The following is a 65568-nucleotide window of genomic DNA, read 5'->3' as shown; positions in this document are numbered from 1 at the left end:
GGGCTCTTTCCACTGAGCCACGCTGCTTCTCTAAGGATGAGTGATTTTACTCACGTGGTAGCGGATGGAGAGGAAAGGGTGGATTTTAGCGATGTTGTGAAGGTGGGACCGGCAGGATTTGGTGACGGATTGGATGTGAGGGGTGAACGAGAGAGCAGAGTCGAGGATGACACCGAGGTTGCGGGCTTGTGAGACGGGAAGGATGGTGGAGCCATCTACAGTGACGGGAAAGTCAAGGAGAGGACAAAGTTTGCGAGGGCTCCCTTCAGGGCCCTACTGAGAGCTCACCTCCTCTAGGAGGCCTTCCCAGACTGAGCCCCTTCCTTCCTCTCCCCCTCGTCCCCCTCTCCATCCCCCTCATCTTACCTCCTTCCCTTCCCCACAGCACCTGTATATATGTATATATGTTTGTACATATTTATTACTCTATTTTACTTGTACATATCTATTCTATTTATTTTATTTTGTTAGTGTATTTGGTTTTGTTCTCTGTCTCCCCCTTTTAGACTGTGAGCCCACAGTCTCTGTCTCTAGATGTTGCCAACTTGTACTTCCCAAGCGCTTAGTACAGTGCTCTGCACACAGTAAGCGCTCAGTAAATACGATTGATTGATTGACACTGGGTCCCCCCATCTTTCCTCCTTCCCTTCCCCACAGCACTTGTATATACGTATATATGTTTGTACATATTTATTACTCTATTTATTTATTTATTTTACTTCTACATATCTATTCTATTTTATTTTGTAGTATGTTTGGTTTTGTCTCCCCCTTTTAGACTGTGAGCCCACTGTTGGCTAGGGACTGTCTCTCTATGTTGCCAACTTGTACTTCCCAAGCGCTTAGTCCAGTGCTCTGCACACAGTAAGCACTCAATAAATACGATTGATTGATTGATTGATTGATTGATAAGGAGCTTCTGTTTTGAATATGTTAAGTTTGAGGTGACAGGAGGACGTCCAAGTAGAGATGTCTTGAAGGCGGGAGGAGATGCCAGCCTGGAGAGAGAGGGAGAGGGATCAGGGGAGGAGATGGAGATTTGGGTATCGTCTGCATAGAAATGGTTGTTGAAGCCGTGGGAGCGAATGAGTTCTCCATGGGAGTGAGTGTAGATGGAGAATAGAAGGGGACCAAAAACTGACCCTTGAAGGACCCCCACAGTTAGAGGATGGGGCTGGGGGAGGAGCCCGCGAAGGAGACTGAGAATGAACGGCCAGAGAGATAAGAAGAGAACCAGGAGAGGATGGAGTCCATGAAGCCAAGGTTGGATAACATGCTGAGGAGAAGGGAATCATCATCATCAATCATATTTATTGAGCGCTTACTGTGTGCAGAGCACTGTACTAAGCGCTTGGGAAGTACAAATTGGCAACATATAGAGACAGTCCCTACTTAGTACAGTGCTCTGCACACAGTAAGGGCTCAATAAATACGACTGAATGAATGAAAAGCTGCTGAGAGGTCGAGGAGGATCAGGATGGAGTAGGGCCCTTGGATTTGTCAAGAAGGTGGTGACCTTTGAGATGGCGGATTCCGTGGAGTGAAGTGGACGGAAGTCAGATTGGAGGGAGTCCAGGGGACACATTCCCTGCCCACAACGAGCTTACAGTCTAGAGGGCTTCCCTTCGGTGACCCTCCAGGACGTGAGTCCTGGAGGCAGCCCCCAGCAGAGAACGATGGAGGCGGGCTTCCGCAGGCATCCACTTTGTAATCTCTCAAGCGCTTAGTTCATCATCATCATCATCAATTGTATTTATTGAGCGCTTACTGTGTGCAGAGCACTGGACTAAGCGCTTGGGAAGTCCAAGTTGGCAACATCTAGAGACAGTCCCTACCCAACAGTGGGCTCACAGTCTAAAAGGGGGAGACAGAGAACAAAACCAAACATACTAACAAAATAAAATGAATAGAATAGATATGTACAAGTAAAATAAATAAATAAATAAATAGAGTAACGAATATGTACAAACATATATCCATATATACAGGTGCTGTGGGGAAGGGAAGGAGGTAAGATGGGGGGTGGAGAGGGGGACGAGGGGGAGAGGAAGGAAGGGGCTCTGTCTGGGAAGGCCTCCTGGAGGAGGTGAGCTCTCAGTAGTTCAATGCTCTGCACACAGTAAATGCTCAATAAATAATAATAATAATAATGATAATGCTGGCATTTGTTCATTCATTCAATCGTATTTATTGAGTGCTTACTGTTTGCAGAGCACTGTACTAAGCGCTTGGGAAGTACAAGTTAGCAACATATAGAGACGGTCCCTATCCAACAGCAGGCTCACAGTCTAAGTGCTTACTATGTGCAAAGCACTGTTCTAAGCGCTGGGGAGGTTACAAGGTGATCAGGTTGTCCCACGGGGGGCTCACAGGCTTCATCCCCATTTGACAGATGAGGGAACTGAGGCCCAGAGAAGTGAAGTGACTTGCCCAAAGTCCCACAGCTGACAGTTGGCGGAGCCAGGATTTGAACCCATGACCTCTGACTCCCAAGCCCGGGCTCTTTCCACTGAACCACGCTGCTTCTGAATGAATGAATAAATATGATTGAATGAACCATGACCGGGAACACTTCATCATCAATGAGCTGCGGGCTAAAAATAATAATTGTGATATTTGTTAAGCATTTTCTATGTGCCAGGCCCTATTCTATGAGCTGGTGAAAATACAAGATATTAGGGTTGGACACAGTCAATCAATCAATCAATCAATCCTATTTATTGAGCGCTAACTGTGTACAGAGCACTGTACTAAGCGCTTGGGAAGTACAAGTTGGCAACATATAGAGACAGTCCCTACCCTACAGTGGGCTCACAGTCTAAATCTCACATGGGGCTCACAGTCTTAATCCCCATTTTGCAGATGAGGGAATGGAGCTACAAAGTGAAATGGGTTGCCCAGGTTCACGCAGAAGGCAAGTAATAATCAGTCATTCATTCAATCATATTTATTTATTCATTCATTCATATTTATTTATTAATTCATTCATTCAATCGTATTTATTGAGCGCTTACTGTGTGCAGAACACTGGACTAAGTGCTTGGAAAGTACAATTGGGCAACAGATAGAGACAATCCCTACCCACCAACGGGCTCACAGTCTAGAATATTTATTTCATTTTGTTAATATGTTTTGTTTTGTCGTCTGTCTCCCCTTTCTAAACTGTGAGCCCGCTGTTGGGTAGGGACCGTCTCTCTATGTTGCCAACTTGGACTTCCCAAGCGCTTAGTACAGTGCCCTGCACACAGTAAGCGCTCAATAAATACGACTGAATGAATGAATGAATAAATAAATATGAATGAATGAATAAATAAATATGATTGAATGAATGACTGATTATTACAATGAATGAATGAATAGAAGGGGAGACAGACGACAAAACAAAACATGTGGACAGGTGTCAAGTCGTCAGAACAAATAGAAATCAAACTAGATGCACATCATTAACAAAGCAAATAGAATAGTAAATATGTACAAGTAAAATAAATAGAGTAATAAATCTGTACAAACATATCTACAGGTGCTATGGGGAGGTGAAGGAGGTGGTGGGGCGCTTACTGTATGCAGAGCACTGTACTAAGCTCTTGGAAAGTACAATTCGACAACAGAGAGAGACAATCCCTACCCGACGAGGGGCTCACAGTCTAGAAAGGGGAGACAGACAACAAAACAAAGCAAGTAGGCATCGATAGCAGCAAAATAGATAAATAGGATTACAGATAATATACACCTCGTTAATAAAATAAATAGAATAATAAACATGTACAAATCAATCAATCAATCAATCGTATTTATTGAGCGCTTACTGTGTGCAGGGCACTGTACTAAGCGCTTGGGAAGTACAAGTTGGCAACATATAGAGACAGTCCCTACCCAACAGTGGGCTTGCAGTCTAAAAGATCAACAATCAACAACAACAATCGTATTTATTGAGGGCTTACTGTGTGCAGAGCACTGTACTAAGCGCTTGGGAAGTACAAGTTGGCAACATAGAGACAGTCCCTACCCAACAGTGGGCTCACAGTCTAAAAGATCAATAATCAACAACAACAATCGTATTTATTGAGCACTTACTGTGTGCAGAGCACTGTACTAAGCGCTTAGGAAGTACAAGTTGGCAACATATAGAGACAGTCCCTACCCAACAGTGGGCTCACAGTCTAAAAGATCAACAATCAACAACAACAATCGTATTTATTGAGCGCTTACTGTGTGCAGAGCACTGTACTAAGCGCTTAGGAAGTACAAGTTGGCAACATATAGAGACAGTCCTTACCCAACAGTGGGTCACAGTCTAAAAAAAGATATACAAGCGCTTACTATGTGCCAGGCACTGTACTAAGCACTGGGGTGGATACAAACCAGTCGGGTTGGGCATAGCCCCTGTTCCACATAGGGCTTCCACTCTTAATCCCCACTTTACAGATGAGGTAACTGAGGCCCGGAGAAGAGAAGTGACTTGTCCAAGGCCATCCAGCAGACAAGTTGGGGAGGCAGGATTAGAACCCAGGTCCTTCGGACTCCCAGGCTCGCCCGGCTCTAGCTACTAGGCCACACAGCTTCTGTGGCTCCAGAGACCCAGCTTTCAGGGGGAGCCGCAGTATGTGGGTTTGTGCCAGGGCCGAACATGCCGAAACAACGGGCAAACAAACATTCATTCCTTCGTTCAATCGTATTTACTGAGCGCTTACTGCGTGCAGAGCACTGTACTAAGCGCTTGGGAAGTACAAGTCGGCAACATCTAGAGACGGTCCCTACCCAACAACGGGCTCACAGTCTAAAAGGGGGAGACAGACGACAAAACAAAATATGGAGATGGGTCAAAATCGTCAGAACAAATAAAATTACAGCTCTAGGCACATCTGCACACAGTAAGCGCTCAATAAGTACGACTGAATGAATGAATGAATGAATGGACACAGTCCCTGTCCCACTTGGGTCCCACCCTCTTCATCCCCCTTTTCCAGATGAGGTCACGGAGGCCCAGAGAAGGGAAGCTACTTTCCCAAGGTCACCCAGCAGCCCGCAATAATAACGACGGTACACCCCGCACCCTTCCTATGTGCCAGGCACTGTACTAAACGCTGGGGTTGACACAAGCAAATCGGGGTGGACACAGTCCCTGTCCCACATGGGGCTCGCCGTCTCCATCCCCATTTTCCAGATGCGGTCAAAGAGGCCCAGAGAGGTGAAGCGACTTGCCTAAGGTCACACAGCAGCCAACTGTAATAATGATGGTATTTGTTGTGCCCTTCCTATGTGCCAGGAGACTGTGAGCCCACTGTTGGGTAGGGACTGTCTCTATATGTTGCCAATTTGTACTTCCCAAGCGCTTAGTACAGTGCTCTGCACATAGTAAGCGCTCAATAAATACGATTGATGATGATGATGATGATGCCAGGCACTGTCCTAAGCGCTGGGGTGGACACAAGAAAATTGGGCTGGATACAGTCCCTGTCCCACTTGGGTCCCACCGTCTCCATCCCCCTTTTCCAGATGAGGTCACGGAGGCCCAGAGAAGGGAAGTGACTTCCCCAAGGTCACCCAGCAGCTAGCAATATCCTATGTGCTAGGCACTGTCCTAAGCGCTGGGGTGGACACAAGCAAATCGGGCTGGATACAGTCTCCATCCCCCTATTCCAGATAATAATAATAATAATAATGGCATTTATTAAGCACTTACTATGTGCAAAGCACTGTTCTAAGCGCTGGGGAGGCTACAAGGTGATTAGGTTGTCCCACCGGGGGCTCACAGTCAATCCCCATTTTACAGATGAGGTCACTGAGGCACAGAGAAGTGAAGTGACTTGCCCAAAGGCACACAGCTGACAGTAGACGGGGCCGGGATTTGAACCCATGACCTCTGACTCCAAAGACCGGGCTCTTTCCACTGAGCCACGCTGCTTCTCATGGAGGCCCAGAGAAGCGAAGCAACTTTCCCAAGGTCACCCAGCAGCCAACAACATCCTATGTGTCAGGCACTGTACTAAGCGCTGGGATGGAGACGAGCAAAATTGGGGGGGGCGGAGGTGGGACTCAGGCGCTTAGTCCAGTGCTCTGCACCCCATCAGCTCCACCAATCGTCAGCTGTGTGACTTTGGGCAAGTCACTTAGCTTTTCTGTGCCTCAGTTCCCTCATCTGTCAAATGGGGATGAAGACTGTGAGCCCCCCGTGGGACAACCTGATCACCTTGTATCCCCCTCCAGCGCTTAGAACAGTGCTTGGCACATAGTAAGCGCTTAACAAATGCCATCATCATTATCATTATTATTATTATTATCTGCTCTCCCAAGGGAAGGATTCCAACGACCTGGACCTGTCCCCATGTTTTGTTTTGTTGTTCGTCTCCCCCTTCTAGCCTGGGAGCCCGTTGTTGGGTCGGGACCGTCTCTAGATGTTGTCGAGTTGGACTTCCTAGGCGCTTAGTCCAGTGCTCTGCACACAGTAAGCGCTCAGTAAAGACGATTGAATGAATAATAATAATAATAACAATAATGATGGCATTTGTTAAGCGCTTACTGTGTGCAAAGCACTGTTCTAAGCACTGGTGGGGTTACAAGGTGATCAGGTTGTCCCACGTGGGGCTCACAGTCTTCATCCCCATTTGACAGATGAGGTCACTGAGGCCTAGAGAAGTGAAGTGACTTCCCCAAGGTCACACAGCAGACATGTGGTGGAGTGTCTTCTTCCCCATTTGACAGATGAGGTCACTGAGGCTCAGAGAAGTAAAGTGACTTGCCCAAGGTCAGCCGGCAGACAAGTGGCAGAGTCGGGATTCGAACCGACGACCTCTGACTCCAAAACCCAGGTTCTTTCCACTGAGCCACGCTGCTTCTCTGGAAATTATCTGGAAAATGGGGATGAAGACTGTGAGCCCCCCGTGGGAAAACCTGATCACCTTGTAACCTCCCCAGTGCTTAGAACAGTGCTTTGCACATAGTAAGCGCTTAATAAATGCCATTATTATTACTATGCGTGGCGCAGTGGAAAGAGTTTGGGCTCTGGAGTCAGAGGTCATGGGTTCAAATCCCAACTCCACCAATTGTCAGCTGTGTGACTTTGGGCAAGTCACTTCACTTCTCTGTGCCTCAGTGACCTCATCTGTAAAATGGGGATGAAGACTGTGAGCCCCCCCATGGGACAACCTGATCACCTTGTAACCTTCCCAGCGCTTAGAACGGTGCTTTGCACATAGTAAGAGCTTAATAAATGCCATAATTACTATTATTACTACTATTATTAAGTTGGGCAGTGGGCCCGGGCTCGTAGTACGTGCTTAATAAATGCCATCATCATTATTATTATTAATCAATCAATCAATCAATCAATCGTATTTATTGAGTGCTTACCGTGTGCAGAGTACTGTACTAAGCGCTTGGGAAGTCCAAGTTGGCAACATGTAGAGACGGTCCCTACCCGACAGCAGGCTCACAGTCTAGAAGGGGGAGGTAGACAACCAAACCAAACATATTAACAGAATAAAATCAATAGAATAGATATGTACAAGTCAAATAAATAAATAGAGTAATAAATCCGTTCAAACATATATACAGGTGCTGCGGGGAAGGGAAGGAGGTAAGGTGGGGGCAGTAATAGTAATAATTGAGCCCCTTCCTTCCTCTCCCCCTCGTCCCCCTCTCCATCCCCCCATCTTACCTCCTTCCCTTCCCCACAGCACCTGTACCTATGTATATATGTTTGTACATTCATTCATTCATTCAATCGTATTTATTGAGCGCTTACTATGTGCAGAGCACTGTACTAAGCGCTTGGGAAGTACAAGTCGGCAACATATAGAGAACGGTCCCTACCCGACAGCGTACACATTTATTACTCTATTTATCTTACTTGTACATATCTATTCCTTCCTCTCCCCCTCGTCCCCCCTCCACCCCCCATCTTACCTCCTTCCCTTCCCTTCCCCACAGCACCTGTATATATCTATATATGTTTGTACATATTTGCTACACCATTTACTTATTTTACTTGTACATATCTATTCTATTTATTTTATTTTGTTAGTATGTTTGGTTTTGTTCTCTGTCTCCCCCTTCTAGACTGTGAGCCCACTGTTGGGCAGGGACTATATATGTTGCCAACTTGGACTCCCCAAGCGCTTAGTCCACTGCTCTGCACACAGTAAGCGCTCAATAAATACGATTGATGATGATGATGATCTGTTCTATTTATTTTACTTTGTTAGTATGTTTGGTTTTGTTCTCTGTCTCCCCCTTCTAGACTGTGAGCCTACTGTTGGGTAGGGACTGTCTCTATATGTTGCCAATTTGTACTTCCCAAGCGCTTAGTCCAGTGCTCTGCACACAGTAAGCGCTCAATAAATACAATTGATGATGATGATGATCTATTCTATTTATTTTACTTTGTTAGTATGTTTGGTTTTGTTCTCTGTCTCCCCCTTCTAGAGCGTGAGCCCACTGTTGGGTAGGGACAGTCTCTAGATGTTGCCAACTTGTACTTCCCAAGCGCTTAGTCCAGTGCTCTGCACACAGTAAGCGCTCAATAAATACGATTGATGATGATGATGATCTGTTCTATTTATTTTACTTTGTTAGTATGTTTGGTTTTGTTCTCTGTCTCCCCCTTCTAGACTGTGAGCCCACTGTTGGGTAGGGACTGTCTCTAGATGTTGCCAACTTGGACTTCCCAAGCGCTTAGTCCAGTGCTCTGCACACAGTAAGCGCTCAATAAATACGATTGATGATGATGATGATCTATTCTATTTATTTTACTTAGTATGTTTGGTTTGGTTTTCTGTCTCCCCCTTCTAGCGTGTGAGCCCAACTGTTGGGTAGGGACCGTCTCTATACGTTGCCAACTTAAGCGCTTAGTCCACTGCCCCGCACACAGTAAGCGCTCAATAAATACGACGGATTGATGGCTTGATAATTATTAGTCCAGTGCCCCGCACACAGTAAGCGCTCAATAAATACGACGGATTGGTGGCTTGATGGATAATTATTACCAAGTGGGACAGTGGGCCGGGGCTCGAGGCCATCGCCCTTTTAAGGGGGAGCCTTGAAACGGCGGCGGGTTCCATGTTTGTATCCGCCTCGCGGGGAGGAAACTCCATGTTGTAACAAAGTTTCCTCCGCGCCCCCTCCCTTCCCCCCCTTGGCTCTGGCTCCCTCCCTTCCCTCCCTTCCTTAGGCCTTTTTTCCCCTTCCCTTTCCCCTCCTGATTTCCCGGGGATCCCCTTCCCCCCCTCTTTTTCCTCTCCCCCCCTCTTTTTCCTTTCCCCCCCTTCCCCTCCCCCTCCCTGCCCTCCCCCCCTTGCAGGCCGGGCCGAGCTGGGGGGCGAGGGTCGGGGGTCCCTGGGCCCGAGGCCTGGCCCCCATGGACGGCTCGGCCGTCATCACCCAGCTCAGCAGGGAGGAGGTGCGAAGCCCCCTAAGGGGGAAAGGTACGAGGGGGGCTGCCTGGAGGGGAGGGGGAGACAGGGGGACATAGAGGAGACCCCCCCACCGCCCCCTTTCCGGGATTCCCTACTCCAGGGGGTGGGGAGGGGGTCGCCTCCCCGCCCTTGGACTCTCAAAGAACTTGTCAGGGAGTTAAACTCATGTAGGGAATGGTTTTCTCCCCTTCAGGGGGAAACTGAGGCCCAAGGAAAGAAGAGGGGGCGTTGGAGGTGATGCTTTCCCGCTCCAGAGGGTCGCCTCTCCGCCCTTGGGGTCTCTCAAGGAACTTGTCAGGGACTTAAACTCACGTAGGGAATGGTTTTCTTCCATTCAGGGGGAAACTGAGGCCCAAGGAAAGAAGAGGGGGCGTTAGAGGTGATGCTTTCCCGCTCCAGAGGGTCGCCTCTCCGCCCTTGGGGTCTCAAGGAACTTGTCAGGGAGTTAAACTCACGTGAGGAAGGGTCTTCCCCGTGGGGAAACTGAGGCCCAAGGAAAGAGAAGGGGGCGTTAGAGGTGATGCTTCCCCGCTCCAGAGGGTCGCTTCTCCACCCTTGGGCTCCCAAAGAACTTGTCAGGGAGTTAAACTCACGTAGGGAATGGTTTTCTCCTATTCAAGGGGAAACCGAGGCCCAAGGAAAGAAGAGGGGGCGTTGGAGGTGATGTTTTCCCGCTCCAGAGGGTCGCCTCTCCACCCTTGGGGTCTCAAGGAACTTGTCAGGGAGTTAAACTCACATAGGGAATGGTTTTCTCCTATCCAGGGGGAAACTGAGGCCCAAGGAAAGAAGAGGGGACGTTAGAGGTGATGTTTTCCCTCCCCAGAGGGTCGCCTCTCCGCCCTTGGAGTCTCTCAAGGAACTTGTTAGGGAGTTAAACTCACGTAGGGAATTATTTTCTCCCATTCAGGGGGAAACTGAGGCCCAAGGAAAGAAGAGGGGGCGTTAGAGGTGATGTTTTCCCGCTCCAGAGGGTCGTCTCTCCGCCCTTGGAGTCTCTCAAGGAACTTGTTAGGGAATTAAACTCACATAGGGAATTATTTTCTCCCATTCAGGGGGAAACTGAGGCCCAAGGAAAGAAGAGGGCGCGTTAGAGGTGATGTTTTCCCGCTGCAGAGGGTCGTCTCTCCGCCCTTGGGCTCTCAAAGAACTTGTCAGGGAGTTAAACTCACGTAGGGAATGGTTTTCTCCCCTTCAGGGGGAAACTGAGGCCCAAGGAAAGAGGAGGGGGTGTTGGAGGTGGTTTTCCCGCTCCAGAGGGTCGCCTCTCCACCCTTGGGGTCTCAAAGAACTTGTCAGGGAGTTAAACTCACGTAGGGAATGGTTTTCTCCCCTTCAGGGGGAAACTGAGGCCCAAGGAAAGTGGAGGGGGCATTGGAGGTGATGTTTTCCCGCTCCAGAGGGTCACTTCTCCTCCCTTGGGCTCTCAAAGAACTTGTCAGGGAGTTAAACTCACGTAGGGAATGGTTTTCTCCTATTCAAGGGGAAACTGAGGCCCAAGGAAAGAGGAGGGGGTGGTGGAGGTGATGTTTTCCCGCTCCAGAGGGTCGCCTTTCCGCCCTTGGGGTCTCAAGGAACTTGGCAGGGAGTTAAACTCGTGTGGGGAAGGGTCTTCCCCGTGGGGAAACTGAGGCCCAAGGAAAGAGAAGGGGGCGTTAGAGGTGATGCTTCCCCGCTCCAGAGGATCGCTTCTCCACCCTTGGGCTCCCAAAAAACTTGTCAGGGAGTTAAACTCACGTAGAGAATGGTTTTCTCCTATTCACGAGGAAACCGAGGCCCAAGGAAAGAAGAGGGGGCGTTAGAGGTGATGTTTTCCCGCTCCAGAGGGTCACCTCTCCGCCCTTGGGGTCTCAAGGAACTTGTCAGGGAGTTAAACTCATGTAAGGAATGGTTTTCTCCCATTCAGGGGGAAACTGAGGCCCAAGGAAAGAAGAGGGGGCATTAGAGGTGATGTTTTCCTGCTCCAGAGGGTCGTCTCTCCACCCTTGGGGTCTCAAGGAACTTGTCAGGGAGTTAAACTCAAGTAGGGAATGATTTTCTCCTATTCAGGGGAAAATTGAGGCCCAAGGAAAGAAGAGGGGGCGTTAGGGGTGATGTTTTCCTGCTCCAGAGGGTCGCTTCCCCACCCTTGGGCTCTCAAAGAACTTGTCAGGGACTTAAACTCATGTAAGGAATGGTTTTCTCCCCTTCAGGGGTAAACTGAGGCCCAAGGAAAGAGGAGGGGGCGGTGGAGGTGATGTTTTCCCGCTCCAGAGGGTCGCCTCTCCGCCCTTGGGGTCTCAAGGAACTTGTCAGGGAGTTAAACTCACGTGGGGAAGGGTCTTCTCCGTGGGGAAACTGAGGCCCAAGGAAAGAAGAGGGGGCGTTAGAGGTGATGCTTCCCCGCGCCAGAGGGTTGCTTCTCCACCCTTGGGATCTCAAAGAACTTGTCAGAGAGTTAAACTTACGTGGGGAATGGTTTTCTTCTATTCAGGGAGAAACTGAGGCCCAAGGAAAGAGGAGGGGACGTTGGAGGTAATGCTTCCCCGCCCCAGAGGGTCGCCTCTCCGCCCTTGGGTTCTCAAGGAACTTGTCAGGGAGTTAAACTCACGTGGTGAATGGTTTTCTTCTATTCAGGGGGAAACTGAGGCCCTAGGAAAGAGGAGGGGGCGTTGGAGGTGATGTTTTCCCACTCCAGAGGGTCGCCTCTCCGCCCTTGGGGTCTCAAGGAACTTGTCAGGGAGTTAAACTCACGTGAGGAATGGTTTTCTCCCCTTCAGGGGGAAACTGAGGCCCTAGGAAAGAGGAGGGGGCATTGGAGGTGATGTTTTCCCGCTCCAGAGGGTCGCCTCTCCACCCTTGGGGTCTCAAGGAACTTGTCAGGGAGTTAAACTCACGTGGGGAATGGTTTTCTCCCCTTCAGGGGGAAACTGAGGCCCAAGGAAAGAGGAGGGGGCGTTAGAGGTGATGTTTTCCCGCTCCAGAGGGTTGCCTCTCCACCCTTGGAGTCTCAAGGAACTTGTCAGGGAGTTAAACTCACGTAGGGAATGGTTTTCTCCTATTTGGGGGAAACTGAGCCCCAAGGAAAGAAGAGGGGGCGTTAGAGGTGATGTTTTCCCGCTCGAGAGGGTCGCCTCTCCGCCCTTGGAGTCTCAAGGAACTAGTCAGGGAGTTAAACTCACGTAGGGAATGGTTTTCTGCTATTCAGGGGGAAACAGGCCCAAGGAAAGAGGAGGGGGCCTTGGAGGTGATGTTTTCCCTCTCCAGAGGGTCGCTTCTCCACCCTTGGGGTCTCAAGGAACTTGTCAGGGAGTTAAACTCACGTGGGGAATGGTTTTCTCCTATTCAAGGGGAAACTGAGGCCCAAAGAAAGAGGAGGGGGCGTTGGAGGTGATGTTGTCCCACTCCAGAGGTTCGCCTCTCCGCCCTTGGGCTCTCAAAGAACTTGTCAGGGAGTTAAACTCACGTAGGGAATGGTTTTCTCCTATTCAAGGGGAAACTGAAGCCCAAGGAAAGAAGAGGGGGCGTTGGAGGTGATGTTTTCCCTCTCCAGAGGGTTGCCTCTCCGCCCTTGGGGTCTCAAAGAACTTGTCAGGGAGTTAAACTCACGTAGGGAATGGTTTTCTCCTATTCAGGGGGAAACTGAGGCCCAAGGAAAGAAGAGGGGGCGTTAGAGGTGATGTTTTCCCACTCCAGAGGGTCGCTTCTCCACCCTTGGGGTCTCAAAGAACTTGTCAGGGAGTTAAACTTACGTGGGGAATGGTTTTCTTCTATTCAGGGGGAAACTTAGGCCCAAGGAAAGAGGAGGGGGCGTTGGAGGTGATGTTTTCCCGCTCCAGAGGGTTGCCTCTTTGCCCTTGGGCTGTCAAAGAACTTGTCAGGGAGTTAAACTCACGTGGGGAAGGGTCTCCTCCCCTTCAGGGGGAAACTGAGGCCCAAGGGAAGAGGAGGGTGCGTTAGAGTTGACGCTTCCCTGCTCCAGAAGGGGTGGGGATGGGGTCGCTTCTCTTCCGTTGGGATCTCAAAGCATTTATCCGGAGTTGAAACTCTCGTGGGGAAGGGTCTCCTCCCCTTCAGGGGGAAACTGAGGCCCAAGGAAAGAGGAGGGGGCGTTAGAGCTGACGCTTCCCTGCTCCAGAAGGGGTGGGGATGGGGTCGCGTCTCCTCCATTGGGATCTCAAAGCATTTATCCGGAGTTGAAACTCTCGTGGGGAAGGGTCTCCTCCCCTTCAGGGGGAAACTGAGGCCCTAGGAAAGAGGAGGGGGTGTTAGAGGTGATGTTTTCCTGCCCCAGAGGGTCACTTCTCCGCCCTTGGGGTCTCAAAGCACTTGTCAAGGAGTTGAAACTCTCATGGGGAAGCGTCTTCTCCTCTTTATGGGGAAACTGAGGCCCAAGGAAAGAGGAGGGGGCGTTAGAGCTGACGCTTTCCTTCCCCCTAGGGTCACTTCTCCACCCGTGGGGTCTCAAAGCACTTGTCAGGGAGTTGAAACTCACCTGGGAAAGGGTCTCCTCCTCTTCCTCCTCATGGGGAAACTGAGGCCCAAGGAAAGAAAAAAGGGGGCGTTACAAGTGATGCTTTCCTGCTCCAGGAGGGGTGGGGAGGGGGTCGCTTCTGCACCGCTGTGGTCTCAAAGCTCTTGTCAGGGAGTTGAAACTCACGTGGGGAAGGGTCTCCTCCTCCTCCTCTCCAAGGGGAAACTGAGACCCAGGGAAAGAGTAGGGCGTCCCAGAGCCCCCTTTCCGGACTTTCCTACTCCAGGGGGTGGATTCCAGTGCTTAGAACAGTGCTTGGCACATAGTAAGTGCTTAACAAGTACCATTATTGCTCTTATTGTGGGGGGGGGGGGGTCGCTTCCCTGCTCCAGGGGGCGGGTTCCAGTGCTTAGAACAGTGCTTGGCACATAGGAACATAGTAAGCGCTTAACAAATACCATTATTATTATTGGGGGGTCGCTTCCCCACCTCCAGGATCTCCAAGCACTTGCCAAGGAGTTGGCACTCATGTGGGGAAGGGTCTTCTCCTCTGCCTCTCCAAGGGGAAACTGAGACCCAGGGAAAGAGTAGGGCGTCCCAGAGCCCCCTTTCCTGACTTCCCTGCTCCAGGGGGTGGATTCCAGCACTTAGAACAGTGCTTGGCACATAGTAAGCGCTTAACAAGTACCATTATTACTTTTATTCGGTGGGGGGCGGGGGTCGCTTCCCTGCTCCAGGGGGCGGGTTCCAGTGCTTAGAACAGTGCGTGGCACATAGGAACATAGTAAACGCTTAACAAATACCATTATAATTATTGGGGGGTCGCTTCCCCACCTCCAGAATCTCCAAGCACTTGCCAAGGAGTTGACACTCACGTGGGGAAGGGTCTCCTCCTCCTCCTCTCCAGGGGGAAACTGAGACCCAGGGAAAGAGTAGGGTGTCCCAGAGCTCCCTTTCCAGATTTCCCTGCTCCAGGGGGTGGATTCCAGCGCTTAGAACAGTGCTTGGCACATAGTAAGCGCTTAACAAGTACCATTATTACTCTTGGTGGTGGTGGGGGGGGGTCGCTTCCCTGCTCCAGGGGGCGGGTTCCAGCGCTTAGAACAGTGCTTGGCACATAAGAACATAGTAAGCACTTAATAAAAACCATTATTATTATTGGGGGGTCGCTTCCCCACCCCCAGGATCTCCAAGCACTTGCCAAGGTGTTGACACTCACGTGGGGAAGGGTGTCCTCCTCCTCCTCTCCAAGGGGAAACTGAGACCCAGGGAAAGAGTAGGGTGTCCCAGAGCCCCCTTTCCGGACTTCCCTGCTCCAGGGGGTGGAATCCAGCGCTTAGAACAGTGCTTGGCACATAGTAAATGCTTAACAAGTACCATTATTACTCTTATTAGGGGGGGGTTCGCTTCCCTGCTCCAGGGGGTGGGTTCCAGCGCTTAGAACAGTGCTTGACACATAGGAACATAGTAAGCGTTTAACAAATACCATTATTATTATTGGGGGTATTGCTTCCCCACTTCCAGGATCTCCAAGCACTTGCCAAGGAATTGACACTCACGTGGGGAAGGGTCTCCTCCTCCACCTCTCCAAGGGGAAACTGAGACCCAGGGAAAGAGTAGGGTATCCCAGAGCCACCTTTCCGGACTTCCCTGCTCCAGGGGGTGGAATCCAGCGTTTAGAACAGTGCTTGGCACATAGTAAGCGCTTAACAAGTACCATTATTACTTTTATTCGGGGGGGGGGGGGTCGCTTCCCTGCTCCAGGGGGTGGGTTCCAGCGCTTAGAACAGTGCTTGGCACATAGGAACATAGTAAGCGCTTAACAAATACCATTATTATTATTATTGGGGGGGTCGCTTCCCCACTTCCAGGATCTCCAAGCATTTGCCAAGGAGATGACGCTCACGTGGGGAAAGGTCTCCTCCTCCTCCTTTCCAGGGGGAAACTGAGGCCCAAGAAAAGAGGAGGGGGCTGGCTCCAAATTCTGGGGTTGGGCTGGGGGTGATGCCTCTTGGGGGTGGGGAGGGGGAAGACTTAAGGTGGCTCAGCGGAGAGAGCCCGGGCTTTGGAGTCAGAGGTCAGGGGTTCAAATCCCGGCTCTGCTGCTTGTCAGCTGTGTGACTTTGGGCAAGTCACTTAACTTCTCTGGGCCTCAGTTACCTCATCTGGAAAATGGGGATTAAGACTGTGAGCCCCCTGTGGGACAACCTGATCACCTTGTAACCTCCCCAGCGCTTAGAACAGTGCTTTGCACACAGTAAGCGCTTAATAAATGTCATTAAAAAAAGAAACCAAACTCCACCCCCTCTGGAGTTGGGGGAAGAAGGTCAGATCAGGGTTGTGACCCCCTGGATGAGGGGGGCGGGGTCATTCATTCATTCATTCATTCAATCGTATTTATTGAGCGCTTACTGTGTGCAGAGCACTGGACTAAGCGCTTGGGAAGTCCAAGTTGGCAACACATAGAGACGGTCCCTACCCAACAGTGGGCTCACAGTCTAGAAGGGGGAGACAGAGAGGGTAGGGACCGTCTTTATTTGTTGCCAACTTGTACTTCCCAAGCGCTTAGTACAGTGCTGTGCACACAGTAAGCGCTCAATAAATACTATTGAATGAATGAAAACAAAGTTTTGTTTGCTACCTAGGGAGGAGTTGAGTGACTGGTTGGGGGGAAAGGTCACCCCATCCCCTCCTTTCCCTCCCACTTCCTCGCCCCTGGCTTGTGCTGGGTGGTAAACTGAGGTACAGGGCAGGACAGCGATTCGCCGGATTGACCAGTGCACCCAAGAAGCGGGGATGGGAAGGGGACCCAGGCGATCGTGCCCCCCAGCAAAGATGGAACCATCAAAACCGTCCTTTCCCCCCCTCGAGAGACTTCCCCGCTGGCCGTACCCCTAATTCCTGAGCCGGGACCCCCGACCCACCATCGCCACACTGCCCACCACAGAGGGATAAATGTGCACGGAGAATCCGGGAATTCCAGGATCTGGAATTCTGCCCCCTTCCCAAACCCACCGCAAGAAGGGTCCCACACCCCCTTTTTGTACCCCGGAAAGAAGTTGTGGACCCCTTCCCCTGCCTCTGGACTTGGAAGTTCACTCATTCATTCATTCATTCATTCAATTGTATTGAGCGCCGACTGCATTCATTCAATCGTATTTATTGAGCGCTTACCGTGTGCAGAACACTGTACTAAAAGCTTGGGAAGTACACATCGAAAGTTTTCTGCCATTCCCAAACCTCTTGAAGCTCCCTTAACTGGGGGGAGGGAAGGGCTCAATCCTGAAATAATAATAATAATTATTATTATGGCATTTTTTGGATGGTATTTATTGAGGGCTTACTGCATTCATTCAGTCGTATTTATTGAGCACTTACTGTGTGCAGAGCACTGGACTAAACACTTGGAAAGTACAAATCGAAAGTTTTCTGCCATTCCCAAGCCTCTTGAAGCTCCCCTAACTGGGGGGAGGGAGGGTCTCAATCCTCAAATAATAATAATGGCATTTTTTTGATGGCATTTATTGAGCACTTACCTTGTGTAAAGCACTGGACTAAACACTTGGGAAGTACAAATCGAAAGTTTTCTGCCATTCCCAAGCCTCTTGAAGCTCCCCTAATGGTGGGGAGGGAGGGTCTCAATCCTGAAATAATAATAATAATAATAATTATGGCATTTTTTTGATGGCATTTATTGAGCGCTTACTGTGTGCAGAGGACTGTACTAAACGCTTGGGAAGTACAAATTGAAAGTTTTCTGCCATTCCCAAGCCTCTTGAAGCTCCCCTAATGGTGGGGAGGGAGGGTCTCAATCCTGAAATAATAATAATAATAATAATTATTATTATTATTATGGCATTTTTGGATGGTATTTATTGAGGGCTTACTGCATTCATTCAGTTGTATTTATTGAGCGCTTACTGTGTGCAGAGCACTGGACTCAACGCTTGAAATGTAGAAATTGAAAGTTTTCTGCCATTCCCAATCCTCTTGAAGCTCCCCTAACTGGGGGGAGGGAGGGTCTCAATCCTGAAATAATAATAATAATAATAATAATGGCATTTTTTGGATGGTATTTATTGAGGGCTTACTGTGTGCAGACCACTGTACTAAACGCTTGGGAAGTACAAATTGAAAGTTTTCTGCCATTCCCAAGCCTCTTGAAGCTCCCCTAATGGGGGGGAGGGAGGGTCTCAATCCTGAAATAATAATAATAATAATAATTATGGCAGTTTTTTGATGGCATTTATTGAGCGCTTACTGTGTGCAGAGCACTGTACTAAACGCTTGGGAAGTACAAATTGAAAGTTTTCTGCCATTCCCAAGCCTCTTGAAGCTCCCCTAATGGGGGGGAGGGAGGGTCTCAATCCTGAAATAATAATAATAATTATGGCATTTTGTGATGGCATTTATTGAGCGCTTACTGTGTGCAGAGCACTGAACTGAACGCTTGGGAAGTAGAAATCAAAAGCTTTCTGCCATTCCCAAGCCTCTTGAAGCTCCCCTAATGGGGGGGAGGAAGGGTTCCAATCCTGAAATAATAAAAGTAATAATAATTATGGCATTTTTTAATGGCATTTATTGAGCGCTTACTGTGTGCAGAGCACTGGACTGAATGCTTGGAAAGTAGAAATCGAAAGTTTTCTGCCATTCCCAAGCCTCTTGAAGCTCCCCTAACTGGGGGGAGGGAGGGTCTCAATCCTGAAATAATAATAATAATGGCATTTTTTTGATGGCATTTATTAAGCACTTACTATGTGCAAAGCACTGTTCTAAGCGCTGGGGAGGTTGCAAGGTAATCAGATTGTCCCGCATGGGGCTCACAGTCTTAATCCCCATTTTACAGATCAGTCAATTAATCAATCAATCAATTGTATTTATTGAGCACTTACTGTGTGCAGAGCACTGTACTAAACGCTTGGGAAGTACAAGTTGGCAACATATAGAGACGGTACGTACCCAACAGTGGGCTTAAAGTCTAGAAGTCTCTCCATCCCCCCCATCTTACCTCCTTCCCTTTCCCTCCCCACAGCACCTGTATATATGTTTATATGTGTGTACATATTTATTACTCTATTTATTTATTTTACTTGTACATATCTATTCTATTTAATTCATTTTGTTAGTATGTTTGGTTTTGTTTTCTGTCTCCCCCTTTTAGACTGTGAGCCCACTGTTGGGTAGGGACTGTCTCCATATGTTGCCAACTTGTACTTCCCAAGCGCTCAGTACAGTGCTCTGCACACAGTAAGCGCTCAATAAATACGATTGATTGATTGATAGAAGGGGGAGACAGAACAAAGCAAAACATATTAACAAAATAAAGTAAATAGAATAGATATGTACAAGTAAAATAAATAAGATAAGATGAGATAACTGAGGCACAGACGTTAAGTGACTTTTCATTCACTCATTCAATCGTATTTATTGAGCGCTTACTGTGTGCAGAGCACTGGACTAAGCGCTTGGGAAGTACCAGTTGGCAACATATGTCACACAGCTGACGATTGGCGGAGCCTGGATTTGAACCCATGACCCCTGATTCCAAAGCCACATCCGCTGAGCCACGCTGCTTTTCCCAGCGCTTACCAAGCGCTGGACACTGTACTAAGCGCTGGAATGTTCTCGCTGCTGTTGGAGGGTCTCTCCGAGCACCCCCACCTCCCCTGGCAGGGGCCAGGGACCCCCAAGGGAGGGGCCCGGGCAACCGGACCCTGTTTCTCTGCAGACCAGTCACCCCGTCGGATTTCGTGAGCGCTTACCGTGTGCAGAACACTGTACTGAGTGTTTGGGAGAAGCAGCGTGGCTCAGTGGAAAGAGCCCGGGCTTTGGAGTCAGAGGTCGTGGGTTCAAATCCCGGCTCTGCCAACTGTCGGCTGTGTGACTTCACTTCTCTGGGCCTCAGTTCCCTCATCTGGAAAATGGGGATTAAGTCTGTGAGCCCCACATGGGACAACTTGATTACCTTGTGTCTACCCCAGCGCTTAGAACAGTGCTTTGCACATAGTAAGCACTTAATAAATGCCATTATTGTTATTATTATTATTATTATTATTGGGAGAGTCCAATAAAACGATAAGCACCCATTCCCTACCCACAGCGAATTTCCAGTGGAGAAGGGAGAGGGGGTTGGGGTTGCCCCGGGGAAGGGGGGGGGAAGGGGTGTGTGTGTGTGTGTGTGTGTGTGTGTGTGTGTGTGTGTGTGTTTGCGTGTGTGCATGTGTGTGCACATGTATGTGTGATGCGTGCCTCTTGGCTTCCCAGCTGGCGTTTCAGACCTTGACCCCGGTGAGACCCCGGAAGCGAACCCGAGGAAGGAACCCGAGGGAGGGGCAGAATCGGCAACATCAATCAATCAATCATATTTATTGAGCGCTTACTGTGTGCAGAGCACTGTACTAAGCGCTTGGGAAGTCCAAGTTGGCAACATATAGAGGTGGTCCCTACCCAACAGTGGGCTCACAGTCTAGAAGCAAAAGTAGAGAAGCAGCGTGGCTCAGTGGAAAGAGCCCGGGCTTTGGAGTCAGAGGTCATGGGTTCAAATCCTGGCTCCGCCAATTGTCAGCTGGGTGACTTTGGGCAAGTCACTTCATTCATTCATTCAATCGTATTTATTGAGCGCCTACTGTGTGCAGAGCACTGGACTAAGCGCTTGGGAAGTACAGTTTGGCAACACATAGAGACGGTCCCTACCCAGCAGTGGGCTCACAGTCATCATCATCATCATCAATCGTATTTATTGAGCGCTTACTGTGTGCAGAGCACTGGACTAAGCCCTTGGGAAGTACAAGTTGGCAACACATAGAGACGGTCCCTACCCAACAGTGGGCTCACAGTCTAGAAGGGGGAGACAGAGAACAAAACAAAATATATTAACAGAATAAAATAAATAGAATAAATATGTACAAGGAAAATAAATACATAGAGTAATAAATAGAGAACTTCACTTCTCTGGGCCTCAGTTCCCTCATCTGTAAAACAGGGATTAAGACTGTGAGCCCCACGTGGGACAACCTGATCACCTTGTATCCCCCCCAGCGCTTAGAACAGTGCTTTGCACATAGTAAACGCTTAACAAGTACCATTATTATTATTATTATTATCACAACCTAAAGGCCCGGACTTGGGTTCTAATTCTGGCTCCGCCATCAGTCATTCATTCAATCATATTTATCGAGTGCTTACTGTGTGCAGAGCACTAAGCACTTGGTAAGCCACCCCTTTCCTCTCCCCCTCCTCCCCATCCCCCCACCTTACCTCCTTCCCCTCCCCACAGCACCTGTATATATGTATATATGTTTGTATGTATTTATTACTCTATTTATTTTATTTGTACATATTTATTCTATTTATTTTATTTTGTAAATATGTTTTGTTTTGTTCTCTGTCTCCCCCTTCTAGACTGTGAGCCCACTGTTGGGTAGGGACTGTCTCTAGATGTTGCCAACTTGGACTTCCCAAGCGCTTAGTACAGTGCTCTGCACACAGTAAGTGCTCAATAAATACGATTGAATGAATGAATGAATGAATATATCCCCTACGCCATTATTATTATCACAACCTAAAGGCCTGGACTTGGGTTCTAATTCCGGCTGCGCCGTCAGTCATTCATTCAATCGTATTTACCATTCATTCATGCAATCGTATTTATCGAGCGCTTACTGTGTGCAGAGCACTAAGCGCTTGGGAAGTCCAGGTTGGCAACATCTAGAGACGGTCCCTACCCAACAGCGGGCTCGCAGTCTAGAAGGGGGAGACGGACGACAAAACAAAACGCGTGGACGGGTGTCAAGTTGTCAGAACAAGTAGAATTAAAGCTAAATGCACATCATTAACAAAATAAATGGAATAGTAAATATGGACAAGTAAAATCAATCGAGTGATAAATCTGTACAGACATATATACAGGTGCTGTGGGGAGGGGAAGGAGGAAGGGTGGGGGGGTGGGGAGGTGGAGAGGAAAAAGGGGGCTCAATGTGGGAAGGCCTCCTGGAGGAGGTGAGCTCTCAGGAGGGCTTTGAAGGGAGGAAGAGAGCGAGCTTGGCGGATGGGCAGAGGGAGGGCATTCCGGGCCGGGGGGAGGACGTGGGCCGGGGGTCGACGGCGGGACGGGCGAGAACGTTGTACAGCGAGGAGATTTGCCGTGTGACCGTGGACAAGTCACTTTACATCTCCGGGCCTCAGTTCCTTCATCTGCAGAATAGGGGTTCAATCCCTGTTCTCCCTCCTAAATAGTAATAATAATAATTATGGTACTTGGTAAGCGGGTACTATGTGCCAAGCACTGTTCCAAGCACTGAGGTCAATTCATTCAGTCGTATTTATTGAGCGCTTACTGCGTGCAGAGCGCTGGACTAAGTGCTTGGGAAGTACAAGTTGGCAACATATAGAGACCGTCATTCATTCATTCAGTCAGTCGTATTTATTGAGCACTTACTGTGTGTAGAGCGCTGGACTAAGTGCTTGGGAAGTACAAGTTGGCAACATATAGAGACAGTCATTCATTCATTCAATTGTATTTATTGAGCGCTTACTGTGTGCAGAGCACTGGACTAAGCGCTTGGGAAGTACAAGTTGGCAACATATAGAGACAGTCATTCATTCATTCATTGTCGTATTTATTGAGCGCTTACTGTGTGCAGAGCACTGGACTAAGCGCTTGGGAAGTACAAATTGGCAACATATAGTCATTCATTCATTCATTCAATCGTATTTATTGAGCGCTTACTGTGTGCAGAGCACTGGACTAAGCGCTTGGGAAGTACAAGTTGGCAACATATACAGTCATTCATTCATTCATTCAATCATATTGAGCGCTTACTGTGTGCAGAGCACTGGACTAAGCGCTTGGGAAGTACAAGTTGGCAACATATAGAGACAGTCATTCATTCATTCAATTGTATTTATTGAGCGCTTACTGTGTGCAGAGTACTGGACTAAGCGCTTGGGAAGTACAGGTTGGCAACATATAGAGACAGTCATTCATTCATTCATTCATTCAATCGTATTTATTGAGCGCTTTCTGTGTGCAGAGCACTGGACTAAGCGCTTGGGAAGTACAAGTTGGCAACATCTAGAGACAGTCATTTATTCAGTCATTCATTCAATCGTATTTATTGAGCACTTACTGTGTGCAGAGCACTGGACTAAGCACTTGGGAAGTACAAGTTGGCAACATCTAGAGACAGTCATTCATTCATTCAATCGTATTTATTGAGCGCTTACTGTGTGCAGAGCACTGGACTAAGCGCTTGGGAAGTACAGGTTGGCAACATAAAGAAACAGTCTCTACCCAACAGAAGCGGGCTCACAGTCTAGAAGGGGGAGACAGACAACAGAACAAAACATATTAACAAAATAAAATAGAATAAATATGTACAAATAAAATAAATAGAGTAATAAATACATACAAACATATATACATATATACAGGTGCTGTGGGGAGGGGAAGGAGGAAAGGCAGGGGGGAGGTAAATATAATTTATTATGTTGGACACAGTCCCGATCCCACATGGGGCTCCCAGTCTTCACCCCCATTTTGCAGACGAAGGAACTGAGGCCCAGTGAAAAGTCACTTTGTATCCACCCCAGCGCCTGGCACATAGTAAGCGCTTAACACAGTCCCAGCTTGATTGCCAGCTGTGTGACTTTGGGCAAGTCACTTCAATTCTCTGGAGCCTCAGTCACCTCATCTGGAAAATGGGCTTTAAACTCCGAGCCCGACGTGTGACAACCTGATTACCTTGTATCTACCCCAGCGCTTAGAACAGTGCTTGGCATATAGTTAGCACTTAACAAATACCATAATACTAATACTACGAATAATAATAATTTTACAGATGAGGTCACTGAGGCACTTTGTATCCACCCCAGCGCCTGGCACATAGTAAGCGCTTAACACAGTCCCAGCTTGATTGTCAGCTGTGTGACTTTGGGCAAGTCACTTCAATTCTCTGGAGCCTCAGTCACCTCATCTGGAAAATGGGCTTTAAACTCCGAGCCCCACTTGTGACAACCTGATTACCTTGTATCTACCCCAGCACTTAGAACAGTGCTTGGCATATAGTTAGCACTTAACAAAGACCCTAATACTAATACTACGAATAATAATAATTTTACAGATGAGGTCACTGAGGCACAGGGATGTGAAATGACTTGCCCAAGGTCACACAACAGACAAGTGGGGGAGCCGGGATTAGAAGCCAGGTCCTTCCGACTCCCAAGCCCAGGCTCTAGCCACTAGGCCATATTGCTTCCCGGTAAATTAAGCGCTCTGTACTGTACTAAACGCTGGGGTAGACACAGGTGTTGGACACAGTCCATGTCAATCAACCAATAGTATATGAGTGCATACTATGTGCAGAGCACTGTAATAATAATAATACCGATGGCATTTATTAAGCGCTTACTATGTGCAAAGCACTGTTCTAAGCGCTGGAGGGATACAAGGTGATCAGGTTGTCCCACGTGGGGCTCACAGTCTTCATCCCCATTTTACAGATGAGGTCACTGCGCAAGCGCTTAGTACAGTGCTCTGCGCACAGTAAGCGCTCAATAAATACGATTGAATCATCAGCATCATCAATCGTATTTATTGAGCGCTTACTGTGTGCAGAGCACTGGACTAAGCGCTTGGGAAGTCCAAGTTGGCAACATATAGAGACAGTCCCTGCCCAACAGTGGGCTCACAGTCTAAAAGTGATTGAATGAATGAAAGTGACTTGCCCAAAGTCACACAGCCAGTTGGCAGAGGCGGCATTTGAACCCATGACCTCTGACTCCAAAGCCCGGGCTCTTTCCACTGAGCCACGCTGCTTCACTGTACTAAGCGCTTGGAGTCCAGTGCTCGGCACACAGTAAGCGCTCAATAAATACGATTGAATGAATGAGTGCAGCATAGTATCATCATCATCAATCGTATTTATTGAGCACTTACTGTGTGCTGAGCACTGTACTAAGCGCTTGGGAAGTCCAAATTGGCAACATAGAGAGACAGTCCCTACCCAACAGTGGGCTCACAGTCTAAAAGGGGGAGACAAAACCAAACATACTACAAAATAGAATAGATATGTACAAGTAAAATAAATAAATAAATAGAGTAATAAATATGTACAAACATATATACATATATACCCCTCTCCATCCCCCCATCTTACCTCCTTCCCTTCCCCACAGCACCTGTATATATGTATATATGGTTGCACATATTTATTACTCTATTTATTTATTTATTTATTTTACTTGTACATTTCTATCCTATTTATTTTATTTTGTTGGTATGTTTGGTTTTGTTCTCTGTCTCCCCCTTTTAGACTGTGAGCCCACTGTTGGGTAGGGACTGTCTCTATGTGTTGCCAATTTGTACTTCCCAAGAGCTTAGTACAGTGCTCTGCACATAGTAAGCCCTCAATAAATACGATTGATTGATATACAGGACCTGTATATATATATATACATATATACAGGACCAATATAATAGACGCACTCCCTGTCCACAGTGAGTTTACAGTCTAGAGGGGAATGGCCCACATGGGGCTCACCGTCTTAATCCCCACTTGACAGAAGAAGGAACTGAGGCCCCGAGAAGTGAAGTGACTTCCCCAAAGTCACCGAGCAGACAGGTGGTGGAGCCGGAATTAGAACCCAGGTCCTTCTAGGCCACAACGCATCTCTGACTTCCTGCTGTAATAATAATAATAATGGCATTTATTAAGCGCTTACTATGTGCAAAGCACTGTTTTAAGCGCTGGGGAGGTTTCAAGGTGATCAGGTCGCCCCACGGGGGGCTCACAGTCTTCATCCCCATTTGACAGATGAGGTAACTGAGGCCCAGAGGAGTGAGGTGACTTGCCCAAAGTCACCCAGCTGACAAGTGGCGGAGCCGGGATTTGAACCCAGGACCTCGGACTCCAAAGCCCGGGCTCTTTCCACTGAGCCACGCTGCTTCTCATAAGAGGATGGGCCTGGGACTCAGAAGGCGGGGGGTTCTAATCCTGCTCCGCCACTTGTCTACTGGGTGACCTTGGCCAAGTCACTTCAGTTCCCTCGGCTTCAGCTACTTCGTCTGCAAAATGGGGATGGAAACTGTGAGCCCCATGTCAATCGATCAGTCAATCGTATTTATTGAGCACTTACTATGTGCAGAGCACTGTACTAAGCGCTTGGGAAGTACAAATTGGCAACACGTAGAGACAGTCCCTACCCAACAGTGGGCTCACAGTCTAAAAGGGGGAGACAGAGAACAAAACCAAACATACCAACAAAATAAAATAAATAAGCTCCGTCCATGTGGGACGGAGACTGTGTCCAACGTGATTGCCTCATATCCACCCTGGCGCTTAGTACAGTACCCGGCACACAGTAAGCACTTAAATACCACGATAATAAATTTGGTATCATTGTACTTTCCAAGCGCTTAGTACGGTGTATATACTCACCTGTATATATGTTTGTATACTCTTATTTGTACATATTTATTCTATTTATTTTATTTTGTTAATATGTTTTGTTCTCTGTCTCCCCCTTCTAGACTGTGAGCCCGCTGTTGGGTAGGGACCGTCTCTAGATGTTGCCAACTTGGACTTCCCAAGCGCTTAGTACAGTGCTCTGCCCACAGTAAGCGCTCAATAAATACAATTAAATGAATGAATGAATGAATACAGTGCTCTGCACACATTAAGCGCTCAATAAATACAATTAAATGAATGAATGAATACAGTGCTCTGCACACAGTAAGCGCTCAATAAATACAATTAAATGAATGAATGAATGAATACAGTGCTCTGCACACAGTAAGCGCTCAATAAATACGATTGAATGAATTACGGCTGTGGGCTTTCAGGATCTGCTGGCAACCAGTCGGTCGTATTTACTGAGCGCTTACTGCGTGAAGGGGCAAGTGGGTTCCAGCACTAGAACAGTGCTTGGCACATAGTAAGCACTTAATAAATACCATATTATGATTATTATTATTTTCCTGGAGTTTCTACCCTCACACTGGGGCCCTCCAGGAGCCGGGGTGGGGAAAAAAAACCCTCTTACGTGCTTACTACTAATAATAATAATTGGGTTAAATAGAATTATAGCTCTATACATATCATTGATATGTAGTAAGCGCTCAAAAAATACGACTGAATGAAATAGAGTAATAAATATGTACAGATATACACAAGTGCTGTGGGGAGGGGAAAGGGGTAAAGCGCTTACTATGTGCCAAGCACTGTACTTCCCAAGCGCTTAGTCCAGTGCTCTGCACACAGTAAGCGCTCAATAAATATGATTGAATGAATGAATGGGTTTGTAGTCTAGAAGGGGAAGACAAACAATAAAACAAATAGACAGGTGTCAGTACCATCAAAATAAATAGAATTATAGCTCTATACATATCATTGATAAGTAGTAAGCGCTCAATAAATACGATTGAATGAATGAATCAAATAGAGTAATAAATATGTACAGGTATGCACAAGTGCCGTGGGGAGGGGAAAGGGGTAAAGCACTTACTATGTGCCAAGCACTATACTTCCCAAGCGCTTAGTCCAGTGCTCTGCACACAGTAAGTGCTCAATAAATATGATTGAATGAATGGGCTCATAGTCTAGAAGGGGAAAGACAAACACCAAAACAAGTAGACAGGTGTCAGTACCATCAAAATAAATAGAATTATAGCTCTATACATATCACTGATAAGTAGTAAGCGCTCAATAAATACGATTGAATGAATGAATGAAATAGAGTAATAAATATGTACAGGTATACACAATTGCTGTGGGGAGGGGAAAGGGGTAAATCGCTTACTATGTGCCAAGCACTGTACTTCCCAAGCGCTTAGTCCAGTGCTCCACACACAGTAAGCGCTCAATAAATTGAATGAATGAATGAATGGGCTCATAGTCTAGAAGGGGAAGACAAACAATAAAACAAATAGACAGGTGTCAGTACCATCAAAATAAATAGAATTATAGCTCTATACATATCATTGATAAATAGTAAGTGCTCAATAAATACGATTGAATGAATGAATCAAATAGGGTAATAAATATACACAAGTGCTGTGGGGAGGGGAAAGGGGTAAAGCGCTTACTATGTGCCAAGCATTGTACTTCCCAAGCGCTTAGTCCAGTGCTCTGCACACAGTAAGTGCTCAATAAATATGCTTGAATGAATGAATGAATGGGTTCATAATCTAGAAGGGGAAAGACAAACAACAAAACAAATAGACGGGTGTCAGTACCATCAAAATAAATAGAATTATAGCTCTATACATATCATGGATAAATAGCGCTCAATAAATACGATAGACAGCTGTCAGTACCATCAAAATAAATAGAATTATAGCTCTATACATATCATTGATAAGTAGTAAGTGCTCAATAAATACGATTGAATGAATGAAATAGAGTAATAAATATGTACAGATATGCACAAGTGCTGTGGGGAGGGGAAAGGGGTAAAGCGCTTACTATGTGCCAAGCACTGTACTTCCCAAGCGCTTAGTCCAGTGCTCTGCACACAGTAAGCGCTCAATAAATATGATTGAATGAATGGGCTCATAGTCTAGAAGGGGAAAGACAAACACCAAAGCAAATAGACAGGTGTCAGTACCATCAAAATAAATAGAATTATAGCTCTATACATATCATTGATATGTAGTAAGCGCTCAATAAATACGACTGAATGAATGAATGAAATAGAGTAGTAAATATGTACAGATATACACAAGTGCTGTGGGGAGGGGAAAGGGGTAAAGCGCTTACTACGTGCCAAGCACTGTACTTCCCAAGCGCTTAGTACAGTGCTCTGCACACAGTAAGCGCTCAATAAATATGATTGAATGAATGGACTCATAGTCTAGAAGGGGAAAGACAAGCACCAAAGCAAATAGACAGGTGTCAGTACCATCAAAATAAATAGAATTATAGCTCTATACATATCACTGATATGTAGTAAGCGCTCAATAAATACGATTGAATGAATGAATGAAATAGAGTGATAAATATGTACAGATATACACAAGTGCTGTGGGGAGGGGAAAGGGGTAAAGCGCTTACAATGTGCCAAGCACTGTACTTCCCAAGCGCTTAGTCCAGTGCTCTGCACACAGTAAGCGCTCAATAAATATGATTGAATGAATGAATGAATGAATGGGTTCGTAGTCTAGAAGGGGAAGACAAACAATAAAACAAATAGACAGGTGTCAGTACCATCAAAATAAATAGAATTATAGCTCTATGCATATCATTGATAAGTAGTAAGTGCTCAATAAATATGATTGAATGAATGAAATAGAGTAATAAATATGTACAGATATACACAAGTGCCGTGGGGAGGGGAAAGGGGTAAAGCGCTTACTATGTGCCAAGCACTGTACTTCCCAAGCGCTTAGTCCAGTGCTCTGCACACAGTAAGTGCTCAATAAATATGCTTGAATGAACGAATGAATGGGCTCATAGTCTAGAAGGGGAAAGACAAACAACAAAACAAATAGACAGCTGTCAGTACCATCAAAATAAATAGAATTATAGCTCTCTATATATCATTGATGATAAATAGTAAGCGTTCAATAAATACGATTGAATGAATGAATGAAATAGAGTAATAAATATGTACAGATATACACAAGTGCTGTGGGGAGGGGAAAGGGGTAAAGCGCTTACTATGTGCCAAGCACTGTACTTCCCAAGCGCTTAGTCCAGTGCTCTGCACACAGTAAGCGCTCAATAAATATGATTGAATGAATGGGCTCATAGTCTAGAAGGGGAAAGACAAACACCAAAGCAAATAGACAGGTGTCAGTACCATCAAAATAAATAGAATTATAGCTCTATACATATCATTGATATGTAGTAAGCGCTCAATAAATACGATTGAATGAATGAATGAAATAGAGTAATAAATATGTACAGATATACACAATTGCTGTGGGGAGGGGAAAGGGGTAAAGCGCTTACTATGTGCCAAGCACTGTACTTCCCAAGCGCTCAGTCCAGTGCTCTGCACACAGTAAGCGCTCAATAAATACGATTGAATGAATGAATGAATGGGTTCGTAGTCTAGAAGAGGAAGACAAACAATAAAACAAATAGACAGGTGTCAGTACCATCAAAATAAATAGAATTATAGCTCTATACATATCATTGATAAATAGTAAGCGCTCAATAAATACGATTGAATGAAATAGAGTAATAAATATGTACAGATATACACAAGTGCCGTGGGGAGGGGAAAGGGGAAAAGCGCTTACTATGTGCCAAGCACTGTACTTCCCAAGCGCTTAGTCCAGTGCTCTGCACACAGTAAGCGCTCAATAAATATGATTGAATGACAGAATGAATGAATTATGGTATTTGTTAAGCACTTACTATGTGCCAGGTGGTGTACTAAGCGCTGGGGTAGATACAAGGTAATTGGTTTGGATACAGACCCTGTCCCATGTAGAGAAGCAGCGTGGCTTAGTGGCAAGAGCCCAGGCTGGGGAATCAGAAGTCATGGGTTCTAATCCTGGCTCCGCCACTTGTCTGCTGTGTGACCTCTGGAAAGCCACTTAACTTCTCTGTGCCTCAGTTACCTCATCTGGAAAATGGGGATGAAGACTGTGGGACAACCTGATTAGCTTGTATCTACCCCACTGCTTAGAACAGTGCTTGGCACGTAGTAAATGCTTAACAAATACCATTATTACTATTATTATTATCATAGGGCTCACAGTCTTCATCCTCATTTTACAGATGAGGGAACTGAGCCACAGAGATGTGAAATAATAATAATAATAATAATAATAATGGCATTTATTGAGCACTTACTATGATGATGATGATGGCATTTATTAAGCGCTTACTAGGTGCAAAGCACTGTTCTAAGTGCTGGGGAGGATTACAAGGTGATCAGGTTGTCCCATGGCGAGCTCACAGTCTTCATCCTCACTTTACAGATGAGGGAACTGAGCCACAGAGATGTGAAATAATAATAATAATAATAATAATAATGGCATTTATTGAGCACTTACTATGATGATGATGATGATGGCATTTATTAAGCGCTTACTATGTGCAAAGCACTGTTCTAAGCACTGGGGAGGATTACAAGGTGATCAGGTTGTCCCAGGGGGGGGCTCACAGTCTTCATCCTCATTTGACAGATGAGGGAACTGAGCCACAGAGATGTGAAATAATAATAATAATAGTAATAATAATAATGGCATTTATTGAGCACTTACTATGATGATGATGATGGCATTTATAAAGCACTTACTAGGTGCAAAGCACTGTTCTAAGCACTGGGGAGGATTACAAGGTGATCAGGTTGTCCCACGTGGGGCTTACAGTCTTCATCCTCATTTTACAGATGAGGGAACTGAGCCACAGAGATGTGAAATAATAATAATAATAATAGCATTTATTGAGCACTTACTATGATGATGATGGCATTTATTAAGCACTTACTCTGTGCAAAGCACTGTTCTAAGCGCAGGCGAGGATTACAAGGTGATCAGGTTGTCCCACGGGGGGCTCACAGTCTTCATCCTCATTTTACAGATGAGGGAACTGAGTCACAGAGATGTGAAATACTACTACTACTACTAATAGTAATAATAATAATGGCATTTATTGAGCACTTACTATGATGATGATGATGGCATTTATTAAGAGCGTACTATGAGCAAAGCACTGTTTTAAGTGCTGGAGAGGATTACAAGGTGATCAGGTTGTCCCACGGTGGGCTCACAGTCTTCATCCTCATTTTACAGATGAGGGAACTGAGCCACAGAGATGTGAAATAATAATAATAATAGTAATAATAATAATGGCATTTATTGAGCACTTACTATGATGATGATGGCATGTATTAAGTGCTTACTATGAGCAAAACACTGTTTTAAGTGCTGGGGAGGATTACAAGGTGATCAGGTTGTCACACGGGGGGCTCACGGTCTTCATCCTCATTTTACAGATGAGGGAACTGAGCCACAGAGATGCAAAATAATAATAATAATAATAATAATAATAATGTCATTTATTGAGCACTTCCTATGATGATGATGATGGCATTTATTAAGCGCTTACTCTGTGCAAAGCACTGTTCTAACAAGGTGATCAGGTTGTCCCGCGGGGGGCTCACAGTCTTCATCCTCATTTTACAGATGAGGAAACTGAGCCACAGACATGTGAAATAATAATAATAATAATAATAATAATAATAATAATAATAATGGCATTTATTGAGCACTTACTATGATGATGATGATGGCATTTATTAAGCGCTTACTATGTGCAAAGCACTGTTTAAAGTGCTGGGGAGGATTACAAGGTGATCAGGTTGTCCCACGGGGGGCTCACAGTCTTCATCCCCATTTTACAGAGGAGGGAACTGAGGCCCAGAGAAGTGAAGTGACTTGCCCAAAGTTACACATAATAATAATAACAATACTTGTTTAGTGCTTACTATGTGCCAAGCACTGTTCTAAACACTGGAGTAGACGCAGCATGGTGAAGTGGCTAGAGCCCGGGCCGGAGAGTCAGAAGGTCATGGGTTCTAATTCCAGCTCCACTACTTGTCTTCTGCGTGACCTGGGGCGAGTCACTTCACTTCTCTGGGCCTCAGTTATCTCATCTGGAAAATGGGGATGAAGACTGTGAGCCCCAGGGGGACAACCTGATCACCTTGTATCTACTCCACTGTGAGCCCGCTGTTGGGTAGGGACCATCTCTATATGTTGCTAACTTGTACTTCCCAAGTGCTTAGTACAGTGCTCTGCACACAGTAAGCGCTCAATAAATACAATTGATTGATTGATTGATTGATTGACGGTCTCTATATGTTGCTAACTTGTACTTCCCAAGTGCTTAGTCCAGTGCTCTGCACACAGTAAGCGCTCGATAAATACGATTGATTGATTGATTGATTATTAGAACAGTGTTTGGCACATAGTAAGTGCTTAACACATGCCATAATAATAGTAATAATAAACCACACTGCTTCTCCGGGATGAGAACCTAGGTCCTTCTGATTCCCAGGCCCCGGGCTCTAGCCCCTAGGGCCACGCAGCAAGCGCTCAATAAATCATCATCAATCGTATTTTTTGAGCGCTTACTGTGTGCAGAGCACTGTACTAAGCGCTTGGGAAGTCCAAGTTGGCAACATCTAGAGACAGTCCCTACCCAACAGTGGGCTCACAGTCTAAAAGGGGGTGACAGAGAACAAAACCAAACATACTAACAAAATTAAATAGAATAGATATGTACAAGTAAAATAAATAAATAGAGTAATAAATATGTACAAACATAATATGCTCAATAAATACAACCCAGACTGAACCCCCTTTTTCCTCTCCCCCTCCCCGTCCGCTCGCCCTACCTCCTTCCCCTCCCCACAGCACCTGGATATATGTTTGTCCAGATTTATTACTCTATTTTATTTTACTTGTACAGATTTACTATTCGATTAATTTTGTTAATGATGTTAGAGAAGCAGCATGGCTCAGTGGAAAAGAGCCCGGGCTTTGGAGTCGGAGGTCATTCATTCATTCAGTCGTGTTTATTGAGCGCCTACTGTGTGTCATGGGTTCAAATCTCGGCTCCGCCAATTGTGAGCTGTGTGACTTTGGGCGAGTCACGTCACTTCTCTGGGCCTCAGTTCCCTCATCTGGAAAATGGGGATGAAGACTGTGAGCCCTCCACGGGAAAACCGATCACCTTGTAACCTCCCCAGCGCTTAGAACAGTGCTTTGCACATAGTAAGCGCTTAATAAATGCCATTATTATAGACTGTGAGCCCGTTGTTGGGTAGGGACCGTCTCTATATGTTGCCAACTTGTACTTCCCAAGCGCTTAGTCCAGTGCTCTGCACACAGTAAGCGCTCAATAAATACGACTGGATGAATGAATGAATTATTATCTAGCTTTACTTCTATTTATTCTGATTCATTCATTCATACCGTCTGTATCTGTTGCCAACTTGTGCTTTCCAAGAGCTTAGTACAATGCTCTGCACACAGTAAGCGCTCAATAAATACGACTGAATGAATGAATTATTATCTAGCTTTACTTCTATTTATTCTGATTCATGCACGAGCGCTTACTGTGTGCAGAGCAATGTACTAAGCGCTTGGGAAGTACAAGTTGGCAAGATATAGGGATGGTCCCTACCCAACAGCGGGCTCACCTGACCACATATTTTGTTTTGTTGTCTGTCTCCCCCTTCTAGACTGTGAGCCCGTTGTTGGGTAGGGACTGTCTCTATAGGTTGCCAACTTGGACTTCCCAAGCGCTTAGTACAGTGCTCTTGCATGCAGTAAGCACTCAATAAATACGATTGAATGAGTGAATGAATACAATTGAATGAATGACTGATTGATGGATTGATTGTTCCCTGGAGCCCCTAGAGAGAAGCAGTGTGACTCAGTGGAAAGAACCCGGGCCTGGGAGTAAAAAGGTCATGGGTTCTAATCCCGCCTCCGCCGCTTCTCTGCTGTGTGACGTTGGGCCGGTCACCTCACTTCTCTGGGCCTCAGTTCCCTCATCTGGCAAATGGGGATGGAGACTGCGAGCCCCACGTGGGATGGGGACAGCGTCCAACCCGATTTGCCCGTATCATCCCCGGTGCTTAGTACAGTAAGTAGTTAGTACATAGTAAGCACTTGACAAATACCACAATTATTACTATTATTATTTCCCCAGGCGACCCCACCCAGGCCCCTTCCACGAAGCCTCGGAGAAGAAGGATCTGGAAGTACTTCTGCTGCTTGTGTCCTAAGGACCCCGAAGCCCCCCACCCCGTCAACAACAACCCCCCGCTGCTGGTGGAGGAGAATGGAGCGGTCCCTAAGGTGAGAAGGACCTCACCGAAGGGAGAAACCATCGCGGGCCTGGGGGTCGGGGTGGGGGGAGTGGGTGGTGGTCTTCCATCAGCTGATGGAAGGGGCTGGGCCTATTTTTTCTATTTTTTTTCCTGTATTTTTTCTCTATTTTTTCTAATTTTTTTCCTGTATTTTTTCTCTATTTTTTCTATTTTTTTCCTGTATTTTTTCTCTATTTTTTCTATTTTTTCTATTTGTCCATATTTTCTATTTTTTCTCTCTGACGGCAGCCAAGAGAGACAGCAGGAGCGGTGGGCTGGGGCCTTCATTCATTCATTCATTCATTCATTCATTCAATCATATTTATTGAGCACTTACTGTGTGCAGAGCACTGTACTAAGCGCTTGGGAAGCACAAGTTGGCTGCAGATAGAGACGGTCCCTACCCAACAACGGGCTCACAGGCAGATGGACAATAAAACACGTGGACGGGTGTCAAGTCGTCAGAGCAAATAGAATTAAAGCTTAATAATAATAATAATAATAATAGTGATGGCATTTATTCATTCAATTGTATTTATTGAGCGCTTCCTTTGTGCAGAGCACTGTACTAAGCACTTGGGAAGCACAAGTTGGCAACAGATAGAGACAGTCCCTACCCAACAACAGGCTCACAGGCTCGAAGAGGGAGACGGACAACAAAACCCGTGGACGGGTGTCAAGTCGTCAGAACAAATAGAATTAAAGCTAAATAATAATAATGATGATGGCGTTTATTCATTCTATCGTATTTATTGAGCGCTTCCTGTGTGCAGAGCACTGTACTAAGCGCTTGGGAAGCACAGGTTGGCAGCAGATAGAGACGGTCCCTACCCAACCACGGGCTCATAGGCTCGAAGGGGGAGACGGACAACAAAACACGTGGACGGGTGTCAAGTCGTCAGAACAAATAGAATTAAAGCTAAATAATAATAATAATAATGATGGTATTTATTCATTCAATTGTATTTATTGAGCGCTTACTGTGTGCAGAGCACTGTACTAAGCGCTTGGGAAGCACAAGTCGGCAGCAGATAGAGACGGTCCCTACCCAACAATGGGCTCACAGGCTCGAAGGGGGAGACGGACAACAAAACACGTGGACCGGTGTCAAGTCATCAGAACAAATAGAATTAAAGCTAAATAATAATAATAATAATGATGGTATTTATTCATTCAATTGTATTTATTGAGCGCTTACTGTGTGCAGAGCACTGTACTAAGCGCTTGGGAAGCACAAGTTGGCAGCAGATAGAGACGGTCCCTACCCAACCACGGGCTCATAGGCTCGAAGGGGGAGACGGAAAACAAAACACGTGGACAGGTGTCAAGTCGTCAGAACAAATAGAATTAAAGCTAAATAATAATAATAATGATGGCATTTATTCATTCAATTGTATTTATTGTGCGCTTACTGTGTGCAGAGTACTGTACTAAGCGCTTGGGAAGCACAAGTTGGCAGCAGATAGAGACGGTCCCTACCCAACAACAGGCTCACAGGCTTGAAGGGGGAGACGGACAACAAAACACGTGGACGGGTGTCAAGTCATCAGAACAAATAGAATTAAAGCTAAATAATAATAATAATGATGGCATTTATTCATTCAGTCGTATTTATTGAGCGCTTACTGTGTGCAGAGCACTGTACTAAGCGCTTGGGAAGCACAAGGCAGCAGATAGAGACGGTCCCTACCCAACAACGGGCTCACAGGCTCGAAGGGGGAGACGGACAACAAAACACGTGGACAGGTGTCATGTTGTCAGAACAAATAGAATTAAAGCTAAATAATAATAATAATGATGGCATTTATTCATTCAGTTGTATTTATTGAGCGCTTCCTGTGTGCAGAGCACTGTACTAAGCGCTTGGGAAGCACAAGTTGGCAACAGATAGAGATGGTCCCTACCCAACAACAGGCTCACAGGCTCGACGGACAACAAAACATGTGGACGGGTGTCAAGTCGTCAGAACAAATGGAATTAAAGCTAAATAATAATAATAATGATGGCATTTATTCATTCAATTGTATTTATTGAGCGCTTACTATGTGCAGAGCACTGTACTAAGCGCTTGGGAAGCACAAGTTGGCAACATATAGAGACTGGTCCCTACCCAACAGCGGGCTCCCAGTCTAGAAGACTGTGCTTAAGCGCTTACTATGTGCAAAGCACTGTTCTAAGCACTGAGGAGGTTACAAGGTGATCAGTCTATATTCTATTTATACCATCGTTTTTGTTATTATTCTCTGGGCCTCAGTTCCCTCATCTGTAAAATGGGGAGTAAGACTGTGAACCCCACATAGGACAACCTGATCAACTTGTAACCTCTCTAGTGCTTAGAACAGTGCTTTGCACATAGAAGTGCTTAATAAATACCATCGTTATTGTTATTATTCTCTGGGCCTCAGTTCCCTCATAGGTAAAATGGGGACTGTGAACCCCACGTAGGACAACCTGATCAACTTGTAACCTCCCCAGTGCTTAGAACAGTGCTTTGCACATAGTAAGCACTTAATAAATACCATCATTATTATTATTATAGTAAGCGCTTAATACGGTGCTCTGCACCCAGTAAGCGCTCAATAAATACGATTGAATGAATGAATGAATGCCATCATCATTATTAGTAGTAGCAACAAATACCATTATTATTATTATTTGCTAAGCGCTTACTATGTGTCAAGCCCTGTTCTAAGCGCTGGGGTAGATACCAGGTCATCGGGTTGGACACAGTGTTGGGTGGGAGGAGAGCGAGGGGGCCGTGGGTTGGGGGAGGACCCCTGGTTTGGGGGGACCCCCTCTGAGACCCTTCCCCGCCCACTTCAATCCATACTTCACGCTGCTGCCCGGATTGTCTTTGTCCAGAAACGCTCTGGACATGTTACTCCCCTCCTCAAAAATCTCCAGTGGCTACCAATCAATCTGCGCATCAGGCAGAAACTCCTCACCCTGGGCTTCCAGGCTGGCCATCCCCTCGCCCCCTCCTACCTCACCTCCCTTCTCTCCTTCTCCTGCCCAGCCCGCACCCTCCGCTCCTCTGCCGCTAATCTCTTCACCTTTAGGCCTCGTTCTCGCCCGTCCCGCCATCGACCCCCGGCCCACGTCCTCCCCCGGGCCTGGAATGCCCCCAATCCCTCTGTCCATCCGCCAAGCTCGCTCTCTTCCTCCCTTCAAGGCCCTACTGAGAGCTCACCTCCTCCAGGAGGCCTTCCCACACTGAGCCCCTTCCTTCCTCTCTCCCTCGTCCCCCTCTCCATCCCCCCATCTTACCTCCTTCCCTTCCCCACAACACCTGTATATATGTATATATGTTTGTACATGTTTATTACTCTATTTATTTTACTTGTACATATCTATTCTATTTATTTTATTTTGTTAGTATGTTTGGTTTTGTTCTCTGTCTCCCCCTTTTAGACTGGGAGCCCACTGTTGGGTAGGGACTGTCTCTATATGTTGCCAATTTGTACTTCCCAAGCGCTTAGTCCAGTGCTCTGCACATAGTAAGCGCTCACTAAATACGATTGATGATGATGATTTATTTTACTTGTACATATCTATTCTATTTATTTTATTTTGTTAGTATGTTTGGTTTTGTTCTCTGTCTCCCCCTTTTAGACTGGGAGCCCACTGTTGGGTAGGGACTGTCTCTATATGTTGCCAATTTGTACTTCCCAAGCGCTTAGTCCAGTGCTCTGCGCACAGTAAGCGCTCAATAAATACGATTGATTGATTGATTGTCTCCCCCGCCTTCCAGGCCGGCGGCAAACAGCTGCTCCCCGAAGCCAGCAGTCAGGACGCCAGCAAAATCTGCATGGTCATCGACCTGGACGAGACTCTGGTACACAGCTCCTTCAAGGTCAAGACCCCCGGCGCGCCCCCGTCCCCACCCTCCTCCCGCCCTTGGGGTCCCGGACCCCCCCAAAACCCCGGGCCTCAGGGTCTCTGTCTCCCACAGCCGGTGAACAACGCCGACTTCATCATCCCGGTGGAGATCGATGGGATCGTTCATCAGGTGAGGGGGGCCGTGGGGCAGGGTCCCCCTTTGTCCCGGCCCCCGGTTGGGGCTCCGGGGTCCCGTCCTCCCTTCACCCCCAAACTCCGTCCACGGGCCGGTGGCCGGGCCCTGTTTCAAGTAATCCAGGATAGGCTGTCCTGCCGTTTGGCCTGTTCTCCATTACTTGGCTCAGGTCCTGGACCTCAGCGTCGCCTGCCTGGGGCGGGGGCTGGGGCAGACCCCCTCCCCCAGCTGGCCCCTCCATCCCCCCCCACCCTGGGACCCCCTGCCAGGCCGGGAAGGTGCCCGGGGCCCTGTCGGAGGGTGGGTAGGGTGGCTTGCTCTCCCCCGTCTGGTATTCTGAGAGCTCACCTCCTCCAGGAGGCCTTCCCAGACTGAGCCCCTTCCTTCCTCTCCCCCTCGTCCCCCTCTCCATCCCCCCCATCTTACCTCCTTCCCTTCCAATTTGTACTTCCCAAGCGCTTAGTACAGTGCTCTGCACATAGTAAGCGCTCAATAAATACGATTGATTGATTGATTCCCCACAGCACCTGTATATATGTATATATTTGTACAGATTTATTACTCTATTTTACTTGTACATAACAATTCTATTTATTTTATTTTGTTAGTATGTTTGGTTTTGTTCTCTGTCTCCCCCTTTTAGACTGTGAGCCCACTGTTGGGTAGGGACCGTCTCTATATGTTGCCAATTTGTACTTCCCAGCGCTTAGTACAGTGCTCTGCACATAGTAAGCGCTCAATAAATACGATTGATGATGTTGCCAACTTGTACTTCCCAAGCGCTTAGTCCAGTGCTCTGCACACAGTAAGCGCTCAATAAATACGACCGATGATGATGATGATATTCTAGCCTGTGAGCCCACTGTTGGGTAGCGACCGTCTCTATATGTTGCCAACTTGGACTTCCCAAGCGCTTAGTCCAGTGAAGATGATGATGATGATGATGGCATTTATTAAGCGCTTACTATGTGCAGAGCACTGTTCTAAGCGCTGGGGAGGGTTACAAGGTGATCAGGTTGTCCCCCGGGGGGCTCACAGGCTTCATCCTCATTTTACAGCGTGGCTCAGTGGAAAGAGCCCGGGTTTTGGAGTCAGGGGTTGTGGGTTCAAGTCCCGGCGCCGCCAGCTGTCAGCTGGGTGACTTTGGGCAAGTCACTTCACTTCTCGGGGCCTCAGTTCCCTCATCTGGAAAATGGGGATTAGGTCTGTGAGCCCCACGTGGGACAACTCGATTACCTTGTATCTACCCCAGTGCTTAGAACAGTGCTTTGCACGTAGTAAGCGCTTAATAAATGCCATTATTATTATTATTATTACAGTGCTCTGAACACGGTAAGTGCTCAATAAATACGATTGATTGTCATTCATTCATTCATTCAGTCATATTTATTGAGTGCTTACCGTGTGCAGAGCACTGTACTAAGCACTTGGGAAGTACAAGTCGGCAACATATGGATGGTCCCAGAGAAGCAGTGTGGCTCAGTGGAAAGAGCCCAGGCTTTTGAGTTAGAGGTCATGGGTTCAAATCCTGGCTCTGCCAATTGTCAGCTGTGTGACTTTGGGCAAGGCATTTAAGTTCTCTGGGCCTCAGTTCCCTCATCTGTAAAATGGGGATGAAGACTGTGAGCCCCCGTGGGACAACCTGATCACCTTGTAACCTCCCCAGCGCTTAGAACAGTGCTTTGCACATAGTAAGCGCTTAATAAATGCCATCATTATTATTATTGTTATCAAAATCGTCAGAACAAATAGAATTAGAGCTATAGGCACATCATAAACAAAATAAATAGAATAGTAAATATGTACAAGAAAAATAGAGTAAGAAATCTGTACAAATATATGTACAGGTGCTGTGGGGAGGGGAAGGAGGTAGGGCCGGGGGGATGGGGAGGAGGAGAGGAAAAAGGTATCCCACCCTCTGTCTATCGATTCATTCATTCATTCAATCGTATTTATTGAGCGCTTACCATGTGCAGAGCACTGTACTAAGTGCTTGGGAAGTACAAGTCGGCAGCATATAGATGGTTCCTACCCAACGACGGGCTCACAGTCTAGAAGGGGGAGACGGACAACAAGGCAAAACATGTGGACAGGTATCAAAATCGTCAGAACAAATAGAATTAAAGCTATAGGCACATCATTAACAAAATAAATAGAATAGTAAATATGTACAAGTAAAATAAATAGAGTAATAAATCTGTACAAATATATATATATATATACAGGTGCTGTGGGGAGGGGAAGGAGGTAGGGCTGGGGGGGATGAGGAGGAGGAGAGGAAAAAGGTATCCCACCCTCTGTCTATCGATTCATTCATCAATCAATCAATCGTATTTATTGAGTGCTTACTGCGTGCAGAGCACTGGACTACGCGCCTGGAAAGTACAAGTCGGCAACATATAGATGGTCCCTACCCAACGACGGGCTCACAGTCTAGAAGGGGGAGACGGACAACAAAACAAAACATGTGGACAGGTATCAAAATCGTCAGAACAAATAGAATTAAAGCTATAGGCACATCATTAACAAAATAAATGGAATAGTAAATACGTACAAGTAAAATCAATCAATCAATCGTATTTATTGAGCGCTTACTGTGTGCAGAGCACTGTACTAAGTGCTTGGGAAGTACAAGTTGGCAACACATAGAGACGGTCCCACAGTCTAGAAGAAATAGAGTAATAAATCTAGACAAATATATATACAGGTGCTGTGGGGAGGGGAAGGAGGTAGGGCGGGGGGAGATGGGGAGGAGGCGAGGAAAAAGGTATCCCACCCTCTGTCTATCGATTCATTCATTCATTCAATCGTATTTATTGAGCGCTTACTGCGTGCAGAGCACTGGACTAAGTGCTTGGGAAGTACAAGTCAGCAACATATAGATGGTCCCTACCCAACGACGGGCTCACAGTCTAGAAGGGGGAGATGGACAACAAAACAAAACATGTGGACAGGTATCAAAATCATCAGAACAAATAGAATTAAAGCTATAGGCACATCATTAACAAAATAAATAGAATAGTAAATACGTACAAGTAAAATCAATCAATCAATCAATCGTATTTATTGAGCGCTTACTGTGTGCAGAGCACTGTACTAAGTGCTTGGGAAGTAAAAGTTGGCAACACATAGAGATGGTCCCACAGTCTAGAAGAAATAGAGTAATAAATCTAGACAAATATATACACAGGTGCTGTGGGGAGGGGAAGGAGGTAGGGCGGGGGGAGATGGGGAGGAGGCGAGGAAAAAGGTATCCCACCCTCTGTCTATCGATTCATTCATTCATTCAATCGTATTTATTGAGCGCTTACTGCGTGCAGAGCACTGGACTAAGTGCTTGGGAAGTACAAGTCAGCAACATATAGATGGTCCCTACCCAACGACGGGCTCACAGTCTAGAAGGGGGAGATGGACAACAAAACAAAACATGTGGACAGGTATCAAAATCATCAGAACAAATAGAATTAAAGCTATAGGCACATCATTAACAAAATAAATAGAATAGTAAATATGTACAAGTAAAATAAATAGAGTAAGAAATTTGGACAAATATATATACAGGTGCTGTGGGGAGGGGAAGGAGTTAGGGCAGTGGGGGAGATGGGGAGGAGGAGAAGAAAAAGGTATCCCACCCTCTGTCTATCGATCTGTCAAACAGTAATAATAATAATAATAATAATAATAATAATAATAATAATGATGGCATTTATTAAGCGCTTACTATGTGCAAAGCACTGTTCTAAGCACTGGGGAGGTTACAGGGTGATCAGGTTGTCCCTAGGGGGGCTCACAGTCTTCACCCCCATTTTACAGATGAGGGAACTGAGGCCCAGAGAAGTGAAGTGACTTGCCCAAAGTCACCCAGCTGACAATTGGCGGAGCCGGGATTCGAACCCATGACCTCTGACTCCAAAGCCCGGGCTCTTTCCACTGAGCCACGCTGCTTCTGGTGGTGCTGGTGGGTTGGGTGGCGGGGGGGCTGGGAAGCCAGGGAGTGGGGCCTGGGGGCATTCATCCATTCAGTCATATTTATTGAGCGCTCACTAGGTGCAGAGCCCTGAGCCTTCTAGACTGTGAGCCCACTGTTGGGTAGGGACTGTCTCTAGATGTTGCCAACTTGTACTTCCCAAGCGCTTAGTACAGTGCTCTGCACACAGTAAGCGCTCAATAAATACGATTGATTGTGCTAAGCGCTCGGGAGAGGACACTCAGACAATAAACAGACACATTCCCTGCCCACAACGGGCTGACAGCCTCGAGAAGCAGCGTGGCTGAGTGGAAAGAGCCCGGGCTTGGGAGCCGGAGGACGTGGGTTCTAATCTCGTCTCTGCCACTTGTCTGGCAGAAACTCCTCACCCTGGGCTTCCAGGCTGTCCATCACATCGCCCCCTCCTACCTCACCTCCCTTCTGTCCTTCTCCAGCCCAGCCCGCACGCTCCGCTCCTCTGCCGCTAATCTCCTCACCGTTAGGCCTCGTTCTCACCCGTCCCGCCATGGACCCCCGGCCCACTTCCTCCCCCAGGCCTGGAATGCCCCCAATCCCTCTGCCCATCCGCCAAGCTAGCTCTCTTCCTCCCTTCAAGGCCCTACTGAGAGCTCACCTCCTCCAGGAGGCCTTCCCACACTGTGCCCCTTCCTTCCTCTCCCCCTCATCCCCCTCTCCATCCCCCCATCTTACCTCCTTCCCTTCCCCACAACTCCTGTATATATGTATATCATCATCAATCGTATTTATTGAGCGCTTACTATGTGCAGAGCACTGTACTAAGCGCTTGGGAAGTACAAATTGGCAACATATAGAGACAGTCCCTACCCAACAGTGGGCTCACAGTCTAAAAGGGGGAGGCAGAGAACAAAACCAAACATACTAACAAAATAAAATAAATAGAATAGATATGTACAAATAAATTAAATAAATAAATAAATAAATAAATAGAGTAAAAAAATATGTACAAACATATATCCATATATACAGGTGCTGTGGGGAAGGGAGGGAGGTAAGATGGGGGGATGGAGAGGGGGACGAGGGTGAGAGGAAGGAAGGGGCTCAGTCTGGGAAGGCCTCCTGGAGGAGGTGAGCTCTCAGCAGGGCCTTGAAGGGAGGAAGAGAGCTAGCTTAGCATGTATATATGTTTGTACTTATTTATTACTCTATTTATTTATTTATTTTACCTGTACATATCTGTTCTATTTATTTTATTTTGTTAGTATGTTTGGTTTTGTTCTCTGTCTCCCCCTTTTAGACTGTGAGCCCACTGTTGGGTAGGGACTGTCTCTAGATGTTGCCAACTTGGACTTCCCAAGCGCTTAGTCCAGTGCTCTGCACACAGTAAGCGCTCAATAAATACGATTGATTGATTGATTGATTGCTGTGTGACCTCGGGCAAGACACTTCACTTCTTCACTTCTCTGGGCCTCAGTTCCCTCCTCTGGAAAATGGGGATTAAGGCTGGGAGCCCCACGTGGGACAACCTGATTACCTTGTATCTACCTCAGTGTTTAGAACAGCGCTTGGCACGGCACTTAACAAATACCATAATTATTATTATTAGCGAGGGAGACGGACATCAGTCCAGAGACCCCCTCCCCACATCACACACACACACACAAATACACACACTCACACACATCCTTTGTACTTCCCAAGCGCTTAGTACAGTGCTCTGCACACATTAAGCGCTCAATAAATACGATTGATGATGATGATGATCCCAGTGGTTCTGGGCCGGGCTTGCTCTCCCCACCTGGTGTCCCACAATCCATCAACAGGCCAAACAGTCAGTCGTATTTATTGAGCGCTTACTATAAGGGGAAGCAGTATGGCTCAATGGAAAGAGCCCGGGCTTTGGAGTCAGAGGTCGTGGGTTCAAATCCCGGCTCCGCCACTTGTCAGCTGTGTGACGTTGGGCAAATCACTTCTCCGGGCCTCAGTTCCCTCATCTGTAAAATGGGGATGAAGACTGGGAGCCCCTCGTGGGACAACCTGATTACCTTGTATCTACCCCAGCGCTTAGCACAGTGCTTTGCACATAGTAAGCGCGTAACAATTACCAACATAATTATTATTATTATTATACTGGTGGCATTTATTGATTCATTCATTCATTCAGTGCTAAGCGCTTAGTACAGTGCTCTGCACACAGTAAGCACTCAATAAATACGATTGATGATTTATCAATTGCTTACTCTGTGTCAAGCAATGTTCTAAGCGCTTGGGGTAGATAATAATAATGATGGCATTTATTAAGCGCCTATTATGTGCAAAGCACTGTTCTAAGCGCTGGGGTGGCTACAGAGTGATCAGGTTGCCCCACAGAGGGCTCACAGTCAATCCCCATTTTCCAGATGAGGTAACCGAGGCCCAGAGAATCAATCAATCAATCAATCGTATTTATTGAGCGCTTACTGTGTGCAGAGCACTGTACTAAGCGCTTGGGAAGTACAAGTTGGCAACATATAGAGACAGTCCCTCCCCAACAGTGGGCTCACAAGTGAAGTGACTTGCCCAAAGTCACCCAGCTGGCAATTGGTGGAGCCGGGATTTGAACCCATGACCACTGTCTCCAAAGCCCAGGCTCTTTCCACTGAGCCACGCAAGCTAATCGGGTTGGACCCAGTCCCTGCCCCACAGGGGGCTCACAGTCTTAACTCCCATTTTACAGATGAGGGGACTGAGGCCGAGAGAAGCGAAGTGACTTGCCCAAGGTCACACCGCAGACAAGTGGCGGAGCCGGGATGAGAACCCAGGGCCTTCTGACTTCCAGAAGCAGTATGTTCTAGTGGTTAGAGCCCGAGCCCGGAAGTCAGAAGGTCCTGGGTTCCCATCCCGGCCCTCCCACTTGTCTGCTGTGTGACCTTGGATAAGTCACTTCACTTAAAGAGCCCGGGCTTTGGAGTCAGACGTCATGGGTTCGAATCCCGGCTCCGCCACATGTCTGCTGTGTGACCTTGGGCAAGTCACTTCTCTGAGCCTCAGTTACCTCATCTATAAAATGGGGATTACGACTGGGAGCCCCACCTGGGACAACCTACCTTGTATCCCCCCCCACAGTGCTTAGAACAGTGCTTTGCACAGAAAAGCAGCGTGGCTCAGTGGAAAGAGCCTGGGCTTTGGAGTCAGAGGTCATGGATTCTAATCCCGGCTCCGCCACATGTCAGCTGTGTGACTTTGGGCAAGTCACTTCATTTCTCTGGGCCTCAGTGACCTCATCTGGAAAATGGGGGTGAAGACTGTGATCCCCACGTGGGACAACCTGATCATCTTTTATCCCCCTCAGCGCTTAGAACAGTGCTTTGCACATAGTAAGCGCTTAACTGCAATCAACATCATTAACAAATGCCATCATTATCATTGTTATTATCATTATTATTCTCTGGGCCTCAGTTACCTCATCTGTAAAATGGGGGTGAAGACTGTGAGCCCCACATGGGACAACCTGATCATCTTTTACCCTCTCAGCGCTTAGAACAGTGCTTTGCACATAGTAAGCGCTTAACAAATGCCATCAACATCATCAACAAATGCCATCATTATTATTATTATTCTCTGGGCCTCATTTACCTCCTCTGTAAAATGGGGGTGAAGACTGAGCCCCACGTGGGACAACCTGATCATTTTTTATCCCCCTCAGTGCTTCGAACAGTACTTTGCACATAGTAAGCGCTTAACAAATGCCGTCAACATCATCAACAAATGCCATCATTATTATTATTATTATTATTATTATTATTATTATTATTATTATTATTCTCTGGACCTCAGTTACCTCATCTGTAAAATGGGGGTGAAGACTGTGAGCCCCACGTGGGACAACCTGATCATCTTTTATCCCCGTCAGCACTTAGAACAGTGCTTTGCACATAGTAAGCACTTAACAAATGCCATCAACATCATCAACAAATGCCATCATTATCATTATTATTATTATTATTATTCTCTGGGCCTCAGTTACCTCCTCTGTAAAATGGGGGTGAAGACTGTGAGCCCCACGTGGGACAATCTGATCAGCTTTTATCCCTCTCAGCGCTTAGAACAGTGCTTTACACATAGTAAGCGCTTAACAAATGTCATCAACATCATCAACAAATGCCATCATTATCATTATTATTATTATTATTCTCTGGGCCTCAGTTACCTCATATATAAAATGGGGGTGAAGACTGTGAGCCCCACGTGGAACAACCTGTTCATCTTTTATCCCCCTCAGCGCTTAGAGCAGTGCTTTGCACATAGTAAGCGCTTAACAAATGCCATCAACATCATCAACAAATACCATCATTATCATTATTAGTATTATTATTATTCTCTGGGCCTCAGTTACCTCATCTGTAACATGGGGGTGAAGACTGTGAGCCCCACATGGGACAACCTGATCATCTTTTATCCCCCTCAGCGCTTAGAACAGTGCTTTGCACATAGTAAGCGCTTAACAAATGCCATCAACATCGTCAACAAATGCCATCATCATTATTATTATTATTCTCTGGGCCTCAGTTCCCTCCTCTGTAAAATGGGGATGGAGACTGGAAGTCCCACATGGGCCAGGGTCTGTGTCCAACCTGATTTGCTTGGATCTACCCCTGCGCTTAGTACAGTCCCTAGCGTATAGTAAGCGCTTAACGACAAATACTATTATTATTATTATAGTAGGCCCAAACTCCATCCACTAGGCCATGCTGCTCCCTTGTGTGCCGAGCACTGTACTAAGCGCTTGAGAGAGTCCAATAGAACAGTAAACGGACACATTCCCTGCCCACAGCAAGCTCACAGTCAAGAGGGTCCTGCTTCCCAGGCACCTGCTCTGTCAATCAATCAATCATATTTCTAGCCTGTGAGCCCGCTGTTGGGTAGGGACCGTCTCTCTATGTTGCCGACTTGTACATCCCAAGCGCTTAGTCCAGTGCTCTGCACGCAGTAAGCGCTCAATAAATACGATTGAATGAATGAATGAATATTTATTGAGTGCTTACTGTGTGCAGAGCACTGGACTAAGTGCTTGGGAAGTCCAAGTTGGCAACATAGACGGTCCCTACCCAACAGCGGGCTCACAGTCTAGAAGGGGGAGACAGACAACAAAACCAAACGTATTAACAAAATAAAATAAATATTTTATTTATAAAATACTGTGAGCCTTAATGAGAGCTCACCTCCTCCAGGAGGCCTTCCCAGACTGAGCCCCTTCCTTCCTCTCCCCCTCGTCCCCCTCTCCATCCCCCCATCTTACCTCTTTCCCTTCCCCACAGCACCTGTATATATGTATATATGTTTGTACATATTTATTACTCTATTTATTTTACTTGTACATATCTATTCTATTTATTTTATTTTGTTAGTATGTTTGGTTTTGTTCTCCGTCTCCCCCTTTTAGACTGTGAGCCCACTGTTGGGTAGGGACTGTCTCTATATGTTGCCAACTTGTACTTCCCAAGCGCTTAGTCCAGTGCTCTGCACACAGTAAGCGCTCAATAAGTACGATTGATTGATTGATTGACTGTCTCTATATGTTGCCAACTTGTATTTCCCAAGTGCTTAGTCCAGTGCTCTGCACACAGTAAGCGCTCAATAAATACGATTGATTGATTGATTGACTGTCTCTATAGGTTGCCAACTTGGACTTCCCAAGCGCTTAGTCCAGTGCTCTGCACACAGTAAGCGCTCAATAAATACGATTGATTGATTGACTGTCTCTGTATGTTGCCAACTTGGACTTCCCAAGCGCTTAGTCCAGTGCTCTGCACACAGTAAGCGCTCAATAAATATGATTGATTGATTGATTGATTGACTGTCTCTATATGTTGCCAACTTTTACTTCCCAAGTGCTTAGTCCAGTGCTCTGCACACAGTAAGCGCTCAATAAATACGACTGATTGATTGATTGATTGAAGTGGAATAGATATGTACAAGTCAAATAAATAGAGTAATAAATCCGTACAAACATATATACATATATACAGGTGCTGTGGGGAAGGGAAGGAGGGGGCCCTGTCGTGGGGGGAGTGGCGGGTCTCAAAGAGACCGTCCAGTTAGTAGGCCTGAGGCCTGCCCCCCTGAGCGCTCGGCCCGGGCCCGGTTGCCGACTTGTCCTTCCCAAGCGCTTAGTCCAGTGCTCGGCACACAGTAAGCGCTCAATAAATACGATTGATTGATTCCCGGTTGCCGACTTGTCCTTCCCAAGCGCTTAGTCCAGTGCTCGGCACACAGTAAGCGCTCAATAAATACGATTGATTGATGATTGATTCCCGTCCAGGTGTACGTCCTGAAGCGGCCATTCGTGGATGAGTTCCTGCAGCGGGTCAGCCAGATGTTTGAGTGCGTCCTCTTCACTGCCAGCCTGGCCAAGGTGAGACCCACCTCTCTCCCCTCCCCTCAGGATGCGGACCGCGGCGGCTGATGTGCCTACTTGATGGGCGTCCCCTGGTCGCCCCACCGCCCACCCCCCAGTGACCCCATGGTCGCCCCTCCGGCCTCCCCCTCAATAGTCATTCATTCGCTCAACCGTATTTACTGAGCGCTTACTACGTGCAGAGCACACGTGCGGTCCAGTTCGGCAACAGGTACTGTGTGCAGAGCACTGTACTAAGCGCCTGGGAAGTACAAGTTGGCAACATAGAGAGACAGTCCCCACCCAACAACGGGCTCACAGTCTCGAGAAGCAGCGCGGCTCAGTGGAAAATCAATCAATCAATCAATCAATCGTATTTATTGAGCGAAAAGAGCCCGGGCTTTGGAGTCAGAGGTCGTGGGTTCTAATCCCGGCTCTGCCGGTTGTCAGTCGTGTGACTTTGGGCAAATCACTTCACTCCTCTGGGCCTCAGTTCCCTCAATCTGGAAAATGGGGATGATAATAATAATAATGTTGGTTTTTGTTAAGCGCTTACTGTCAATCGTATTTACTGAGCGCTTACTGTGTGCAGAGCACTGGACTAAGCGCTTGGGAAGTACAAGTCGGCAACACATAGAGACGGTCCCTACCCAACAGTGGGCTCGCAGTCTAGAAGTGTGCAAAGCACTGTTCTAAGCGCTGGGGGGAACACAAGGAGAGGAGCTTGTCCCATGTGGGGCCTCACAGTCTTAATCCCCATTTTACAGGTGAGGGAACTGAGGCACAGAGAAGTGAAGTGACTTCCCCAACGTCACACAGCCGACATGTGGGGGAGGCGGGATTCGAACCCATGACCTCTGACAAGCCCGCACTCTTTCCACTCTTTTAGACTGTGAGCCCACTGTTGGGTAGGGACTGTCTCTATATGTTGCCAACTTGTACAGTGCTCTGCACACAGTAAGCGCTCAATAAATACGATTGATTGATTGTTTGATTGATTTCCACTGAGCCACGCTGCTTCACCAGGGGATGAAGACTGTGAGCCCCCCGTGGGACAACCTGATCGCCTTGTAACCTCCCCAGCGCTTAGAACAGTGCTTTGCACATAGTAAGCGCTTAATAAATATTATTATTATTCTCTGGGCCTCAGTTCCCTCATCTGTACACAGTAAGCGCTCAAAACATACGACTGAATGAATGAATGAATCTGTAAAAGGGGGATGAAGGCTGTGAGCCCCCCGTGGGACAACCTGATCACCTTGTAACCTCCCCAGCGCTTAGACCAGTGCTTTCCATCGTTATTATTATTATTATTAGAAGGGGGAAGTGGTCATTATGCTGGCCACTGTGGCCAACCCTGGTCACCCCTCCATAATAATAATAATAATAATAATGTTGGTATTTGTTAAGCGCTTACTATGTGCAAAGCACTGTTCTAAGCGCTGGGGTAGATACAAGGTAATCAGGTTGTCCCACATGGGGCTCACAGTCTTCATCCCCATTTTACGGATGAGGGAACTGAGGCCCAGAGAAGTGAAGTGACTTGCCCAAAGTCACACAGCTGACAAGTGGCGGAGCCGGGATTTGAACCCACGACCTTTTGACTCCAAAGCCCGGGCTCTTTCCACTGAGCCACGCTGCTTCTCGGTCCCACTGACCACTGTGGCCTACGTATTGGACCAGTGGGGTGTTCCCGCCGCCTCCGCTCGGCATGTTGACCGCCGTGGCCTATGTACTGGACCGCTGGGTGACCCGGTGACCCGCCCTCCTCCCTCCCCTCAGTACGCCGACCCCGTGGCCGACCTGCTGGACAAGTGGGGGGCCTTCCGGGCCCGGCTCTTCCGGGAATCCTGCGTCTTCCACCGGGGAAACTACGTCAAGGACCTGAGCCGGCTGGGCCGGGAACTGGAGCGGACGCTTATCCTGGACAACTCGCCCGCCTCCTATTTCTTCCACCCCAACAACGCCGTGGGTACCGGGCCGTGGCGGGGCGGGCAGGGGAGGGGGCCGACGATCACGATGATGGTACCTGTTAAAGCGCTTACTACGTGCCAGTACAGTGCAAGCGCTTAGTACAGTGCTTAGAGAAGCAGCGTGGCTCAGTGGAAATAATAATAATAATAATGATGGCATTTGTTAAGCGCTTACTATGTGCAAAGCACTGTTCTAAGCGCTGGGAGGTTACAAGGTGATCAGGTTGTCCCACGTGGGGCTCACAGTCTTAATCCCCGTTTTACAGATGGGGGAACTGAGGCTCGGAGAAGTGAAGTGACTTGCCCAAGGTCACACAGCAGACATGTGGCAGAGCTGGGATTCGAACCCATGACCCCTGTCTCCAAAGCCCGGGCTCTTTCCACTGAGCCACGCTGCTTCGGAGTCAGAGGTCATGGGTTCAAATCCCGGCTCCACCGCTTGTCAGCTGTGTGACTTTGGGCAAGTCACTTCACTTCTCTGTGCCTCAGTTCCCTCATCTGGAAAATAGGGATTAAGACTGTGAGCCCCATGCGGGCCAACCTGATCACCTTGTATCCCCCCAGCGCTTAGAACAGTGCTTTGCACATAGTAAGCGCTTAACAAATGTCATCATCATTATTATTATTATTATTATTATTACAGTGCTCTGCACACAGTAAGCGCTCAATAAATACGATTGATTGATTGCCAGACGCTGTACTAAGCACTGGGGCGGATACAAGCTAATCAGGTTGGAGACAGTCCCTGTCCCACGTGGGGCTCGCAGTCTCCATCCCCATTTTACGGAGGAGGGAACTGAGAGGCGAAGTGACTTGCCTGAGGTCACACAGCAGATAGTAATAATCGTAATAATAATTCTGGTATTAAGCGTTTACTTGGTGCCAGGCACTGTAATAATAATAATAATAATAATAATAATGATGGTGGTATTTGTTAAGCGCTTACTATGTGCGAAGCACTGTTCTAAGCGCTGGGGGGGGATACAAGGTGATCAGGTGGTCCCACGTGGGGCTCACAGTCTTAATCCCCCTTTTCCAGATGAGGGAACTGAGGCACAGAGAAGTTAAGTGACCTGCCCAAAGTCACACGGCTGACAAGGGGTGGAGCAGGGATTAGAACCCACGACCTCTGACTCCCAAGCCCGGGCTCTTTCCACTGAGCCACGCTGCTTCTCTGCACTATATTGATACAAGCAAATAAAAGTGGGCACAGTCCTTGTCCCCCGTGGGGCTCACAGTCTCAATCCCCATTTTCCAGATGAGGGAACTGAGACCCAGAGAAGTGAAGTGACTTGCCCAAGGCCACACGGCAGACAACTGGAGGAGCAGCGTGGCTCAGTGGAAAGAGCCCGGGCTTGGGAGTCAGAGGTCTTGGGTTCTAATCCCAGCTCCGCCGCTTGTCAGCTGGGTGACTTTGGGCAAGTCACTTCACTTCTCTGTGCCTCAGTTACCTCATCTGTAAAATGAGGAGCTCCATGTAGGACAACCTTCATTCAGTCGTATTTATTGAGCGCTTACTGTGTGCAGAGCACTGGACTATGCGCTTGGGAGAGTACAAATCGGCAACAAATAGAGACGGTCCCTACCCAACAACGGGCTCACAGTCTAGAAGGGGGAGACAGATGACAAAACAAAACATGTAGACAGGTGTCAAAGTCGTCAGAACAAATAGAATTAAAGCTATGTGCAAATCACTAACAAAAGAAATATAAATATAATATAATAATATAAATATAAAAAATATATGTAATATAAACATAAAATATATTTTATAGATATTTATAAATATTTTATAAATATTTATTATATAATATACAACATTATATAAATATTATGTAAATAATTATATGAATATAAATATGTAAATATTTATAAATATTTTATTTATTTTAAATATATGATATAAAATATATAAAAATATAAAAAATAACTTGTACTTCCCAAGCGCTTAGTCCAGTGCTCTGCACACAGTAAGCGCTCAATAAATACGATTGAATGAAAAATAAATAGAATAGTAAATACGTACATGTGCAAGTACAGCCTGATAACTTTGTACGAATATGTACAAGTACAATCTGATAACTTTATATGTTTGTACCTATTTATTACTCTATTTTACTTGTACATATTTATTCTATTTATTTTATTTCGTTAATATGTTTTGTTTTGGTGTCTGTCTCCCCCTTCTAGACTGTGAGCCCACTGTTGGGTAGGGACCGTCTCTAGATGTTGCCAACTTGGACTTCCCAAGTGCTTAGTCCAGTGCTCTGCACACAGTAAGCGCTCAATAAATACGATTGAACGACTGAATCAATCAATCAATCAATCAGTCGTATTTATTGAGCGCTTATTATGTGCAGAGCACTGTACTAAGCGCTTGGGAAGTACAAATTGGCAACATATAGAGACAGTCCCTACCCAACAGTGGGCTCACAGTCTAAAAGGGGGAGACAGAGAACAAAACCAAACATACTAACAAAATAAAATAAATAGAATAGATATGTACAAATAAATTAAATAAATAAATAAATAGAGTAAAAAATATGTACAAACATATATACATATATACTGAATGAATCTACCCCAGGGTTTAGCACAGTTCTTGGTGCCTAATAATAAAAAAAAAAATAATAATAATAATGGCATTTATTAAGCGCTTACTATGTGCAAAGCAATCAATCAATCATATTTATTGAGCACTTACTGTGTGCAGAGCACTGTACTAAGCGCTTGGGAAGTACAAGCTAGCAACATATAGAGACAGTCCCTACCCAACAGTGGGCTCACAGTCTAGAAGGGGGAGACAGAGAACAAAACCAAACATACTAACAAAATAAAATAAATAGAATAGATAGGGACAAGTAAAATAAATAAATAAATTATAAAAATAAATAATAAATAAATAAATAAAGCACTGTTCTAAGCGCCGGGGAGGTTACAGGGTGATCAGGTTGCCCCTCAGGGGGCTCACAGTCTTCATCCTGTGAAGACAGTCTTCATCCTTCATCAGTCTTCATCCTTCATTCATCCAAGTTATGTTGCCAACGTGTACTTCCCAAGCGCTTAGTACAGTGCTCTGCACACAGTAAGCGCTCAATAAATACGATTGCTTGATTGATTGATCCTCATTTTACAGATGAGGTAACTGAGGCACAGAGAAGTGACCTGCCTAGGAAGCGCTTAACAAATACCATCGATATTGTTATTGTTGTTATTATTGTTATGATTATTATTAACTCAGCTCTTGACTTCCAGGGCCGGGCTCTACCCACTAGGCCACACTGCTTCAAGAGGGACTGTAGGGTGGGGGGGACCGGGAGGGATGGTAGGCTTGGGGACAGGGTGCCCCGGGTCATGAGTCATCCTCATCATCATCATCAATCGTATTTATTGAGCGCTTACTATGTGCAGGGCACTGTACTAAGCGCTTGGGAAGTACAAATTGGCAACATCTAGAGACAGTCCCTACCCAACAGTGGGCTCACAGTCTAAAAGGGGGAGACAGAGAACAAAACCAAACATACTAACAAAATAAAATAAATAGAATAGATATGTACAAGTAAAATAAATAAATAAATAAATAAATAAATAAATGAATAAATAAATAAATAGAGTAATAAATATGTACAAACATATATACATATATACAGGTCCAGAGGAGTCCAGAGGAGTGGGGATGGAGGGGGCACAAAAACTGGACAGGGGACGGGCAGACCCTACCCTTACCCCACAAGGCTAGTGGAAATCCGTCCCTCGGTGGTATTTATTGAGCACTTAATAATAATAATAACAATAATAATGATATTTGTTAAGCGCTTACTATGTGCCGAGCACTGTTCTAAGCGGCTGGGGAGGTAACAAGTTAATCAGGTTGTCCTACGGTGGGGGGCGGGGCTCACAGTTTTAATCCCCATTTTCCAGATGAGGTAACTGAGGCCCAGAGAAGTGAAGTGACTTGCCCAAAGTCACACAGCTGACCGGTGGCGGAGCTGGGATTCGAACCCCTGACCTCCGACTCCAAAGCCCGGGCTCTTTCCTCTGAGCCACGCTGCTTCTCAATAATAATAATGTTGGTATTTGTTAGGCGCTTACTATGTGCAAAGCACTGTTCTAAGCGCTGGGGGGAATACAAGGAGATGAGGCTGTCCCATGTGGGGCTCACAGTCCTAATCCCCATTTTCCAGATGAGGGAACTGAGGCCCAGAGAAGTGAAGTGACTTACGCAAGGTCACACAGCAGACATGTGGGGGGAGGTGGGATTTGAACCCGTGACCTCTGACTCCCAAGCCTGCGCTGTTTACACATATGTGCTATGTTTGCTATCCATTCGTTCATTCGTATTTACTGAGCGCTTACTGTGTGCTAATGCTTTGCACGTAGTAAGCGCTTAACAAATGCCATTATGTCTCCCCCTTCTAGACTGTGAACCCACTGTTGGGTAGGGACTGTCTCTATATGTTGCCAGCTTGTACTTCCCAAGCGCTTAGTACAGTGCTCTGCACACAGTAAGCGCTCAATAAATACGATTGATTGATTGATTGATTGATTATTATTATTATTATTACTACTAAGCACTTGGAAAGTACAATTCCAAGCAGCATGGCTCAGTGGAAAGAGCACGGGCTTGGGAGACAGACGTCTTGGACCCTAATCCCTGCTTGTCACTGTCAGCTGTGCGACCCACTTTGCGCAGAGCACTGTACTAAGTGCGTGGAAGAGTACAATAATAATAATGATGGCATTTATTAAGCGCTTACTATGTGCAAAGCACTGTTCTAAGCGCCGGGCAGGTTACAAGGTGATCAGGTTGTCCCACTGGGGGCTCGCAGTTTTAATCCCCATTTTTACAGATGAGGTAACCGATCCTTGCCCAAAGTCACACAGCTGACAGTTGGCGGCCACGGGATTTGAACCCATGACCTCTGACTCCAGAGCCCGGGCTCTTTCCACTGAGCCACGCTGCTTCTCTTAGAGTGGGTGATGATGAAGATGATGTTGGTGTTTATTAAGCGCTTACTATGTGCAAAGTACTGTACTAAGCGCTGGGAATCAGGGGACCTTTCATTCATTCATTCATTCATTCAGTCATATTTATTGAGCGCTTACTGTGTGCAGAGCACTGTAATAATAATAATAATAATAATGGCATTTGTTAAGCGCTTACTATGTGCAAAGCACTGCTCTAAGCACTGGGGGGATACAAGGTGATCAGGTTGCCCGGCGTGGGGCTCACAGTCGTCATCCCCATTTTACAGATGAGATAACTGAGGCTCCGAAAAGTTAAGTGACTTGCCCAAGGTCACACAGCAGACATGTGGAGGAGCCGGGATTCGAACCGATGACCTCTGACTCCGAAGCCCGGGCTCTTTCCACTGCGCCACGCTGCTTCTCTAAGCACTTGGGAAGTCCAAGTTGGCAACATATAGAGACGGTCCCTACCCAACAGTGGGCTTACAGTCTAGAAGACCTGGGTTCTAATCCCGACTCCGCCACTTGCCTTCTGCATGATCTGGGCCAAGTCCCTTACGTTCACTGGGCCTCAGCTGCCTCACTCCATGCAATGGGGATTTTCCCCTTCTTCCCCCCCGCCCCGTTAGCCCCGGAGCATCCCGTGGCACGGGGCCCGACTCCGATCCGAACATCCTCCTTGGAGAAGCAGCGTGGCTCGCTGGAGAGAGCCCGGGCTTGGGAGTCGGAGGTCATGGGTTCGAATCCCGGCTCCGTCAGCTGTGTGACTTGGGGCAAGCCACTTCACTTCTCAGTTCCCTCATCTGGAAAACAAGGATGAAGACTGTGAGCCCACAGTGGGACAACCTGATCACCTTGTAACCTCCCCAGCGCTGAGAGCAGTGCTTTGCACATAGTAAGCGCTTAATAAATGCTATCATTATTATTATTATTATTATCCCCCGTCCGCCCCAGCGCACTGGGCGCCGTGCCCTCGTCGTCGCCTCCCGAATCCCCCCGCCCCCTCCCCATCACGGTTCTCCTCCCCAGGTGCCGGTGGCCTCGTGGTTCGACAACATGGCCGACACGGAGCTCCACGACCTCCTGCCCTTCTTAGAGCGGCTGAGCCGCGTGGACAACGTCTACTCCGTGCTCAACCAGCCAAGGACTAGCAGCTAGTGGGGGTGGGCCGGGGGCGAGCCACCTGCCGCCCCTCTCCCCTCGCCCCAACTTCCCTCCTTTTTTTACACGAATCTTTTAAATGCCGTGCCATGGGCCAAAAGCCCCCGCCCCTCCAGACCTCAGCTCGGGGCCGGGAGGAACCGGGATACCAAATTCCTGGCTTCCGGCCTCCACTCTGTGCCTTACCCCCGTCCTTGGGGGGCTACCGGATTGAGGGGGAGGCCTTGCGGCCCGCGCCGTCCCGCCCCCACCCAGGTTCCCCCCTCTCACTGCCAAACTGGGGCGGGGGCTTTCCCGCCAGCGCTTCCCCATCCCGGAGAGGTAGAGGGAGGGTCAAAGATCCCTAAGTGCCTTGCTCAGAGCACCCCTCTTCCTCCTCCTCCTCCTCCCCTCAGGCTGTCTGTGCCAACCTCCCTCCTCCAGGCCGTGGGACGGCGGGGGCTAGCCGTCCCTCCCCGTCTGCCTTAACCGATTGCCCCGCCGACTCTTCCCGTGGAGCCTTGGGGCTTTTTTAATCCGTGGCCCGTTCGCTGTGCCATATAAATATGTATATGTGTGTATATAGATTTTTAGGGAACGGGACGGTGGGGAGGGGGAGAGAGCTGGGGCCTAGTGAGGGGGGACAGGAAGGATTCTATAAAAAAAAGCCAAACCCGTTATTTTCTAAGTGGGACAAGCCACCCCGAGCCTCCTATCCCGGCTGGGGTCTCTTCCGGTCCTCCAGTTACGTGGGGGGCAGTTTGGTGTCCGTCCTTTGAACCCTGACCTCTCCTATAAATGCCTCCCCTCTCCTGTGCCCCCCAAAGTCTCCCTGGCTTTGGACACGAGTGGGTTTAGGGATGGGTGGGGGGGTGTTAGGGCCTTCAACCCCCCGTCCTCTCCCATAAATGCCTTCCCGCTCCTGTGCCCCCCAAAGTCTCCCTGGCTTTGGACACGAGTGGGTTTAGGGATGGGTGGGGGGGTGTTAGGGCCTTCGACCCCCCGTCCTCTCCCATAAATGCCTTCTCGCTCCTGTGCCCCCCAAAGTCTCCCTGGCTTTGGACACGAGTGGGTTTAGGGATGGGTGGGGTGGGTTTAGGGCCTTCAACCCCCTGTCCTCTCCTATAAATGCCTTCCCTCTCCTGTGCCCCTCAAAGTCTCCCTGGCTTTGGACACAAGTGGGTTTAGGGATGGGTGGGGGGGGGGGTTTAAGGCCTTCAGCCCCCCCGTCCTCTCCTATAAATGCCTCCCCTCTCCTGTGCCCCCCAAAGTCTCCCTGGCTTTGGACACAAGTGGGTTTAGGGATGGGTGGGGGGCTGTTAGGGCCTTCAACCCCCCGTCTTCTCCTATAAATGCCTTCCTGCTCCTGTGCCCCCCAAAGTCTCCCTGGCTTTGGACACGAGTGGGTTTAGGGATGGGTGGGGGGGTGTTAGGGCCTTCAACCCCCCGTCCTCTCCCATAAATGCCTTCCCTCTCCTGTGCCCCCCAAAGTCTCCCTGGCTTTGGACATGCGTGGGTTTAGGGATGGGTGGGGTGGGTTTAGGGCCTTCAACCCCCCGTCATCTCCTATAAATGCCTTCCCTCTCCTGTGCCCCCCAAAGTCTCCCTGGCTTTGGACACGAGTGGGTTTAGGGATGGGTGGGGGGCGGGGGGGGGGCCGTTTAGGGCCTTCACCCCCCATCCTCTCCTATAAATGCCTTCCCGCTCCTGTGCCCCCCAAAGTCTCCCCAGCTTTGGACACGAGTGGCTTTAGGGACGGGGGGGTTAGGGCTTTCACCCCCCTGTCCTCCCAGCTTTTAATTCCTCAGGAGAGGAATGAGAGAGATTCAGGAGAGGTTAGCCCTGTCCTGGCTGCATTTTTCCCCCCGCTCCCTCCCTAGCCAGGAGGGGGTTGGGTGCTACAGCCAAGGGACCAGGGCACTGCCATGTTTGTGGGGTCCCCACCTGGGGGGTGGGAGGGAGGGGGGGCTGGGGCGGGGCGGGGGGGCTGATTAAAGTGCCTTTTGTGGGAACAAGAGCCTCACACTGTGATGTGCCAGACCTAAAGAGAAAACCAGTCTCCTGCTCCCGGCCTCTGCCTATTTATTTGGGGGGGACCGGGAGGGGGAGAGAGAGAGAGAGGAGGGGAGGTGGGAGGGGGAGAGAGAGAGAAGGGGAAGGGGGTCTCTACCCCAGCGCTTAGAACAGTGCTTTGCACATAGTAAGCGCTTAATAAATGCCATCATCATCATCAAAAAGGGGAAGAGTGAGAGAAAGGGTAGGGGGACAGAGAAAGGGGGGGCCTCAGTGAATGGGCTTGTTCTTCCTACCACTACGGGAAGCTAAGTCCCCAGTCCTGCCTGCCCCCCCATCTTATTCATTCATTCATTCAATCGTATTTATTGAGCACTTACTGTGTGCAGAGCACTGGACTAAGCGCTTGGGAAGTACAAGTTGGCAACATAGTCCCTACCCAACAACAGGATCCCCATCTTATTCATTCATTCATTCAATTGTATTTATTGAGCTCTTACTGTGTGCAGAGCACTGGACTAAGCGCTTGGGAAGTACAAGTCGGCAACATAGAGAGACAGTCCCTACCCAACAGCGGGCTCCCCATCTTATTCATTCATTCATTCATTCATTCAATCGTATTTATTGAGCACTTACTGTGTGCAGAGCATAGGACTAAGCGCTTAGAAAGTACAAGTCGGCAACATAGAGAGACAATCCCTACCCAACAGCAGGCTCCCCATCTTATTCATTCATTCAATCGTATTTATTGAGCGCTTACTGTGTGCAGAGCACTGGACTAAGCGCTTGGGAAGTATAAGTCGGCAACATAGTCCCTACCAACAATGGGCTCCCCATTTCATTCATTCATTCAATCGTATTTATTGATCTCTTACTGTGTGCAGAGCACTGGACTAAGCGCTTGGGAAGTACAAGTCGGCAACATAGACAGTCCCTACTCAACAGCGGGCTCCCCATCTTATTCATTCATTCATTCATTCAATCTTATTTATTGAGCACTTACTGTGTGCAGAGCACTGGACTAAGCGCTTGGGAAGTACAAGTTGGCAACACAGACAGTTCCTACCCAACAACGGGCTCCCCATCTTATTCATTCATTCAATTGTATTTATTGAGTGCTTACTGTGCGCAGAGCACTGGACTAAGTGCTTGGGAAGTACAAGTCGGCAACATAGACGGTCCCTACCCTACAACGGGCTCCCCATCGTATTCATTCATTCATTCATTCATTCAATCGTATTTATTGAGCGCTTACTATGTGCAGAGCACTGGACTAAGCGCTTGGGAAGTACAAGTTGGAAAAATATAGAGGCGGTCCCTACCCAACAGCGGGCTCACAGGCTAGAAGGGGGAAATGGACAACAAAACAAAACAGGTAGGCAGCTGTCAAAATCGTCAGAACAAATAGAATTAAAGCTCTGTGTGCGTCTTTAACAAAATAAATAGAATAGTAAATAGGTACAAGTAAAATAGGGTAATAAATCTGTACAGACATATATACAGGTGCTGTGGGGAGGGGAAGGAGGTAGGGCAGGGGGGATGGGGAGGAGGAGAGGAAAAAGGGGGATCGGTGTGGGAAGGCCTCCTGGAGGAGGTGAGCTCTCAGGAGGGCTTTGAAGGGAGGAAGAGAGCTAGCTTGGAGGATGTGCGGAGGGAGGGCATTCCGGGCCACGGGGAGGACGTGGGCCGGGGGTCGACGGTGGGACGGGTGAGAACGAGGCCTAACGGTGAGGAGATTAGCGGCAGAGGAGCGGAGGGTGCGGGCTGGGCTGGAGAAGGACAGAAGGGAGGTGACGGAGAAGGGGGCGAGGGGATGGACGGCCTGGAAGCCGAGAGTGAAGAGTTTTTGCTTGATTCGTAGGTTAACAGGCAGCCACTGGAGATTTTTGAGGATGGGAGTGACTTGCCCACCGCGTTTCTCCACAAAGATGATCCAGGCAGCAGAGTGAAGTATAGACTGAAGTGGCATCATCATCAATGGTATTTATGAGCGCTTACAATGTGCCAAAGCACTGTTCTAAGAGCTTGGGAGAAGACACCCCAACAGCGTGGCTTGGTGGCTAGAGCCCGGGCCTGGGTTCTAAATACGGCTCCGCCACCTGTCTACCTGGTAACCTTGGGCAAGTGACTTTACTTCTAGATTGTGAGCCCACTGTTGGGTAGGGACCGTCTCTATATGTTGCCAACTTGTACTTCCCAAGCGCTTAGTCCGGTGCTCTGCGCACAGTAAGCGCTCAATAAATACGATTGATTGATGAGTAGAAATCCTAAATGACGGATAAGGATCTAAGCGCTGTGGGGCTGAGGGAGAGGTGAGTAAATTCATTCATTCAGTCATATTTATTGAGCACTTACTGTGTGCAAAGCCCTGAACTAAGCGCCTGGGAGAGTACAGAGAAGCAGCGTGGCTCAGTTGAAAGAGCCTGGGCTTTGGAGTCGGAGGTCATGGGTTCAAATCCCGGCTCCACCAATTGTCAGCTGTGTGACTTTGGGCAAGTCTCTTAACTTCTCTGTGCCTCAGTTCCCTCATCTGTAAATGGAGGATGAAGAATGTGAGCCCCACGTGGGATCACCTTGTATCTCCCCAGCGCTTAGAACGGTGCTTTGCACATAGTAAGCGCTTAACAAATACCATCATTATTATTATTATTATTACAATAGAACAAAAGAAAGACACATTCCCTGCCCACAAGCTCACAGTCTAAGGGGGGAGACAGGCATTAATAGAAATAAATAAATAGATTAAAATAAATAAATTACGGATCTCTACATATCTGCTGTAGGGAGGGAGGATGAATAAAGAGAGCTCATTGGGGGAACGGGAATGTATCTGTTTCTATTTTACTCTCCCACAGCTCTGTGACTTTAGGCAAGTCACTTAACTTCTCTGGGCCTCAGTGACCTCATCGGTAAAATGGGGATGAAGACTGTGAGCCCCACGTGGGACAACCTGCTCACCTTGTAACTTCCCCGTCGCTTAGAACAGCGCTTTGCCCATAGCAAGCGCTTAATAAATGCCATTGTTATTATTATTATTACAGTGCTCTGCACACAGTAAGCGCTCAATAAGTACGATTGAGTGAATAAAATACGTTCTTGGCTGGGAGAGTCAAACAGCAGTCAATCAATCAGTCATATTTATTGAGCGCTTACTGTGTGCAAAGCACTGTAATAAGCACTTGGGAAGTCCAAGTTGGCAACATACAGAGACAGTCCCTACCCAACAGTGAGCTCACAGTCTAAAAGGGGGAGACAGAGAACAAAACCAAACATACTAACAAAATAAATAGAATAGATAGGTACAAGTAAAATAAATAAATAAATAGAGTACCCACGTGGGACAACCTGCTCACCTTGTAACTTCCCCGGTGCTTAGAACAGCGCTTTGCACATAGTAAGCGCTTAATAAATGCCATTATTATTATTATTATCATTATTATTACAGTGCTCTGCACACAGTAAGCGCTCAATAAGTACGATTGAATGAATACGTTCTCCTCGGCTGGGAGAGTCAAACAGCAGACAGTCAATCAATCAATCAATCGTATTTATTGAGCGCTTACTGTGTGCAGAGCACTGTACTAAGCGCTTGGGAAGTCCAAGTTGGCAACATATAGAGACAGTCCCTACCCAACAGTGGGCTCACGGTCTAGAAGGGGGAGACAGAGAACAAAACCAAACATACTAACAAAAGAAAATAAATAGAATAGATATGTACAAGTAAAATAAATAAATAAATAGAGTACCCACGTGGGCCAACCTGCTTACCTTGTAACTTCCCCGGCGCTTAGAACAGCGCTTTGCACATAGTAAGCGCTTAATAAATGCCATTATTATTAGTATTATTACAGTGCTCTGCACACAGTAAGCGCTCAGTAAGTACGATTGAGTGAATGAATACGTTCTCCTCGGCTGGGAGAGTCGAACAGCAGACAGTCAATCAATCAATCAATCGTATTTATTGAGCACTTACTGTGTGCAGAGCACTGTACTAAGCGCTTGGGAAGTCCAAGCCGGCAACATATAGAGACAGTCCCTACCCACCAGTGGGCTCACGGTCTAGAAGGGGGAGACAGAGAACAAAACCAAACAGACTAACAAAATAAAATAAATAGAATAGATATGTACAAGTAAAATAAATAAATAAATAGACAGGCACCCCTTTTCGCTCCTCCGCAAATCCCATCGACGTCACAGACGGGCCGGGCTCAATATCGGATGGCAAGACCAGGTCACGGGCAATAAGTTCTGGACGGGGGTCAGTTACCGCAGCATCCGAACGCGGCTCCGGCGGGGACAACGAGCCGGGGCGGGAGATCCCAAGACCCGCCACGCCTGGGATCGGAAAACCGGGAGGAAGCGTTGGAGGGGACGCGAAGCTGAGCGCCGCGGCCTAGCCGGAGAGTGGAAGTCCAATTGCTCAGGACAGACACACGTGGCACACATTTATGAGGTAAGAAGTGTCAATCAATCGATCAATCGTACTGATTGAGCGCTTCCTGTGTGCAGAGCACTGTACTAAGCGCTCGGGAAGTACAAGTTGGCAACGTAGAGAGACGGTCCCTACCCAACAGCGGGCCCAGCCCTCTGAGCAAAAGCTTCATGAGGAACGAGAGACAAGGTGGCGAAAGAGAAAACACCACCATCATCATCATCATCATCAATCGTATTTATTGAGCACTTACTATGTGCAGAGCACTGTACTAAGCGCTTGGGAAGTACAAATTGGCAACATATAGAGACAGTCCCTACCCAACATCATCATCATCATCAATCGTATTTCTTGAGCGCTTACTATGTGCAGAGCACTGTACTAAGCGCTTGGGAAGTACAAGTTGGCAACATATAGAGACAGTCCCTACCCAACATCATCATCATCATCATCATCAATCGTATTTCTTGAGCGCTTACTGTGTGCAGAGCACTGTACTAAGCACTTGGGAGGTACAAATTGGCAACATATAGAGACAGTCCCTACCCAACATCATCATCATCATCAATCGTATTTCTTGAGCGCTTACTGTGTGCAGAGCACTGTACTAAGCGCTTGGGAAGTACAAATTGGCAACATATAGAGACAGTCCCTACCCAACATCATCATCATCATCAATCGTATTTCTTGAGCGCTTACTATGTGCAGAGCACTGTACTAAGCGCTTGGGAAGTACAGATTGGCAACATATAGAGACAGTCCCTACCCAACAGTGGGCTCACAGTCTGAAAGGGGGAGACGGAGAACAAAACCAAACATATTAACAAAATAAAATAAATAGAATAGATATGTACAAGTAAAATAAATATAAATAGAGTAATAAATATGTACAAACGCCAGGCACTGCCGGCGTTCAATAAGACAACGCAACGAGGGATGGTGTTTTTTGTGTCCAGTGTGGCTGGGACTTTGGGTCTTGGGCTGTGCACACTTATTCATTCATTCATCCAATCGTATTTATTGAGCACTTACTGCGTGCAGAGCACTGGACTAAACGCTTGGGAAGTACAAATTGGCAACATATAGAGATGGTCCCTACCCAACAGCGGGCTTATGCTCACAGGGGAACTTTTTCTTTTTTAATATTCATTCATTCATTCATTCAATCGTATTTATTGAGCGCTTACTGTATGCAGAGCACTGGACTAAGCGCTTGGGAAGTACAAGTTGGCAACATTTTATTATTATGGTATTGGTTAAGCGCTTACTATGTGCCCAGCACTGTTCTAAGCGCTGGGGTAGATACAGCTTGAAGCAGCGTGGCTCAGTGGGAAGATCCCGGGCTTTGGAGTCATCATCATCATCATCATCATCAATCGTATTTATTGAGCGCTTACTATGTGCAGAGCACTGGACTAAGTGCTTGGGAAGTACAAATTGGCAACATATAGAGACAGTCCCTGCCCAACAGTGGGCTCACAGTCTAAAAGAGTCAGAGGTCAGGGGTTCAAATCCCGGCTCCGCCAATTGTCAGCTGTGTGATTTTGGGCAAGTCACTTCACTTCTCTGGGCCTCAGTTACCTCATCTGTAAAATGGGGATTAAGACTGTGAGCCCCCCGTGGGACAACCTGATCATCTTGTAACCTCCCCCAGCGCTTAGAACGGTGCTTTACACATAGTAAGCGCTTAATAAATGCCATCATTATTATTAGTAGTATTACTATGCTCACAGGGGAACTTTTTCCTTTTTAATATTATTATTATGGTATTTGTTAAGCGCTTACTATGTGCCAAGCAGTGTTCTAAGCGCTGAGGTAGACACAGCTGGAAGCAGCATGGCTCAGTGAAAAGAGCCCGGGCTTTGGAGTCAGTGGTCATGGGTTCAAATCCTGACTCTGCCACTTGTCAGCCGTGTGACTTTGGGCAAGTCACTTAACTTCTCTGCACCTCAGTTACCTCATCTGGAAAATGGGGATGAAGACTGTGAGCCCTCTGTGGGACAACCT

General features: G+C 47.2%; 1 protein-coding gene across 2 annotated transcripts; it reads left to right on the top strand.

Moving 5' to 3' along the window:
- The first annotated feature begins 9295 nt into the window (after nt 1-9295).
- On the top strand, nt 9296-59054 carry CTDSP1 (CTD small phosphatase 1). 2 transcript variants are annotated; one of them, XM_038741558.1, is made up of 7 exons: nt 9296-9422; nt 34539-34687; nt 38450-38533; nt 38651-38707; nt 48961-49053; nt 50818-51003; nt 57006-59054. In XM_038741558.1, the coding sequence occupies exons 1-7, from the start codon at nt 9356-9358 to the stop codon at nt 57132-57134; spliced, it is 765 nt and encodes a 254-aa protein (XP_038597486.1). In that variant the 5' UTR covers nt 9296-9355; the 3' UTR covers nt 57135-59054. The 2 variants fall into 2 exon arrangements, with proteins under 2 accessions (XP_038597486.1, XP_038597444.1); XM_038741516.1 differs by having other exon boundaries at nt 38450-38551.
- The last annotated feature ends 6514 nt before the right edge of the window (nt 59055-65568 follow it).

Source organism: Tachyglossus aculeatus, chromosome 1, assembly GCF_015852505.1.
Source record: "Tachyglossus aculeatus isolate mTacAcu1 chromosome 1, mTacAcu1.pri, whole genome shotgun sequence".
Classification (NCBI taxonomy): Eukaryota; Metazoa; Chordata; class Mammalia; order Monotremata; family Tachyglossidae; genus Tachyglossus; species Tachyglossus aculeatus.
The sequence above is the reverse complement of the archived record's forward strand: the minus strand, read 5'-3'. Positions and strand labels throughout refer to the sequence as shown.

Coding starts and splice junctions, on each gene's coding strand:
- CTDSP1 (XM_038741516.1), top strand. CDS start 9,356: ATGGACGGCTCGGCCGTCATCACCCAGCTCAGCAGGGAGGAGGTGCGA. Junction 9,423..34,538: donor AAGCCCCCTAAGGGGGAAAG/GTACGAGGGGGG, acceptor TTATTTCCCCAG/GCGACCCCACCCAGGCCCCT. Junction 49,054..50,817: donor TCACTGCCAGCCTGGCCAAG/GTGAGACCCACC, acceptor CCCTCCCCTCAG/TACGCCGACCCCGTGGCCGA.